The sequence below is a fragment of the Beta vulgaris genome, chromosome 1 (assembly GCF_026745355.1).
Source record: "Beta vulgaris subsp. vulgaris cultivar EL10 chromosome 1, EL10.2, whole genome shotgun sequence".
NCBI classification, from domain to species: domain Eukaryota; kingdom Viridiplantae; phylum Streptophyta; class Magnoliopsida; order Caryophyllales; family Amaranthaceae; genus Beta; species Beta vulgaris.
The window spans coordinates 48,407,862-48,479,950 of NC_079202.1; the positions used below are offsets into that span (position 1 = coordinate 48,407,862).

General features: G+C 35.7%; 4 protein-coding genes, 1 long non-coding RNA gene and 1 pseudogene across 6 annotated transcripts in view; 3 read left to right on the plus strand and 3 right to left on the minus strand.

Annotated features, from left to right (window-relative positions):
- Nucleotides 1-3,112: 3,112 nt before the first annotated feature.
- LOC125496477 (classical arabinogalactan protein 7) lies at nt 3,113-3,616 on the plus strand. The gene has a single exon (XM_057392283.1). The coding sequence runs from the start codon at nt 3,113-3,115 to the stop codon at nt 3,614-3,616; it is 504 nt and encodes a 167-aa protein (XP_057248266.1).
- Nucleotides 3,617-14,116: 10,500 nt separating this feature from the next.
- On the minus strand, nt 14,117-18,040 carry LOC125499608 (blue copper protein-like; annotated as a pseudogene).
- A 7,887-nt stretch (nt 18,041-25,927) lies between these two features.
- LOC104891714 (blue copper protein) lies at nt 25,928-28,174 on the minus strand. Its single transcript, XM_010677452.4, has 2 exons — nt 27,462-28,174; nt 25,928-26,544 (listed from the first exon to the last, which is right to left on the minus strand). The coding sequence occupies exons 1-2, from the start codon at nt 27,622-27,624 to the stop codon at nt 26,141-26,143; spliced, it is 567 nt and encodes a 188-aa protein (XP_010675754.1). The 5' UTR covers nt 27,625-28,174; the 3' UTR covers nt 25,928-26,140.
- Nucleotides 28,175-43,927: 15,753 nt separating this feature from the next.
- On the plus strand, nt 43,928-47,241 carry LOC104886365 (uncharacterized). Its single transcript, XM_048641934.2, has 2 exons — nt 43,928-44,271; nt 44,376-47,241. The coding sequence occupies exon 2, from the start codon at nt 44,550-44,552 to the stop codon at nt 47,139-47,141; it is 2,592 nt and encodes an 863-aa protein (XP_048497891.1). The 5' UTR covers nt 43,928-44,271; nt 44,376-44,549; the 3' UTR covers nt 47,142-47,241.
- An 18,004-nt stretch (nt 47,242-65,245) lies between these two features.
- LOC104891688 (28 kDa ribonucleoprotein, chloroplastic) overlaps nt 65,246-72,089 on the minus strand; it is a 7,759-nt gene continuing 915 nt past the window's right edge. Inside the window, exons 3-5 of one of the 2 annotated variants that reach the window (XM_010677429.4) lie at nt 68,495-68,782; nt 68,129-68,334; nt 65,246-65,746 (exon numbers count right to left, since the gene is read on the minus strand). In XM_010677429.4, coding sequence (XP_010675731.1) covers nt 68,185-68,334; nt 68,495-68,782 — 438 coding nt within the window. In that variant the 3' untranslated portion in view covers nt 65,246-65,746; nt 68,129-68,184. The remainder of the gene's footprint in view (nt 65,747-68,128; nt 68,335-68,494; nt 68,783-72,089) is intronic. The other variant, XM_010677421.4, reaches the window with a different exon arrangement.
- Nucleotides 70,738-71,654, plus strand: LOC109134720 (uncharacterized). The gene is made up of 2 exons (XR_002039570.3): nt 70,738-71,191; nt 71,352-71,654. It is a non-coding gene; the product is annotated as an uncharacterized LOC109134720 (long non-coding RNA).

Sequence of the window (72,089 nt, forward strand, 5' to 3'; positions counted from 1 at the left end):
AATTTTTGAAAGAGATAAACACGTATGTTTAAAGCTTCCTAAATCCTAACTATTATCCTAATACTGGTATACTACCAGAAAGTACCCACACACATTTAGAAGTTATTGGAGGTTGAGGTGATGGAGTAGTGGCATCGCTCCTCACCTCATATATATCCCTGAAGTCTAGGGATCAAATCTCATGGAATTCATTTGAAGATTTTCCTTATTTATGTTCAAGTGAGTCCCCTTTATCCTATCTTCAAAAAAACATCTAAAAGTTTTAGGGAAAAAAAATCTTATTTTTATACTTCCAAGCAAACAAAAGAATGACATACAAAATATTTCTACACATCACATGAAAGAATTTTGTGTCATCATATGCAATACTAGTAGTACTATATGAATATGTGGCAATGTGACTCGGCCATGTCCCTCAAGGCTAAAGTAAAGCCATGTACTCTAGGATCATCATAAATCTTGCTGCTGGAGTATCATGTTTGGAAACTTATGGTGATATTGATATTTGTAATAATGGTGATTTTTAAGTCCTAGAGAATACAAAGAGCTTTTGCTAGGTTAAAAACTTAGAGTTAGTTGTTTTTTTGACATCGAGAAAAGACACTTCGGCTTAATTAAGCTAACAACACTTGTTAGAGCTTGGGATTCTTGAAATGGACTGAGACGCTGACAACGACACATTAATACAACAACAAACAAGACTGACATATTTTCTCCTAACATAATACGAGAGTTCCGACGAGGGTGGAACATCGCTTTTTCGTTTTGATCCGACAGGAGGGACGTCACATTTGTTGATCATTTTCCTAGACTGTCTTTTGGATCTAGGATTGGGATGGACATCAACTCGTCCAATCAGTCTTCTTCGCCATGAAATCAAGCTTCTTTCCTTCCTGTCCTGCTCGTAATATTTGTCTCTACTTTGTCTTCCTGATTGAGTGGATTATCCGAACTAATGAGTTTGTTCTGCACTTGGACACATGCATTCAAAATTGTGTTAGTTTGAGACATCTATATTTACCTCACTATGTTGCATTTCCTGAAGAGCCATAACAATCTAATTGTCTTCCTTCGAACTCATTGACATCTTTGTTTTTGTTGACATCGAATTGGCATCTTTGTGATATTAGTAGGAATATCCCCATTCACCATGAGAGTCGGATTAGAATGATAATATAGAAAGCAAACTATCCTACTATCCTACTAAACTACTTAACACATGCTCTAATAATCTAAAATCAACCTTTACTAAAAAGCTAATTTAGTGAACACCTATATGAAGTAATTGTTGTAATATGTAGAAGAAAGATGTTTGAATACCATTTTTCCTTATCAATTTTCTTACTTGGTTATTAAGTAATTCAATTGGTAAACATTAAACAATTGCAAATTTGCAATCGACATTGAAAATACTATAGAGTACAAGTTTTAGCCTTGCAAATTAAGCTAACCGTACGAAAAAGCCTAAATTGCTAAGAATTCATCTTATTGTCAATTTGCCATAGAGGCACAATAACAAACATTCAAATAATCCAAAAGTTTCTTAGAAGACAACCTACATAACAAAAAAGGACAACTTTATCACTCATTAATCAAACCAATAATTACACTCATAATAATTTTTGTTTAAATAAGTTTATAAATAACTCACTATATGATCTGTAAAATATTTCCCACTTAAATGTCCGTTGGATTGAGAAAAAGAAGTAAGCTTAATTAATTAGTAGTTCCCTAATTATCAAACAACAGCAAACCACCGCCTAATAAACAACTTTCCCACCAACGTGCTAATCATAACGGTCCACTTACTTTAATTGTTTTATTATATATAGTACAAACATTGGAATATAATGTTTTTCCTTTTTTAAAATCTCCAACGGCTCAAAACAAATTTTATCCTCGTCAAACTAACGTCCACAACAGTCATCCCTGCATCCTCAATCTTTAACCGTCCGATTAACACGCCTATACTAAGTAACAAAAAGATCTCATACATGGACGGTTAAGATTTAGTTTCACCAAATAAATTCAAATTTTCCTTTTTGTTTCTCCGAAACTAAAACGGCTAGGATTGGGTGTGGGCCTAGACAGGTAACATGGGATGAGTTGTCAACATATATTAGCAATCTTATAATTACAATTATAAAAAAAATAATTTCTTATATATCGAATTGACTATAATATCGTTTTTAAATAAGTGTAATTATTTTAAATATACGACTTTCTTCATTAATATTTCTAATTATGTATTTATAAATATTATAATAAGTGGATATTATAGAAAAATCAATTGAAAAAATCTAACAATATTTTATTTGATCATTTTTCTTTCATATATTAGTGAAAAAGTACTGTCAAACTGAAGTGTGTGAATAATACAAAAATTAAAGTGTTATATATAAAAAGAAGAGTTTGTTTTGTAACAGACCACCTACTTTAAAGTTAAAATTAGGCAATGATAAGCCCAATGTTAAAAAGAGAATTAGTCCTATAATTACTAGCTTAATTTCTTTTGGTGACTAATTTAATCAATTTAGTAACTAGGTCTATTTTAATAATTTTTGAGAAAAAAAATAGAGGAAATCATGTCTTACAAAATTTAACTCTATCAAATAAAAATTATTATTATTTTTTTATTTTTTGATAAGGAGAACAAGCTTAGGCTAACACCGTAATCCGAAGACCAGCCTAAAACATCCTTTCGTGGTTATGACTTAAGGCATTCTTCAGTTTAATTTACTTTTACTAATTTAAATTTATTTTTTGAGAATATTATATCTTATGTTTTTTAATTCTTATTGGATAAAATTTTCTTTTCAAATTAATAATAAGATAAATTGAACAAACCTTAAAAGATAATTTTTGCATGAGAGTCCATTAAGTTATTGTTTTTAAAAATTAATAGAACTCTTCACTCAAAACACCTTCTAAAACCCTCCTCTCTCCGTGTCTCTCTCTCTATATAAACACCCTTCCCCCTCCCTTCCTCTCTTCATCTCCCCCACAATTCTCTCCCTTGCTGCAATTCTGAATTTTCTCATATTCTCTCTCCAACAACACCACCAAAAACAAGCACTTTCTCTCTCTTTCTCTTCAATTTAACAAAACAACAATGGCAGGAGCACTCATCGCTTCAATCTTCGCTCTCCTAGTAGTCTCATCCGTTGCTCAATCTCCCGTGGGAGCACCAGCCAACGCACCAATGACTCCACCAACAGTCGTAGCAACTCCACCACCAATGACCATGGCACCACCACCAATGACCATGGCACCACCACCAATGACCATGACACCACCACCAATGGCTGCTACTCCACCAACAATGGCCGCTACTCCACCAACAATGGCTGCTACTCCACCAACAATGTCCGCTTCTCCCGTCGGATCTCCTACTTCCACCGCATCACCTCCTTCTCCACCTACCGCTGATTCTCCCGCCGCCGGTCCAGGAGTCGCCGCTGGTCCAGGAGTCGCCGCCGGTCCAGGAGTCGCCGCCGGTCCAGGAGGAGCTGTAAGTCCATCAAGTGACTCAAACGACGCCGTTTCATTCAACAGAATCGCCGTTGTTGGTGGATCTGCTGCTGCTGTTGTTTTGGCTTCCGTATTGATGTTCTAGATCTAGAGATCTGGAGAATTCTCTCTTTCTCTCTCTCCACATTTTTTAGGTTTTTTTTTAGTTTATTTGATTTGCGTATATTTGTTTATTTTTATTTTATTTTATTTTTGTTTAAAATTGATGGTCGGTTGATGGATATGGATGGACGGTGGTGATTGTGGTGGTTTTGGTGGTGTTTTGAGACTTGATTTTACGGCCGAGATTTGATTTGTTATTATTATTATTATTATTTTTATCACTCCTTGTTATCATTGTTAATTATCACTATTATTTATTTTGTTACAATAATTGATTATCATTTAATTTATCACTGTTATTATTTTATTAAGTCTTGTTATTCACTCTTGTATTGCTTAATGAGTTTCCAAATTAAGATTAAAAAAAACACGATGTTTACTTTTAGTAAGTACTTGCCACTTGAGTAAGATAATAGATGTTGAAGAAAAAGAAGACAGAAAAGAGACAGCTCACATTAGTAGAGATGAGTTTAACATTTTAATGAAACTCCAAAATTTTACAGTTGGAATTGTTCGTGCAAATTTGTTGGGTTGCTAAAAACGCCGTACTAGAAGGAGATATAAGTTTAAAAAATTTAAAAATTGGGGATATTTTTATTTTTTATCGGTGGAAGTGGTTAGATAGAGAGATAATGTGAATATTTTTTTATTTTATATGTGGGTAAAAAAGAAATAGAAATACAGGTGTCATGTTAAGATGAGATTTGAAGTTGGTTCCCATGTGCTAGTGCTCTTCTTTTGGCTTTTTCTAGTCGGGACGGTTAGCTGGCTTTTGGAAAGAGAGAGAGGAGGAGAGAGAATATGGTGGGGGAATTTTTTTTGTTATTATTTTATTCTGTTTTAATAATTTTTATTCTTATGTTCTGTTGTGAGTTGTGAATTGTTGTGAATTTGTGACTGCAACAAAAGGAGAATATAGGTTTAACACCAAGACTTTACTAAAAGAAAGGGGAGGATTCCTTTGCCCACTATTTATGGTGCTGGACCTTTCTTTTTTGCCCTTTCTTTCTTGCTTTCATGTAACCAAGTGTAAGTTTGTTGAGTAATGAACGACTAACGTATTAAGTATTTGTTCGTTTTTGGTGGTTCCATATTAGCGGTTTGTTAGTTGATTATATTAGCTGGTTTGGTCGTGAACTTGTAAATTGTTTAATTGAGTTTTTAAAACTTGCATGCTTTAGGTTTAGTTGTTTGGAAGGATCGTATTTGATTAGTTACATACTTCTTTCGTTTTTTTAGATGATTCGTTTTGACTTTTGATACTATTCACATATGTAAATTTGACTATCTTTTGTAATTTGTACTTATTAAAAAAAATATAGTCATGTGGGATCTTGTTAGATTAATCCCAATGTATTCATAATATCAACTTTTTGTGATTTTTGCTTATTAATAATTAGAGATATAAATGTTTAAAATAGTGCATTGGCATGTGCGCTCAACAAAAACGAGTCAACTGAAAAAACAAAGAAAGAATAAACCTGGTAAAGTAATAAAGTTGATCCAAATTCTACAAATTCGAACTGAGACTTGAACCAAGATGCCATTAGTCACCATTGGGAGAATAACTAAGAACTAAATCTTGTCCAATTACACTATGGCCTTTGGGGCGACAATAGCAAGAACAAGACTGCATTAAGTTCTACAATTCGACTTGTGTTGACATGGTTCATAGTAAAATTAGCACGCACTACTACAAAAAAGCACAAAGAAACCCCCTAACCCCACCCCCTCCCTCTTCGAGACCACTTAAGAGGTGGGCTTTAACTCACTGGTCTCTTAGTAAAAAGGCCACTTCTTACAGGTGGTCATTTAAATAAAATAAGGAAACCAACTATTTAAGATAAGTGGTCACTTATGTATTGGGTAAAGGAAATACGAGAGAAGGAAAAGAAACCACTTATCTAAATTGGGTGGACCTTTTGAGCCTATTAAGAAACCACTTAGGCAAATAAGTGGTCTATTTGATTCCACTAAAGAATAAGGTGGTCTCTTTGTTTTATATAATAATAAAACTGTACGTACTTCGTTTTCGTTTTTATTTTTCCTCAAACTACATAAATCTTTCTTATTAAAAATTATACTTGTACGTAGAACATTACCATACTTAGATGTGCTTTATACATCCACCGAACATAGAATATTCATTCATTCATTCATTCAAAAATAATAAATTACATTATAACCTTCTTGTTTTAAGAGCTCTCAAAATTTCAATCGATATGTCTCCATCAATAAGAAAATTTCAAACTCTACATACAAAATTTCCAAAAACCATAAAGATATAGGTTAACTAAACGTTCTACTGAAAATCCACACTATTTTCTAATTTCTCTTCATTCGCTTGTTTATACTCATGTACATGAGCTCCAGCAAGAACTGAAAACCACAAACGATTATAAATTAAAAATAAAATCCAATAAAACAGGACCAAATACACTATTTTAAATTAAATTTACTAACTATCATCTTCTTACACACAGTACAAAATTATCAAAATCCTCTCCTAAACATGATATCAAGTTTTATAAATGATATTGAAGTACAACGTACTAATTATGTAATCCCGCGTAAATTAATGAATTTTATAAATATATTTTAGTATATATGTATTTATATTTAAATGCAATTTAGTTAAAATAATTGATTTATTTAAAGAGGTTGACTATATTGAATGTCAAAGGAATTATTTTAAGAATTTAAGGAATTTAAAATATTTTGTTAAGGCATGCTTTGAAAAATATTTGAAATACTAATTGGATTTGAAAAAGAAGTTTAAATGGGCTTGAGGAACCCAAATACTAATCGGACTATGAAAATGACTTCTAGTGATGTTAGGAGTTTTAAATCATCAATCCTATTCATCATTCAATCCTAATTTGCCTTTTTCTAAGCCCAAAAGGAAAACATACGTATAAATACCTTGAACTAAATATTTTACTCACACAAAAAAAATTCTCTCTCCTCACACACACACACAAATTGACGGTCCTCTTCTTCTCCTCCTTCACGTTATTTTTCCTTCTCCTTCTTCCTTTCTTCTTCACAAAGAAACACCACAACTCCACAATCACCACCACCACCACCACCAATCTGCTGTTGTTGCTGCTGCCTGAGTACTACGTGCGCCTTTCTCTGTTGTCCTCTTTCTTGTGTTGGTTTATTTGATTCTTTTCTTCCTCCTCAAGTTTTGATTAAAGATTACGTTTTTATGTTTTGTATTAGTAATAATTATGATTAGAAACTTTAATTTAATATTTTAATGATGAATCTATGATTATATAAATTATGTACTGAAAGAATGAAAATTCAAGTTTGATTATTATATGTAAATTGGATTTTTGATTATCAAAGCATGGATTTTTAGGGTGTTAAAGATTGAAAAATAATAGTAATATGTTATAAACTATGAAATTGATTTAACTTATGGATTAAAACATATTTAAGTATGTTTAAAGGGAGTTTTAATAATTTATAAGTTGCTGGAATTTCAGAAAGGTTGTTATTAATGGAGTTTTATGAATTTTAACTATACTAGGTAATATAAGTAATTGAAATTTTAATGATGAAAACAACTTTTAAATATTTTTAAAGGGGATTTAAAGTATTTTAAAGTTGCTGGAATTTATTTGGAGTATTGATTTTAAATTCTATTGGTTGTTTTAGGTGGAGATTACTTTGTAGGCGATTTTTAAAGTGTTAAAGGTGGCCTACCAATTTGTCTACACAAGGTACATACATACCTATGTGTTGTTTGATGTAGTATATTGATTTTATGAACGAAAAGTAATGTAGTATCATGTATAGGAACTTTGTGAGTTTATATATGATATCTATAATTATTGAATTTTACATGTTTTATGCCTATGTGCGAACATGTTAAGTATGAGATTTAGTTATGTATGTTTATTGAGTTGGATCATGATAAAATTATGTGTTCCCTTATATCGTTATTTTCACTACTCTATGAGGACTATGAGCTTATTTGGTAAGTTGCCAATTTATGCCTTTAAAAGGTAAGTTGGTTGTTGGTTAGGTTCAACAAATAAGAAAGATTGAATTAAAGAAGGAATTAATCGTGGGTTGTAAGTAATATGATCACTTATTTAATCCTAAGATAAAAAGAAATTACGTTGTGAATGTTTGATTATATGTATCAATATTGCTTGTGTGTCATAACAAATAATAATGGGTAAATCATGTAAAGTGAAACTTGGATAGTAATAAACTTTATACTGGTGCACGTCTGAAGTTGGACAATCAGGAGTTGGGGAATATGTTGAGTGAGCCATGACTTTTTCTGGGAATTGGATTGATCACCGTTCCTATTTTTATTAAAAGGTTAATCGATATCACAGGTCATTATGGAATACGGAGTCGCGCCCGTATTTCGTCTTCCAAAGGGAAAACTGGTTTTTAGAGAACACAACTCGGTCCAATAACTATTCCATTAAAGTAATAAAAGGGTGGTTAAAGTTTGGTTCAGTAAAAGTTATCTGCAGATTGTTAGATTGTTATGTTATTATTTATCTCTGCTTATCATTTATTAGTATCATGTTAGAAATGTTTATTTATTGATATGTAGTACTCAGCTTTGCTGATTACATGCTTTGTTTGTGTGTGTTGATCACGGCTTTGTCCTATTGATCATGTGATGACCCATTATTGGTGAGTAGATTCTTTAGTGCATTGACATCTACAGGTTTGCAGATGTTGCATCACGGGGATTTGAAAATGGAGAGCTTGTGTGGCAGATTGATTTAACTATAGTTTTAGTAGATATTTTATATTTAAGTTTGGTTTGATGAAGTTAACATTAATATTGTTATTTGGTATTAAAGGTACTTTGATTATTTATTATATTTCAATTCTAAAGTTTAGTTATATGTTTTCCGCTGTAAAATTCTGAATAAGCCGATACGTTATCACACGGGAGATAATGCTTTGATGATTCTCTAAGTTTTACATTGAAAATGTATTTTGGAAAAGAGAGAATTATCGGGGTGTTACAAAGTGATATCTGGAGCTTGTGTGGCAGATTGACTTAACGAACCGCGTAACTGAATAACGGTAAAGAAGCGGCAAATTTTAGAGTTCCGTATTTTAGAATGTCGTGAAGCTACAATCTATGAGTAGAACTAATTTTTTTTTTTTTTTTTTTGGAGTTTGTGTTATGGAAAAATTGATTTGAGAAGATGTTATGCCGTGTAATTTTTTTTGTTATTGTATGTAATATTAATGTTTGGTAAGTTCTTGATTATGAATATTTTTTATTGAATTTTTTTATTAGCAACTTTATATGATTGAATCTTATATGAGTTGATTGAGTTTAAATTTAATTTTATATTTTCGTTTTGGCAAATTTATGCATGAAACTGGAGTGTATTAGGTGGTCAAAGGGGCATTTTAAGTAAATTTCAAGAGGGACACTACTGCCCCCTTGGCTTATATAATAGAGATAAAATATGATGTAAAATTACTTTAATACCCTCAATTAAGTAAACCACCAGTCAACCACTACCACCACCGCACAACCACCAACCAACCACCACTATCACCACCTCACCACCTCACCACCGCCATTACACCCACCACCACTTGAACCACCACCCACTACTACCACCACTCAAACTACCACCACCATTGCCAACACTAGAACCACCACTGCCACCACCTACAACCGCTCGAACCATCACGACCCTCCACTCGGACATCCTCCACCGCCACCGCTTTAAAAACATAAAAAATAAATAAAGGGGAAGGACGAGTGGCCAAATCGCCACTCCAAGGGGGTTAAAAAAAAAGGTGGTTGGGCGGGTGGCCAAAACGCCACCCCCCTTGGAGTGGCGATGTGGCCACCCACCACCCCCTTGGAGTGACGGTTTGGCCACCTGCCAACCACTTTTTTATGTTTTTATTTGTTTATCTAGGTGGCGGCGGTGGTGGCAGGTCGTGGAGGTGGGGGAGGTGGTGGCAAGTGGGGGAGGTGGTGGAGGTGGGAGGTGGTGGGGGCAGGAGGTGGTGGTGGCAGGACGTGGTGGTGGTGGTGGCAGTGGGTGGTGGCAGGTGGTGATGGTGAGTGATTAGTGGCAAGGGTAGTCTAGACATTTCACACCTTATTTATACATATATACGCGCGGTGCTTACGAATTCCGAGCGTAAAGCAACCTCTTTTGGACAATATCAACGTATTTCAAAATATAATATCAGCATGAGCAGGATATAAAGTTAAAATATACGGAGTATCGTATTTATGAATTATTATATTCCCTTCATTTATGAACTTTTGCTACATTCTGTTTTTTTTCTCTATTAAGAATCATACTTAAAAAGTAGGTAATTTTGTTGTTTTATTTGTATGTGGGTATGAGAAAAAGAGGGGGAGCTATGGGGACTATGTTACTTGAATTAAAAATATAGCAATCTTTTATTTACGAATTAAAAGAAAGATGTAGCAATCTTTGGTAAACAAATGGAGTACAAAGTAAAACAGGCAAATAATGATACTTGTTTATCCAATGGCTCATCTCGTAAGCACATGTCGTATTTCGTATAAAATACGATATGAAATTACTTTTAACACCCATATTTAAGTAAACCACAACTCAACCACTGCCACCACCACTTGAACCACCACCCCACCACTGTCACCACCGCACCACCACCATCACCCCGCCACTGCCACCACCCCACTACCACCATTCGAACCACCACCCCACTACCACCACTTGAACCATTACCCCACCACTGCCATCGGTCCTAACCACTCGAACCATCACCCTCTACTCGAACCTCCTCCACTGTCGCCGCTTTTTTTTTTGAGGTTGTTAGAAGCGATCCCAGGCCTTGGTCCTTGAGATTGCCTTCTACCTCTATGGCAGTTCCTTGTATCTTGAGGATACGAGGTGCCTCCTAGAGCCACTGCTCTAAGGGTCGACTCCTATCACCACCGCTTTAAAAACTTAAAAAAAAAATAAATAAAAAAAGGTAGAGTGGATGGCCGAATCGCCACTCCAACGGGAGTGGTGGTTTGGCCACCCGCCCTTCCCTTTTTTTAAGAACTTAAAAAAAAGGTGGTTTGGCGGGTGGCCAACCCCCCTCCCCCTTGTTGGAGTAGCGGTTTGGCCACCCGCCACCCTGGAGTGATGGTTTGGCCATCTGCCCAACCACTTTTAATTTTTTTTTTATGTTTTTTGTTTATCTATGCGATGATGTTGGTGGCGGGTCGTGGAGGTGGGGGAGATGGTGGCAAGTGGGGGAGGTGGTGGAGGTGGGAGGTGGTGGAGGTGGGAGGTGGTAGGTGGTGATGGTGGCAGGTGGTAGTGGTGGTGTTGGTGGTGGTGGCAGATGATGGTATCAGGTGCAGGTGGTGGTAGTGAGTGGTTAGTGGCAAGGGTAGTCTAGACAATATCAACGTATTCGAAAAATATACAGTATGGGTCATAAAGTTAAAATATATGGAGAACATTTTTACGGAGTATTGTATTTAATGTAGTGTATAATATTCCCTTTTGTAGACACCTAAATTTGTGTCTCCCCAACAAGGAGAATTAATGACGAGTTTAAATCGCGGTGATGGACGGAATCGCTGGCGGATTAACAACTTGAGCCTAAAATAATTCACCGAGCCTTTCAGAGTCTTCAAAAACTCTCTCAAAAATCTCATAACATAGTCACAGTTCCTAAAATCATAATCACAGCTTACTACAACTCTCAAATTAGCTTGGGAGTCTCAGAAATCCCAAAAGTCTTTCGGTTTTGTTCAAGGTCAGCTGTAACCTTCAAAATAGCCTTTGGGAGGCTCTAATGTCCTGAAACAACCTTCAAGAAGCCTATGGGAGGCTTTCATATCCCAGCACAGCTCAAAATAGCCTCTGGGGAGGCTCTGATGTCCCAACGCAGCCTTTTAAGAAGGCTCTCGCATTTGCATTCAGTTCAAGATAGCCTTTGGGAGGCTCTGGTATCCCAACGCAGCCTTTTGGAGGCTTCCCTATCTTAACAATACTAAAAGAGCAGCCACGGGAGGCTCAAAACCCCAAATATATTGCAAGTGCAGCCACGGGAGGCTCAAAATCCCGAATATTTTACAAATGCAGCCACGGGAGGCTCAAACGAGTAAACTATTGGATGATGATGATGCAAATGAATATGTAATTAAATAACAAAAAAAAGGGATACAAGATATGGTGACGCAAAAAACTCCAATGAAGATGGGTAAAAATCGCGAATGGCAATGAGACAACCCATCTTCGTCGGCATCGCCAAGTACAATCACCAATTTTCTTATATGGAATCTCCTAATTGTCTAAGAATCTTTACAACAAACTATCCCAAATTATCCATTTTAAAGGGAATTTGGTCTGATCCTCAAGCACCAAAAATGTATCATGGTGAATTTGATCTTCCGAATCGGACCCATTGGAAGGAACGCAATGCAACCATTTTCAACAATATAATGAAAATATGGATGTCTTTAATATACCATATGTTATCAATGTGTATATGGATATGTATCTTGTGGGAAACCAGATAATACTTCCAAGCACGTACTATTACCCTTTCCTACAAGAATTTTACCGACCCACTAGGATCAACAAGGTTTACGGTAAACTCTTCTGAGATACGAAGAAGAATCTATTAAGTTTAGTTGATGACAAACTACATACACTACAGTGTGTTTGAAGGATGTGTTATGCTATGAACAAGGAGAGAAATCTAGAAATAAATCTCCTTAGGCAAGTATGTGAATGAATATAATCCCATTCCGTATGTGACATTTCCCTTTATATACTAGGGAAGAATTTACAGAAGAAAGACTGAAATCACATAATCATTCACACAAAAAGACATGCACCATTTCACGAAACGAGCGCTTCATCAGGAAAACTGACGAAAGTGGAGCTAGTGCTCCCCTGTGGAGAGATTTCTCCATGGCCCTCTCAAGGAATTGGTTCTAATTCGAACGTCCCTGCCAACTCTAAGCATGCACTCTATGTTGGATATATGGTAGTATATGAAGCTCATAGAGGTGTATGGGTGTGGAGATGAGGTTGCGTAGAAGGAAAACGTCATTTGAGACATATGGATAACTTTTAATGGACATATCTTTCAATCTATAAATGATTTTGAGGTGATTCAAAGTGGAGGTGATAGCTTGTTCCGAGAGCTTTCCAATGATAGGTCATATGTCCAATTCTGGTGAGAAACGAGAAAGTTATGACGGTTTTACGAAGAACTGACGAGTTTCTTCAGTGTTCTGTCCGCCCGCGGGCTAGGACCCTGCGCCCGCGGGATGTCGAGCTGCGGGTTACGTTTTTCCGGGTTTTTCTTTTGTTTAATGAGGGTATAAATAGGTGCCCTAATTATATGATTATTAAATTCATCATCTCTAAACACATATTTGAGAGAGAAAAAGCTGTAGAGAGAGTTATTGAGTACTTTTGTAATCTTTCTTGAATATTCATCGATTCCTAGTGCAGATTCATGGTTTTTCTCCCAGTTCTTGGGTTTCCACGTAAAAGTTCTGGTGTGTTCTTTCCTGCTTTATTATTTGATATTCTATTATTGTTTGATATTATTCTTAAATTGATAATCAATAGAACTTACACTCTATTGGGAGCGAGTGCTCTACTGAGCCTTTTCGTTATTTTCTTTTTTCTTACTACATTTCATTACATCACAACATCAAAACATAATCGTCACATATCATCAACGAACACATTTAACTACTAATGTTCCCACACCATATACCTTATTTTTCTCATTATAAGTGGTATATTCGAAACACGGTGAATTCTCTCCACACCCCAGGTTCTCTCCTATGCGCAATCCTCATTATAATATCATTGTTATTAAACTAAAATTTGACAACTCCATTCGTAACACTTAAGCAATAACCTATGTAATTTCATAATCCCGGTATTGATCTTATCAAGTCATGTACATACAACTTTGAGAAGAAAAGTGCCTTCATATAGTCGAAGCATTAACTCTTCACCATCATGGATCGTGGCTACACATGAAGAACTAATAAACATCATTATCGAAGGCAACAATCTATTAGTTGTCAATGCAGTGAAGAACCTCTAGAGTCCACCCTGACATATTGCTAGTATCTTTACAGATATTCAACATTTGCTCAAAATTTTTAACAAGTGGAAAGTCGTACTTAGTTTTATACTTCGCTAATAGCCTAATAGGGTAGTAGATTGGAAGGGGAATGTGGGACATGTAGCTGCTTATTCTTTGTTATTAATCAGTCTAATAATTCTAGTTCATACACCATCTTTGTAAATGACGTATTAAGAGTTTAATTTGACTTGCAAGGAAAGTCTCCTAATATTTCCTTTTCACCTATAATAATTAATAACTTATATTGCTATATCAATAGCACAATACTTCCCTGTTCATGTCGAATTGGGAGATTCAAAAATTTCATCGTAACAATTCTAGTTTAGACAAATTAAAATGACGAGCCAATACATATAATAATTTTAAATACATTATAAAACAAACTAGTCATATAAATATATAATTAAATCGTTACGTATCAATTAGGGATATATTACATGCATCAAAAGACATAGTGAAAAAAATTATTCATGACGAAACATGGATATTACTTTTTTTTTTAGGGGATTGATATGACCTAATTTAAATAACTTCAACAATCAAATAGAAAAAGCACTCCCTCTAACCTGGCCCTATTGGAATTTGGGCACCAACAATCCCAACCTCAATGAACCACTTAACTGCAATTGCACCCCAAAATCACAAAGAAGATGAGTGCATTCCAGTATTCCACCATGATCAAAGAGAAGAAAGATTACTCTTCGAGACGAGTGCGAATCCGAAATCATGTAGAGGTTTGTTCACGGGTGGTACTACTGGACAGTGTCACAGTGGTGGTGGAGGGATAAGTAACGGTGGTAGGAGTAGTGGAAGGAAGGTAAGTAATAGAAACTTCAGAAGCAAAAACATTAACAACGAGTTTCATGCCACTTGCGCAATGGCCAATTGTTCCACAAATGAAGTAATGTCTCCCAGGAGTTTGGAGGAGTATTGATGTGGTGCCTTGGTTGTCTGTGGTTATTGGATTTCCAATTGTGCATGTTCTGTAGTCACTTTGAGTTACTTCATCCACTGTGTGTCCACTCTCATAATTAAACACTGCCATCCAAGTTGTCCCCGTATTAATTTAACAGCCACATTTACTGATTTATGTTTCATAGTATTTGTCTTAGTACTTTTAATATATATGGAGATTTTTTTTATACATACGAGCCACGAAGATAGTACAAAGAAGGAGAGGGGAGACCTTGAACCTGTGACCTATCATTCACATCACCTCAATACTATATGAAGAAATTGACATGAATAGCGCAACTTTTACCAATTTTCTGAACATCTCAACTTGGATTTATTTAAAAATACTCTTTAAGATTTCGGAGTTTCTCAAGATAACCAAAAATTTTGCTTTCTTTGATAACTAACTTGTATACTATTTTGGTTAGTCCATAAATAATTATTGGGTTATTTTAAATGAAAATTTGACCCTACCTTCCTCAATTAACCATAGGATATGAATCCTCCACTAACTATAACTCTTAATATTCTCGCTTCAAATTCATATGATGTGGGATTCTATATCTTAACAATCAATCTTTCATTCTTAATTTTGATTCTGATATATTCTGTTTATTAGCTAGGACAAAAGGATCACTTTAGTCTATATTACTTTACTTAGTCTATGTACTACTTTATTTTGCATTCATATATACTAATATAGTTGTATATACTAGCATATAGGTACTACTTCACTTCGCATAAAATTTTATTATTCATTAGATATACTAGTTTAGTTCGTGTATATGTATATACTACCTCTGTTTTTATTTAGTTGCAACATTTTGACTTTCACGCTTGCCAATGTACAATTTCAAATCGTTTTATCTCTAATTGTATGTAAGTAAAAATTATAAAAATTTGATATTATGAAAGCTTACATCGAAACGAATCAAACAAGACCCTACATGACTATATTTTGTTTAACATATAAATCAATAAATGTGGTCAAATAAGAGAACATAAATAGTGCAATTTGTCAAACGTTGCAACTAAAAAAGAACGGAGGTAGTATATATATATATATATGCCCAGTCTGAGGATGGCAAGAGGAGCAACCGCCCAAGGCTCAGACTTTAACGGGTCCCAAAATCAAAAATATTACTTCCATCTCTTTGAAGGGGCCTAAATCGAAGTATTACAAGTGAAAACACTTTCAAAGCATAAAAAGATAAAAAAATTTGACATACTCTAGGCTCTAGCTGTCACGCACAATGAGAAATATTACTGCCATTCTTCTCTCCTAGAGGCTATGCATCCTAGCATTACTATTTAAGTTTGACTTTCCTAGGCAACTTTACTTTTACCCATATATTAGGAAAATCATGTACCATAACTAATTCAACCCAATCATTTAATTTATTTCAATCACCTAACAAGACATTTCGATTTTCTATAATGGATTCCTGATTTTTATATTCTCCTATTACTACTTTCTAATAGCTTCATGAAAAAAAAATGAGTAAATAGCAATTTTGTTTCTCTCTATTAGCTAACTGATTAAGTCAGAATTTTTAGGTAGTTTTTGAACTCAAAATTAGGTCTTGTATGTATCCGAGACCTTTTTCGAGCTAAGTTAGTTGATCTTTAAATTACTGACTCCAATTGAGTCGTATGAGATGTACATATCACTCCTTTTATAAAATTCCCTACATTTCCAAAAGAAATCGTATAAATTGTGAGCTTCAATCACAAAAACACATTTTATATCGTCTTTATAAAATTCCCTATATTTCCATAGTTTTTTTTTTTATAATTTCGTGAATTGTTTCATCAAAAGTTGACCAAAAAAATAAAAATAGATATTACATTATCAAGTTATTTTATTCGTAATACTATGTACTACACAAAAATCATAATTTACTAATGATCCTACTTCCTCCATTTTTTTTAGATTAAAAACTTTTCAAATCACGGACTCCTAGGTAATTTTTGGAGAGGATAGAGATAGAGAGAATGAAAAACAAAAGGGTCTCATGTGAACATGTGATAGGAGAGAGATAGAGAGAAGTTATTACCCAAAATAAAAATGTAACATCTAATTTAAAACTTTCTAAAATAGAAAGTGTAACATCTAAAAAAATGAAGGAAGTAATAGAATTTATAAAAAAACTAATATGAACATGGTGCACACTAATTAGTGTGCACCCGATCCATAGCACATGAGTTTAGGATAGTGTATATTGATATGATATAGTGTATGTTAAAATGATATAGTATATGTTAAATGATATAATATATGTTAAAATGATATAGTGTATGTTAAAATGATATAGTGTACCTATGTATAATATAGTATATCTATTTTTGATATAGTGTATCTATTTTTGATATAGTGTATGTTTCTGTAATGCGTTTAAGTAAATATTTTCCTATAGGATATAGTGTACCTAGTTATGATATAGTGTACGTAGTTATGATATAATGTATCTATTTTTGATATAGTGTACCTATGTATCATATAGTGTATCTATTTTTGATATAGTGTATAAGTGAGTACTTCTTAACCGATCACGTGCCTGGGCCTGGTCCGCACTATTTTTAGTGTGAACTGGGTCCATGCAAGACGGATTGTAGAATTTAATAGGGCCCCTATATCTCATCTCGCCATGGGCCCATAAATTATCAGGACCGGACATGTTAATATATATATATATATATATATATATATATATATATATATATATATATATAGGGGCAAGATCACATGAGAATGCTCCTTACATGAGAAATGAGAATGAATCTCAACCACACGATTGGTTTAGAGTTACAACACTTATTCATTAGAGTTATATCCCTCTAAAAAATTTTGAATTCAAAAAAAAATTTGTTTTGTTTTTGAATTTTTTTTTTCAAAATTTTGTTTTTGGAGTTACATCACTTTTTCATTAGAGTTACATCACTTATTCATAAGAGTTATGGCGTGTAAAATTCATTCTCATTTCTCATATAAGTATGCATTCTCATATGAACTCACTTCTATATATATATATATATATATATGAATTTTTGGATATGAAGAAATTCACAACTTGCGTGAGAAGGAAATTGAGTAAACTCACCTAGGTGTCACCAACGAGAAATGTCTTAGAGGCAGACCAAGCGGCATAATCAACCCCGAGTGACCAACCTCTTGTGTCCCCTACAGTGTATGTAGTGGCTGAACTTCGCACTCCCAAGCAAATCACCACTAACCCAAACCATGCCAAATATCTAGCCAACATAATGCCCAATTTAATTAATTAAGCTGCCTAATTAGAGAAGAGAAAGATGAGAGTGCTTTTAGTTGTGCTTTCCTATCGTGGGCAGATAATAATCGTGCTTATGTATATATAGACTATAGCTAGTGGTGGTAAACTATTACTTAATTTTATAATCAGCACGTCTGTGTCTTGGCCGGCAAACTTGTGCTAGTGCTACAACATAACGTAATGGCAGAAGAGAAAGGTTTCAAGACTGTGTCGTGGTAGGAGACCACAGACTTGAAAGCAATTACGGCCTGACAACGGTGGTAATCGATCTTTGGCCGGAACGCTCCGCAAGGTTAACACAGTAGCGTAGAATGCCACCACTAGCAGACTAAGCTTTGGAGAAAAGAACGAAACCCAGGAAAGAAAGAAGAAGAAGAGAAGAGAAGGGAAGAGAGTGTTTGTTTTTGTGTGTCCTTAACTGATGAGAAGGCACTGATTTTATAGAAGAAAATCAGGCCAAAAACGGACGGCAATAAATGGGCGGATCTTAAGGGATTGCCATCAATCCTGTAACGATCAGTCCCAGGTCCAAAACTTTAGTTTATTCCCCAAGGCACAAGGCCCTAGCTCGATTTGGGAGGGCAGCGCGCGTGTGATAGCAAGCCCAAACCAACCATGTCATCCAACCACAAAAGCATCTAAATACCAACTCAACGTAAAGAAGAAGGGAGGGAATATATAAACAAGGAGACATTCCCTCCCACAAGCAATGTGGGACAAGCAACAAAAGAAGCCAAAGCTTTTCCAAGCCTTAACTTCCAACATAAACAATCACTACTTTTAAAAGTCAAAAGTTAGCAAGCTCAGTTGTTTGAAGCTTTAGAAAAACTTTTTTTTTTCTTTATCAATTCCAAATTTTAACAGAGCATCCACTCTTTCTCATTTTTCCTTTAATTTTTCTAACTTTTATATAATATGTATATCATACTCACTAGAAATTGTCGTAATGGAAGACTCTAATCAAGGAGCATTGAGTAAGAAATAGCTTTGGGTGTCCATTTCACATTTTATGTTGGCCCTTGTGGCATCCTCTGTTTGTACTTTAAATCAAATGATTTTTGTGTTGGAAGTTCTTACGATTTGGAACTCATTTATTTGTTTAGGGAAATTACATATTTCTTTCGTTCCGAATTAAATGCAACAAATCTACTTTTTCACTATTTACACCTTTTACTTTGATTAAGATTTATGATTTATACATAAGAAAAATATAATCAAGTGAGATCTTGTTAGATTCGTCTTACTTTTATAAAATGTAATTTTTATAAGTTTTACTTATATGTAATTATAGATATTTGTGGTCAAGATCATGCTTCGACATGCGTAAAAGTGGATTTGTTACATTTGATTCGGAACAGAGGAAGTATATGGTATCCTTGTACTAGTCTTTTCCATATAGTACCGTCGGAGGCTTTTGAATATCACATGATACTTCTTGATTATCAAAACTTTATCTGGTACCATCACAAATAATTATACTATGTCCCACCACCTTAACCACATGCCAACTACCATCTTAATTAGACTCCTAGCCACCACTATCATCACCAAGAAACCTATTAGGCCCCTTCTTTGCAATCCATTTACCTTCTATTAATACTTCCAGCACCAAATTTTACACTAATGAGCTTCCTTATCTAACCAAAAGAAAATTTCTTGTCTTATGGCAATATAATATTGCTTTGAATATTTTCTTTTAGGCGATTAATGTATCCAACTATGAACATTTTCGTGAGTTAGTTCCTTTTTTTTTACAATAATATCTTAAATTTACTTTTTTATGAGTTAACACTTTAAATTATTGTTGAGTAGCATTAGCGGCGTTACCAGGAGAATTCTTTTAGGAAAGTTGTAAGAATCAGCAAAAAGGCTTATGTCATTCATTCTCTCATCAATACAAATATATGGGTACACATACTCCCATACAACTGACCTAGCTAGCTAGAGGACAAAATAAGCTAAATGACAACTGTGTTGTTGGTCCCTAAATAACAGAAAAGAGAATTACAAATAGCTACTGGGCCCTAGGCCTTTATTGGACTGAGTTAGGCTGTTATGCTAAGTGATCTAACTTGGTATACTGCATTACTCCCCCTCAAGCTGGGTGTGGAGGTTGTTGAAGAACACCCAGCTTGTGCAGAATATCTTGATGTTTGGCCACAAGGAGGCCCTTTGTGAGTATATCTGTCAATTGATCATGAGTGGAGACATAGGTGGGCTTGATGGCATTGAGTAACCTTGTCTGGAATGAAATGACAGTCAACCTCCACATGTTTGGTTTTTTCATGGTGAACTGGGTTAACGGCAATAGAGATAGCTGCCTGATTATCACATTTGAGTAGGATGGGAGCCATGGACTTTACACCTAGTTCTTTAAGAAGTTGGGTTAACCAGGTGACCTCACATGTAGTTCGAGCCATGGCTCTGTATTCTGCTTCAGCTGTAGAGCGTGCCACCACTTACTGTTTTTTGGTTTTCCATGAAATAAGGGAATCACCAAGAAGTATGCAGAATCCAGTGGTGGATTTTCTTGAATTTGGACAGCCTGCCCAATCACTGTCATTATAGGCAGTCAAGACAGCTGAGGACTTAGTTGTGAACTGTATACCTTGGCCTGGAGAGCCTACCAGGTACCTCAAGACCCTTTTTGCAGCTTGCATATGGCCAGTGGTTGGTTTTTGCATAAATTGGCTTAGTGGGTGGACAGTGAATGCTATATCTGGGCGAGTTATGGTGAGGTAAATGAGCTTGCCTATGAGGTGTTGGTAGGGAGCTGGATCTGGCAGAGGGTCTCCCAAATCATGAGTGGGTTTAGTTTGTGAGTCAAGGGGTAGTTTGAGAGGTCTAGCTTGGTGAAGGTTGAATTCGTGTAGTAGGTCAAGGACATTTTTTTTTGTGAGATGAAGATGCCATGGGAGGATCTATCCACTTCTATACCTAGGAAGTATCTCTGACTTTCTAAGTCTTTCATGTGAAATTGTTGGGCCAGTAGATGTTTCACTTCATCTATAAAGGTTTGGTTGTTGCCTGCCACCAAGAGGTCATCCACATAGATCAACACAGCTACAAAGTGAGTGCCTCTTAGCTTAGTGAACAGTGAGTAGTCCGCTTTAGATTGCACAAAGCCATAGGTTTTCAAGGCTCCTGACAGTTTAGCAAACCACTGTTTAGGTGCTTGTTTAAGTCCATAGAGGTACTTGATCAACTTGCATACTTTCTGAGGGTTAGGTTCAGCATAAGGGTGCTCCCCCTGACCAATGATCACATGTTTGCCTGGACCTTGATAGCCAGTTGGTATCTTCATGTAGACATCTTCTAGCAAGTCTCCATGTGAAAACGCATTCTTGACATCCATTTGGTACACATACCAATCTTCTCTAGCAGCCACAACTAATAGAGCTCTCACAGTGGTGAGCTTAGCCACAGGAGCAAATGTTTGCTCATAATCAATACCCTCTCTTTGTCTGCACCCCAGTATCATAAGTTTGGCCTTGTGTCTCTCTATAGAGCCATCAGGTTGAATTTGGTCTTGTACAACCACTTGCACCCTATGGCTCTCTTTCTTGCAGGAAGGTTAGTGATGGTCCTGGAGTGGTTTGTTTCAAGAGCTTGGATTTCAGCATTCATAACATCAACCCATTTTTGTTGTTGTAGAGCAGCCTTGAAGTGTTTAGGGTCCGGTGTTTCAAGAATTTGGGCTAGGAAAGCATGGAAACTGGGCTGCACATAGGCTGTGGCCACATTAGAGACCACTGCTGGGTCTGTATTTGTGTGGGTCACATAGTTAGTCAGCCATTCAGGGGGTTTATGTGACCTTGTGGATCTTCTCGGCTGTGGCAGCACATTTGTCAGGGCATCTCTCATGATGCATGTCTGATCTTCTAACTCAGGTTCAAGGGATGGTGGATGGGTTTCTGGTTCTTCTTCCCATTCCAGGGGGATATCATCATAGCTACCAGGTGCAGGGTGTGGAGCTGTGGGTTGAGGTTCCATGTGAACTGGTGTGGGATGGTAGTAATGAGATGTTGCAGCTTTGTTGCAAGGGAAAATATGCTCATGAAACTTTACATCCCTTGTAACAAAGCACCTGTTGTTAATCAGGTTGAGGAGTTTATACCCTTTCTGTGAGTTTGGATAGCCCAAGAAGATGCAAGGAACTCCCTTGGTAGCAAACTTGTCTGTTGTTCTTTCAGGATTGCTTGCCATGGCCAAGCATCCAAAGGATCTGAGATTGGAGTAGTTGGGTTTCTTATTGAACAGCTTCTCAAAGGGAGTGTGATTTTGTATCACTGGAGATGGTAACCTATTTATAAGGTACACTGCTGTAAGCACACAGTCCCCCCAATATTTGAGGAGCAGCCCTGATTGCATTCTCAAGGCTCGAGCCATTTCCAACACATTCCTATGCTTTCTCTCCACTCTTCCATTTTGTTGTGGTCTATCCACACCGGAAGTTTGATGAACAATACCTTTATGAGCAAACAGTTGTCTGAACTTCACATCATCAAATTCCAATGCATTATCTGATCTGATTTTCATCACATCAACTCCAAATTGAGTTTTGACAAAGTTAATGAACATATCAATAACTGCATAAGCATCAGATTTGTATTGCACAAGGTATTCCCAAGTTGCTCTTGAGAAATCATCCACAATTGTGATGAAATACCTGTATTTCCCACATGTACATATTCTATATGGACCCCATGCATCCATATGCACAAGTTCAAAAGCACAACCAGCCACATTCCTGCTAACATTATAAGGTAATTTTGCAAATTTTGTCATGGGGCATGTAATACACACAGATTTAGATATATTGGAATAATTCTTTACACAGCCAGTGAGTTTAAGTTTGCTCAAAGGAGCATGTTCGATCCTAGCCTATTGTGCCACATCACACAACTGCTATGTTGTCTAGCTACATGATTTGTACTCATATGCTCATCATTTCTTCTGACAGCTTCTTTCTTGAGCTTATCATCCACACTTCTTTTACTGGTGCAGTCTTTTAAGAGGGGCATTCACCAGGTAACACAATCCACCTTGTGCTTTCCCCACACCTTTAATAGTCTGTGTAACTGAGTCCTGAATTATGCAATAATTAGGGTAGAAAGTTACATTGCAACCATCATGTTGAACCAACTTATTGACAGATAACAGGTTGTGTCTAAAAGAGGGAACACACAGAACATTTTTTAGGTTTAGGTTGTTTTCCAAAGACACATCACCCACATGAGATATGCCAACAGTTTTACCATTTGGCAAGTTTATGCATGGTTTGTCATTTTCCTCAACAGGTTTAATAAGGTTTCCAACATCAGAGGTCATATGATTAGATGCTCCTGAATCTATGATCCAGTGAGTCAAGCTAGCAGTGACAATGCAACAAGTAACCATACCTGCAAATCCACTCTCCAGTTCTTCTTCTGTGTCTGAGCTGTTCTTTCCACCACCAGATGATGAAGGTATTAGCTTCAAGAGCTATTCTATTTGAGCAGAGGTAATCAACTTTTCACCATGTTGGGTTGCCAGTTCAGCATTGGCTGCCATTCTGGTTCCTTGCCCTTTGAACCTGTTCCATCTGTTTTCAGTGTTCTGTCCAAGACCTTCCTTGCCCTGTCTTCTCATCTGCTGCCTGTGCTTAGGGTGATTTTTAGGAAACCCCACTACATACCAACATTTTTCAGACGAGTGTCCCTTTCGTCCACATTCAGTGCATCCACTCTCATTTGTTGTCTTATTGAACATGGCTGAGGGCTCAAGGTTCAGCTTTGAGATGTTCAGAATCTCTCTTTGTGCCTCTTCTTGCTGCATTGAAGAGCAAGCCTCTTCCACAGATGGCAGGGGTGACTTCATGAGGAGTTGGCTTCTCTGAGCTCCATACTCTTCATCCAGCCCAATGAGAAACTGAAAGAGGTGTTGTTCTTCCTGCTATTTGTTCAAGGCTGAAACAAACTCATTTATCTCTGTAGTCATAGTTGTGATAGGTGGCAAACTGTTGAGAGACTCCAGTTCTTCCCACAGTGCCTTCATGTTAGTGTAGTATTCATTCACTGTGGCTCCATTTTGCTTCATATCATACAGCTCTCTATTGAGCTTGTATTTTCTTGCTCCATGAGCAACCTGAAATCTGGCCTTCAGTTGGACCCATATAGCGCTGGATGTGTTGAGGTACAACACAGACTTTTTCACAGCTTCAGTCATAGACCCATGTAACCATGAGATTACAAGGCTATCACAGGTATCTCACTGCTCCTGTTTCACTGTGTCTTCATCATCTCTTGTGACTGTTCCTGTCACAAATCTGAGCTTCCTTTTGGCTGCTAGGCTGATTTCCATGGATCTTTGCCATGTTCTGTAATTTGCCATGCCTTGGAGCTTTTCAATGCATACAATGTTTGTTCCATCTGATGGGTGGAGATACAGTGGGCTTTGTATGTCTGAAAGACTGATTTTTTTTTTCTTTTGACATCTTTCTATGGACAAAGGTGGGGGCTTTGGTTATTTGGGTTTGAAAAGGAAAATATTGTAAAGGTTTACAGTGTGAGGATCTTTACGGCTAACTTCAGATTTTGCTGAAAGAGTTAATCTTTTTCTTTCCTTGTTTGAGCTAGTGCTCTGATACCATGTTGAGTAGCATCAGCGGCGCTACCAGGAGAATTCTTTTAGGAAAGTTGTGAGAATCAGCAAAAAGGCTTATGTCATTCATTCTCTCATCAGTACATATATATGGGTGCACATACTCCCATACAACTGACCTAGCTAGCTAGAGGACAAAATAAGCTAAATGACAACTATGTTGTTGGTCCCTAAATAACAGAAAAGAGAATTACAAATAGCTACTGGGCCCTGGGCCTTTATTGGACTGAGTTAGGCTGTTAAGCTAAGTGATCTAACTTGGTATACTGCATCAATTATTTATAACATTATCTTCGAGTGTCATTTATATTAATCCGAATTTTATTTGAGCCCCATTCTTTTAGGGTTTTGCTAAACAACGCCCTAAAATTTCCTAGTAACGCCCTAAATACGGTATTTTTATACCGTATTTATATACTTGTATTTCTTTCTCTCTCCTCCCCTTGACTCACTCCCTAATTTTTTCAGATTTTCTACCCTTCTTTATTCACTTTCCCTCCCATCTTTATCCGCTCACCACTAGACACCGGTGCCGCCGCACAACCACTGCCGCACCACCACCGCCGGAACACAACTGCACCACCACCGCCGCACTGCTACCCCGACACACCACCACCGCATACTCCCACCATCACCCCCTCTCTCTATTTTTTTTTTCAATTTACAGTGAATTTTTTTTAAAAATAATTTAGGACGCCCCACCACCGGTGGAGGCGCCCATGGCAGGCGCTCCACCACATGGTTAGGCGCCTGCCATGGACGCCTCCCTTAATTTTTTTAAAAAAAATTCAAAAAAAAGGAGGCGTCCATCATAGACGCCCCACCATCGGTGGAGGCGCCCATGGCAGGCGCCTGACCATGTGGTGGAGCGCCTACCCATGGGTGCCTCACCATGTGGTTGAGCGCCTGCCATGGGCGCCTCCACTGGTGGTGGGGCGTCCATGGTGGACGCCTTCCTTTTTTAAAAAAATTCAAAATGGTGGTGCCGTGGTGGTGTGCCGCCTAAGTCACTGCCACCGCAAAGCCGGAGTTCTCCTCACCGGAATCCTTGTCGCCGGAGTTTTCGTCGCCGGAAATCTTGATAAAAAAATCCTTAAGGGAGGATGAAGAGAGTGAAAGAGAGTGGGAGAGTGGTGATGAGAGTGAAAGAGAGTGAGAGTGGGAGAGTGAAAGTATTATAATACACAAGTACATATATATGTAAACGTTAGTAGGATATTTTAGGGCGGCGTTTAGCAAACGAGTTCTTTTATAATATGCTTTCATACACCCTCTACTATCAGCAATCTAATGTAGAAACTAGATCATAAATCATTACAAATTTAAATATTACACCGAACATAGTAAACATTTATTCGTGTGGGGACGATGGGAATATCTCACACAAAGTAGGTTCAACAACCAAAATTAGACAAAAGCACTGCCTCTAACCTGGCCCTATGGGAACCAACAATCCCAACCTCAATAAACATGTTACTTTACACTCGAAGTCACAAAAGAAGAGCTAAATTTACTATGGCAATCACAAAGATGATGCAGCGTCCACCTTGAAGAGAAGATAAGGTACTTGTAGACGAGGCCGAGTCCGGGATCGTGTACGGGTTAGTGCCAGTGGTGGTGGTGGGATAGGCACCAGTGGAAGGAGGGGAAGACTTAGTAGATGTGGAATTAGAGGAAGTAGTAGAACCTCCAGAAGCTGAAACATCAACAGAGACTTTCATGCCACTTCCACAATGACCAATTACTCCACATATAAAATAATGTGTCCCAGGAGTTTGGAGGAGTATTGATGTGGTGCCTTTGTTGTCTGTTGTTATTGAATTACCAATTGTGCATGTTGTGTAGTCACTTTGCTTTACTTCGTCCACTGTGTGCCCACTCCCGTAATTGAACACTGCCATCCAAATTGTCCCCAAATTATTTTAAAGAGCAGTTTTAATAAATCACAACAAGAATCCGCGATTTTAGCGTCTGAATTTACCATCCGGTCCTATCAGACGCAAATTAGCGTCCGTTTTTGTAAATTTAGCATCTGTCTTTGAACGGACGCTAATTAGCGTCCGTTTTTGTAAACCACATTTATCTAGTATGAGACAGACATTAGATTATCACGTCGAATTTTGTTACATTTATTTTATTTTAGTGAGTTGATCTTTTGGTCATCGTATACCTAGTAGGCTAGTATGCTAGATATTTAAACAAATTAACAATTAGACTCGAGTCGAATACGGTGGATTTCATATATAAATTGAATTCTTACTGGTATTATAGGAATTCTTTTGAGCCTCTCTCAAGGCCTAATCTAAGACTTAAAACTCCATTGTTTACTCTACTGCCTTCATTAATCTCTTTAGATGAAAAACCTTAATTTGAACCATATCATGGCCTTAAAATTCAGGTTTTGCTACCACTAAACTAAACCATTGCTTTTTCATGCACAATTTAATGAAGGAAATACTTTATTGAACCACTTTCAAATTACGTAACATTGAACCATACACTAGTATGGTACTATTGATATTCATATATTTCTTTTTATCGATTTATCTAGTTATAAGAAAGATGTATACAAAATTACAAAGTCTGAAGTGGGATTATTTGAATTTGGCATTTTGTACATTTTCTATAATATGAGACATTTTTATGCACATAGGCGGGGAGATCTTGGCAACTAATTACAGCTGATGGACCAAACAAGCTACTAGCTAGCTTGAGTTCAATTAACTTTCAGCTAAATATATTTGGAGTACCTAAACTTGAACATACATACACTTAAATAACTTGTGTAATGACAAAACTGAGTAAACTCACCTAGGCTGTCACCAACAACAAATTTTTTAGAGGCAGTCCAAGTGCCATAATCAACCCCAATCGCCCAACCACTTGTGTCACCCACAGTGTACACAGTGGCTAAGCTTCGCACTGCCAAGCAAATCACCACTAACCCAATCCATGCAAATTTTATGGCCATCATTATTATGCTCAATTTTATTAATTAAGCTGCTCAATTAGAGAGTGAAAGATGAAAGAAATTTGTGATAGGCAAGCCAGTGTATGGTTTCTTTTTTTTTTTTTTTTTTTGGTGCAAAGTGCTTTCTTGTGATGGACAATGGTGTTTGTGCTTTTATATATAGTGATGGAAAGATTATTAGTTTGACAATTAGGTAGTGTTTAGCTTGCTTATGAATTACTCCTCTCATTACAAACTTTGTTTTGGAACTTGAAATAAGTACTCAACTATTCACCCAAAAAAGTCATTTGTAAATTGAGACCAATACTAAGCATAAACTAAAAAAGTTCTACCCCTCAAAAAAAAAAACTAAAAAAGTTCTACTCTGGTTCTACGTTTAGAATCACATAATATATTATAGTTATTAAATTATTATTTGATTTGCTAGATATATCTCTTTTCAGGTATATGATTTAGTTGCTATCTCAAATACAATATCATACTACAATACTAGTAAATAAATATAGTACTTATTTAACTTACGTACTGACGTTAGAGGATCAAAAGGGGTGGGGGGTAAGTAGTCAATATATGCCCTGCTTTAGAAGGAAGCAATGTAATCCTTGTTACAATTATTTGGTACATCGTCCCACGATCTTAGTGGCGAGTGTGCAAAAAGCTCTTCCGCACAGTGTTCGCGGTTTGAGTTACATCCCAAACCGCAAATATACGGTTTGACATTTTTCCAATCCAAACCGCACTGCAGTTTTGCCCAAACCAACCTAAACCGAACCGCACAAAACGGTTTGGTGCGGTTTGGTTTGTGATTTAACCTTTTTTTTCCTCCGTGACATTAATATTGTAATCTAGGAGTAAAAAAAAATTGTTAATAAGAGTCCAAATAGATATGAAGTTGACTTCATAATTAAAGATAAATAATGATTTATCAAAAGTGTTAAAGTTCTTTACCTCAAACTTCTTTTTTCAGTTTTATACTCGTATGCCACCTTGTCAAGTCTATTTAATTTTTTTTAAAAGAAACATATAAAATTGCAGTTTGCGATGCGGTTTTGGTTTACAAAAATTAAAACTCAACCCAAACCGCAAACCGCGGTTTGCTTAACCCAAACCGCAACTTTAAAACCAAACAAACCCAAACCGCGAAAAAGCGATTTGGGTTGCGGTTTGGTGTGGTTCAGACCGCAATCTGAATAGCCCTACGCACAGGGCTCCCAGTCCAAAAATTTTTGATTTTATTTGAAAGAGTCCAATTTAAAACATATCTCTATTATATAAGGGAAGGGGAGCAATGGTGTCCTCTCTTGAAATGCCTATTTTGCCCCCTTCCTTTTTCTAAATTACAAAAGGAATGTCAAAATCAAAATTGGCACTCAAAGAAAACTACCGAAAATTAATTTATAACACTCACTCACAAATCACTGAAAAGAAGAAAATTTACAAATCACTCATACAATTGAGAAAATCACGCAAATCACTCAAATAATCATGAAACTTTATTAAAACTTAAAACTAATATACAAACTAAAACTAATAACCTAGAACGTCAATATATACAAAACATTTACAAAAATTTACTTACAAATCACTATTCTCAAGAATCATTCACAATTAATGGCTGGTCATGATAAAAAATAGAGATGTATTTGTAGTGAAATCGGAATTTAGAAGTTAGACAAGGAAAAAAATTATTTACTTTTTTATAGTGTTTCTTATATATAATGAAACTTTTACATATATTTGGACCTATCTTTTTCTATTATATAGTAGCGATTAATTATCAAGGTAAAATGGTTTATGGAAAATATCATTCAAGAATTAAAGTACAACATACCTCTAGTATATAACTTATAAGGGAATGGGGGGGAGCTATGGTGTCCCGAATGAAGAGACTATGTTACCCCCTTCCCATTCTAAATTACAAATTCACTTACAAATCAAAGGGGGTTTCAAACAAAAATTCCAAAAATATAATTATAACAATCACTCACAAGTCAACTAAAATATAAAATTGCATAATTTACGTTATGCAAATCACTAAAATGAGGAAACTTTACAAAAACTTAAAAATTCACTTACAAACTACAACCTATGAAAAAATTGACTTGAAATCAAAGTGTCCACTTTCTTTAAATTTATGAAGTACTGTACTTAATTCAAAAATCAACTAAAAAATTATAATATTAAAATCATAATAAATTCATAAAATTTCTATTTTGTTCATAGAATTTAACTTTGAAAAGTAAAAGAAAAAAAAAGAATGGTAAGAGACTTAAGTGACATGAGCTAAACCAATCAAATTTTGCAAATGAACACAATTATACTTCATATATCTAATGTTCAAATTTTGACTCTTATGCTTAAGAAAATCGAGTTTATGTTTCGAAAAAAATTCAAGCATGCATCATGCAAAAAATTCTGTCATGTTTTGTATAAACGGCAAATGTTTCACACCTTCATTTCCGGACTCCATGATTCACGATATCCCCTATCATCTTGCTGAGTCTTTTTCACCAAAAATTCAATCTTCCAAATCTTTAACTTTAGATTGTCATCAATACTTTAAAAACTTGATATCTAACATCTCGTGCGCTACTGAGGCAGATGTAAGCCTTTGGTTCGATGGTAAGCAGCGTGCAAGAAGAGTCCACTGAATTTTAGCCTCCACAGCGGTTCGATTCCTGAGGTGTCATTTTGCATTTTGCCTATTTTTGTTTTCCATTATATCTTACAATTTGTAGCAGCTTACTGTTTTTTTTTTTTTTTTTGATTGGGAAATTAAGTCAGCCCAAGGGCTAACCCCTACCAAGGCTACTAGCCTTGTAGGAACTACCAGCACATTGGCTGGTAAAGCATGCAAAGGAAATACCCCAACATAATGCTGGGGGTAAGGATCGAACCCCTGACCTCAAGGATCAGAGGGGAGTGCTCTACCACATGAGCTAGCTTCTCATCCTTGTAGCAGCTTATTGTTGTTTTTTCATTATCTTTGTTTCAATTTTTTGGCCGACTACGTTTGTTTTTTGTTTTATCCTTTTTCAATTATTTGGCAATTCCTAACAATTTGTTTTCCATTTCTTGTTTTTTCTTTTTGCTTGATACAACTTAACATTAAGTTTTGTTAGATGGAATAGATTATATATTTTAATTCATTTCAATTCATCTAAAAAAAATATAATAATGGGTTAACTTATTAGTAATTTGCCTTACATACATGCTATGCATGTGAAATCATATAAAATATAATAAAAATATAGTAGGTAAAGTTATTGGAAGACATAAGAGAAAAAGATTATGTAAGGAGATCAAGAGAAGAAACGATTATTCATATAGTATGTTTTGTATTTTATTTATTTATTTAAAACTAATTGTTAATCAATGGAGTTGTGTCATTAAATTAGGAATTTCTTTTAAAATGAATTAGTTGATGATGTGGATTGTAGAAGTTATTGACTTTCATGTAATTATCTATTGTCGTTGTGTCGTTTCTATACTTATTTTTAAAATTAGATTTTAATAAAGTAGTTAGTTTTTTTTTTGATGGGTTATAAAGTAGTTAGTTAGTTGGCTTTTTTTTTTGTGTTTCTCTCCTCTTCTCTTATATGATATAGATTGGTCATAATTTAAAATTTAGACTCATAAATTGAAATTTTTAATCAATTTAGCTTGAGTTTTTTATTGAACAAATCAAAACTCACGCGAGCCAAATCTTGGATCCACACCACTGAGCATTGATTCTCTCTACTCTCTAACTTATATTATGGTCCTTTTCTCTTACTAAGGGGAAAGAAAGGGCCCAATTATCATATAGAATATGGCCCCATAAGTATCCAAGACGACCCTGGATATATACTCGCATGCATACCGAAAATAATACTCTTCAATAATTTGTTATGAGGGGTAATTTTTTTTTCTTTTTGTTGTTTTTTGTGGTTTGAGAGGATAAATTCTATTGGTTTCACGTAATTGACTAACCATGATATTCTCAGTTAAACTTGCTAACAACATGTTGAATCTCATATACGTTGTGCACATGTGAGTTATCCCGCGTTGGAGATTGAGGAGAAAAAGTACCACAATATAAGTTAGAGGAGCTACTCTTACTATTACCAATTGATTTTAGTATGGAATCTCCTTTGGACTTGTATGTGGACAAACTCTCGTCCTCCTTATTGGGTTTCCCAGACCCATTGTCACTTGTGTCAAATTTATCATATGCTATAATTATAAAGACACTCACATGTGAGGGCCACAATATAAGTTAGAGAAGCTACCGATAAGAAGGAGCAGTGTTCAGACTCCATAATTTCAAAGGAGATTCCAAACTAAAACAATTGCCAATAGTAGGAGTAGCTCCTTTAACTTATATTATGCTTACTTTCTCTCCTCTTTCTCCAATTGGAGATAACTCCCATGTGTATAACAAATATAGAGTTCAACAAATATCATTACGTATATTTTTTGTCTTCCCAATATTCTTTTTGAGGTATATTTGTTTAGTTCCTCTCTTTTTTTTCCATTAGAACAACTTTCCTATCAAGTTAAGCTTGGACTAGTGAAAAGGAGCTAATCTTTCAATCTCAATATTGGAGGTTTGATCTCCAATAAAGGCATTTTAGAAGAGGAAATTCCCTTACGTACCCAATAGAATCATTCATCTTATCTAGCTTAAAAAAATACAACTGCCCATGTGATTCTAATGGCCCACTAAATAACCTTTAGAGCATGTATAATGGGATGGATTTTAGTTGGTCTAGCAAATAGTAAAGCTAGCTTTAATTAGTTTTGTTATTGTGGCACTTGACCCTTTGGGTTGGTTGGTCTGGAATTCCAGACCATATGCATCTAGGATGGAGTACACAAGACCAATAAATCTCGGACCTGTGGCAAAGAAACTGGCGAAAAATTGTGATGGGCCCAATTGAAACACACAACATGGTGGAAAAGGGAGAAACAAAGATGAAAAAGAAGGATAAAACGCATCACTCAACATATAACGTTGAACCCAAAGCATTTGCTTGATGTCAGTGGCCCTGACGTGCGTCAGAGGCCCACTAAGCTGCAAATGCAAGGCCTCCACGTCACGTAGTACAGTGTCCGATTTCTTCTAAATTTGTAATAGTTATTTTTAACTTTACAAAAACTTGTAACATTAAAAAAATCAGATATCAATAAATAATAAAAAAATTATGGTAAAATATTTTTATCTAAATTGAGTCCAAATTTCATATATTTTACCAAACTTTTTCCCAACTTATTTTTTCTAATTACTCTCTCCTACCTAATATTACTTATACTAAACCAATATTATGGATTCAAATAATCCTAATTACTCCAAAATTAATCAAAACCACCCACAAAAGTCCCAAAATAATTTCCAAATCGATCCACATATAACTTAAGCTAATTAGATAATTTAATTTAACGTAAGCTAATTAGATAATTAGCTTGTAACGTAATTAATTTAACGTAATTTAATTAGCTTTTATTATTTAAAATCATCTATTTCATATAAAAATACACAAGTAGAAGAAGAGAGAGAATATTGTGGGGTTTGCTTGAAGTAGGAGAGAGGAATAGAAAAACCAAGTAAGACCAACCAAACAATTGTGAGAAAAAAAAAAGATGAGTTGGTGGGAATTTTAGTGGGATGTGAGGTGTAAGAAGGAGGAAAGGAGAGAGAAAAAAAAAACTCAAAGACCAATTAAGACCAACCCACCCATTATACATGCTCTAACACATTGGTTTCTTCCCAAAATTGTAATTCAAAACAACAAAAGAACATAATATAAACTATGATGTTAATTCAAAATAATAGTTCGAATCATCTTAATTAAAAATACATTTTTAAATTGTCTTTCTTATGTCTTTTTGGCTATTCATTTCAGCTTTCAAAAATTTTATAATATTTAGTAGAAATCAAACTTTATCAGGTATAATCAGATTGATTAAGTAGAAATCATTTTCATTCAATAAAAGTTAGTTCTAATACACATATTTCAGTATATGCATACAAAAAATTCAATATTGATCATGTTGAATTTGTAAACATCAGTTTTAATCAAATTTAGTTTCATCAGTAAATATAATTTAGCTCAAGAGAACGAGTTAGGCCTTAACGGTATGTTTGGTTAGTGGTACTAAAGGTAATGGTAATGTTTTTTAGTGTAAGTTTGTAAAGACATTCCAATGTTAACATTCATGTTAATAAAATTTGTTGTCAAAACATGTGTTTTCCTTCGCAAATTTCCATTACCACCGAATACCACCTTCCCAAGTTGTAATGGATGATAATGAAATTTTGGGGAAAAGATAGGTGTTTTGGGATAAATTAGCATTGCTATAAATGCTAACCTGGGAATACTTTCAGAAATTTGAACTAAAAATCATTAACATTACCATCATTTTGTACCACTAATCAATAGGCCGCGTATTAGTTATATATGCAACACATAATAACCATGAGTAACTTTACAAGGGTATGGACCATATTTTCGATCTTCTTGGATTGAAGAGTAATGTTCAACTTGCTTTATGAGGGAAAGATAAATTTTATGAATATAGGATGACATCTACACTAGGTATTAAATTTAAAAAATTGATAAATCTAATTTAATTAAAATAATTCTTCTATATTGAGAATAAAAATAAAAGCATACCTTTCATTTCTTCGATGAAACATGCAATATATCATATGAAAGCATATATCTTTCTGACATAGTTTTGAGAATTTTATTTTCTTTAAATGATCATGTAAACTGCAGAAGGGGATCCATAATGAAATGTATTTTTTGAATAAACTATTAACACCAAATTCATGAGTCATACAAAGAGAGATAATCAAAATTACAAACTCTAGGTGGGGGGAGAATGAAACGAATAACTAAATAAACGACAATCCCAAGGTAACATTAGTGTTAATATGAGACTAAATGGCATGTTAACATCATACGTGTGCATCATAAATTCATAACAGCAGTGGTATTAGTTAAGCGCTTGAACCTGTTAGTTATGTTAACCTTAAAATTCTTCGGGGTAAATTAGTTAAGCATTGAATTAGATAAGTTAAGCATTCGGACCTATTAGTTATGCTAGTAAAACCATCTCATTTTCCCCTCAATTAATATTTTCTCTCTCCTCTACCAACTCTAATTTACATCTCTTATGTCTCTCTCTTCTACCAACTCACGTTTCTCTCTATTCTACCCCTTTAATTTCTTTCTCCTCTGCACCGCCATTTCCCACTCATCCACCGAACTTCTATTTCTTTTTTCTTTCTTTTCTTCTTTGAACATAAGAAACTTTCAACTATATAACGTCCTTTTTCGTGACTTCTTCAATCTTGGTGATGAGAAGTTCTCAGAACTCTTTAATTTGTTTCCCTCTATCAATGGGTCTAAACTCTAATAAATCTCTTATTATGAGTTACAACTTTTAGGTAGAACGTTACATTTTTTCAGGTCAGTAGTTATGGTTTTCTGGCGATTAGTTATCTTTTACTAGTAAATAGTTATGCAGTTGGGTAAATAGTTATATTTGTATGGTTGATAGTTATAGTTATTAGTTATTAGTTATTGCTTATAGGTTATCAGTTACAACTTTCATGTTATTATTTATAGTTATGATTATGGATAAATTGTTATATTTGTATAGTTAATAGTTATGGTTTTTAGTTATTAGTAATTGTTTACACGTTCTTAGTTATACTTTTCAATTATTAGTTATAGTTATGGTTCTGGATTAATGGTTATATTTGTAAGGTTAATACTTTTGGTTTTTAGTTATTAATTATTAGTAAAATGCTTTATGATCTGGTTTATATGATATAACTAATTTACTTCAACGCTTAACTAATATATTTCACCGCTTAACTAATTCATCCAAAAGCAATTTAAGGTCGGCATAACTAATAGATCCAACCATTAAACTAATTTTACTGTTAGTTTGATGCACGCGCGTGATGTCAGCATGATATCAGATGGTCTCACGTAAACACTAACGTGAGATCGTCTCTTAACAAACGGACTCTAACGAAAATATAGATATCTGGTAAAAAAAATTAAAGGTATAAATTGAGTCTTATCACCATTAAAAAGATAATTATAGCCTCATGTTTTAAAAAAAAAAAGACTAGGGTTTTTATTCTACTTTTAAAGAAGGAAGGGAGGCAATTTCAAAACCGAAAGTTATTATCGTTGATGTGTTAATATTATAATCTCTTTGTCCTATATTATAGTTTTTGTTTGTCAACTTTTACTGGAATTAAGGAATAGAGAAAATATTATGATATGTGTTTAATGTTGTACTTGAAGAAAAGTAAATGAATTATCTTTTGCATTAAACGAGAAAAATAAAACAGCATAAATGTAAATTATGCAAATTGTTTCAACCAATAAAATTAACTTACAAAAATAACCAACAAGATTACAAATTTACAACAAATTAAATAAATACAGTAGAAAGATTTGAAATAGGAACAATTTTTCTGAAAAACCTGAAAAGAAAAACGGAAACTATATTGAAAACCAAGGAAGTATGAAAGTGATTAAAATATGCATGAAATTAAGTAAAAATTATTGGAGTCCACTGTTTGAGTCATAACTAGTTTTTTTTACTCGGACGATGCTTCTCAGGTCAGTTATAATAAACAAATATGTTATTACTTTTAAATTTCATAATCTATTTTGCTACTTTTCGTATTTTTTGTCCATTAAAAATTAAAAAATTCACGTCACGATGTGATAAGTAAATTTTTTTTTGAAAGACTTGAGTTTGAAAAAAATACCTTAAAAGAAATTGTGTTAAAAGAATATGACATCAATATTTTCTTGTAAGTTAAGTCTTTTATAGTTAATTATAATTATTACAAGACTTCATCATATTTTATTTGAAACATTAAGCAACAAAGTCATAGTGTATTGATGATTAAGCTCTTACTTTTCATTTCAAAGGTCGCGTGTTCAATACCTTACACTTACACATTTTTTTAAAAGTGAGCAGTACATGTAGACATAAAACATTTGCATTAGAAATTTGAGGAGTGTCACGTGGCACATATGCGCTTTATTTCGCAAGTCTTTTAATATATTTGTATAGATAGATATATTTTGTAATGATTATGATACATCCCTAAATGACGAATAATCGATGTGAATAATGGGAAGTTTGGTGAAGATCAATCGACTTGATAGAGCTATAACTAGTATGCATGCATAGTGTAGTTGGATCAACTGATCAAGGGAATGACTAGTGACTGAGAGCTAAGATTATCACTAGCTAATTAAAGCTTAAATATTCATCTATAAAATTTGTACTTTAATTCTATTTATATACTTTACTTCGGCTATTAATTATTTATGATTCGTCTCAATATATATTTTTGAATTGTCAACTTTTTTTTTATAATTTTCACTTATATATGATTCGTCAACTTTGTGTAACTTAAAAGAGAACATAGGTATTATAAGAAGTGAAAGACTTGTAGTTTAAGTTTTAATTTAGGAGCAAAAGAAAAGAAAGAAGACTTAAGACGAAACTGTTTACTTGAAAAGCCAGTTTCTAGCACCATGTATCTTCTAGGATATCATAGTATGAATATATGAACATATTGAAAAAGAAAAAAAGATGTTAGAGAGAGAAAGAGAATTCTCCCCAGAAAACCCTAAAAAGTATCCCCCTTTTCGCCACCTTCTCTTCCCCTCCGTTTCGTCCTGTCTTTTCGATTTCCTCCTAATCATTGTCTCGTATGGAAGTAGGAGGCTAAGCTATTGGTGTTTTCTGATAGCTTCTCAGTCTTGGGCGGCTATTAATTGCGTCCTTTCAGTTTCCCCAATTTTTTCCCCAAATCGATTTCAGCAAGATATTTCTTTGAAATCATTGCAATCCTTCTTCCAGTTTGTTAAAGTGTTCATTCGGAGTGCTTTTTCCTTCTCTCTCCTTTCTCGAGACTCCCAAAAAGCTTCGATTTGGTTTGAGGGATTTAATTATCTTCAATTTAAGTTTAAAAAAAAGCGATTAATTAGGGTTTTCTGGGTTTTTGCATTTAATGCGTATGAGTGTGCTTATGGGTTGTCAGTGGTTGTGTGCTGCAGTGGTGTTAATTCTTGGTTCGTTGGATTGAAAGTTGTGTCTGTTCTTGGAAGGCCAAAGGTTTTCCTACTGAACTGGGCTAGCTCTTCTTCGCATGCTTCTACCATTGCATTAAATGCGATGGTCAGGCTCTTTGGGATAGCTGGCTACCTTTGTGGTGCTCTCCTATCCTTCCAGGTTTGGTTTTTTGTCTATAAAAGGCATTGGTTGGTAAGCTCTATTCAATTATCTCACTCTTTCAGTTCTTTATTCTCCTCGTATCTTTCTGTGTTAAGAATTTTCTTCTGTTTTTGGTTGTTAGCAATTAATATGGCTTCACCTCCTTCTTTCAAAGAGGTGCTATTAAATAACCCTAACCCTATTGTCATATCTTCTGATTTTGAGGTGCTTGGTCTGAATACTGAGGTTCCTCCTCCTTCTACTCTTCCCTCCTCCCCATTCCCTACTCAAGATACTACTGGCCCTGTGTCTAACTTAGACCCCCCTCCCCCTCCTGTTTTCCCAGAGTCTCTTATTTTAGATGACCTACCCCAGGTCAAACAAGATATTGCTGAGCTCTCTCGCTCCTGTTTATTTGGCAAAATGCTCTCTGCTCCCCTTGATATTCGCACTATTAAGGCCCGTACAAAATCAGACTGGAAATTTGTGAAAGGTGATGTTGATCACCTTGAAATGGGTAATGGCTGGATTCTCCTCAGATTTGCTAATCCTCAGGATCTGGCATTGGTCTGGTCTTTTCGTCCCTGGCATATCCAAGGTGACCTACTGGTCCTTCAACCTTGGAAGCCCTCTTTTGACCCATATATTGAAGAAATTCAATGGGTTGACTTATGGGTAAGGATCCCTCGTCTCCCTACTGAGTTGTTAAATTTTGATTCTGTGGCCAATTTACTTGCTGCTAATGATATTGGGGCCCTTATAAAACTTGATCAAAGCTCTTTATTAAGGAACAAAATCCGTTTTGCTCGTGCATGTGTGCGTGTTAATATCCAAGCTCCACTATTGGAATTTGCTGAAGTATGTCGTGTTGGTGATTTGGTTCATGGCTATGTCATTTATTATGAAGATTTTTCTGTGGGTTGTTCATTTTGTGGTGAAATAGCTCATGTCATTGATGTTTGTCCTCTGTTACATACCCCTAAAAAGAGATCACTGTGCAACTTTTGAAGAATCCTAACAAAAAGAACTTGTTATGTCTTTGGCTAAGGCTACTGGGCAAGAATTGCATGACTCCACTGCTGAGCAAGCAAGAGTGGTCCATGCTAAGTCTAAACATGTCTTTAAAGCCTCTTCTACTCCCACTTCTGTTGGTCATAAGTCTGGTTCTAAGTTTGGTTCTGCTGGTCTGCTTCCTACCCCTACTAGGAGAGGAATTGTGTTAAAAGAATCTCCCTGTTTGCCTAAAGATGCTGCTGCTATTCCCCCTCCCCCTGTGTATGGAAAAGGTAAAGGTAAGCTTATTGTGGCCCACCCAGTCATGTCTGATGACTCCTCTGATGATGAGGCGACTATTCTGGCTCCTCTTGTCCCTCTTCGTCATATGACCAGGTTGTTAAAGAGATTGTAGTAGCGGGCGAGGGGCTCTCTCCTCTGTGCTCTCCTGCTGTCAGCCAGTCTTCCTCCTCCTGATGTGGAGACACCTTTATCTAGGTTGATTCCCCAGGTGGAGGGGCAGGTGTCTGATAGCTCTCCTCTCTCTGATGATCATGGTGATAACACCTTCCTGCTAGATAATGCTGTTGCTGATAATTTGGGGGAGTTGGATGGCTTTGCTGAAAGTTCATTCCACTCTCTCCACTCTGATAGTTCTATTGTGCATCATATTGAGCAGATGGGGATGGACCCCTCTCGCCCTGTTATTCTCTCTTCTCAGTCTGGTTATCTCTCTAGGCGAAGGGATGAAGACATGGAGTGTGATGATGCTTCCTCCGCCCTGAAGAGGAAAAGAAACTAATTTGTAGCCCCTCCCCCCTGATTATGTTGGTTTGTAATAATTAATTATGTCAATTGCTTTTTGGAATATTCGTGGTGCTAGTCGAAAAAATGCACTACCAGAGGTGAAGGACTTTTGTAGACATTCCTGTATTAGTGTGATGATGCTGTGAGAAGTCAAGACCCAATCCCCTCCCTCTAGTAGCACTGCCCAGCAGTTGGGTTTTCACCATTTTGATTTTATTCCAACGCAAGGTTTTGCGGGGGGAATCTGGCTTTTTTGGAAAGATTGTAATCTCAATCCATTTCGGTTATCAGTAATTTTAAAGTCTAGTCGTTTTATGGTCTGTAATTATCATTCTCTCTCGCATGATTTTATCTTTGCTTCATATTTATATATGCTCCTGCTAGACAAGACCAAAAATCTGAATTTTGGAAGAACTTGTTTTGTCATAAACTCATTAACCACCCCTTTGTCGTGTTGGGTGATTTTAATGAAATAGGATGTGCCCAAGATAAATTAGGAGGGGCTAGATTTTCATCTTCAAGAACTTTGATTTTATCCTCCTCTTTTCGCAAGCCCAATGTGCTGAAATTCCTTTTCTAGGAGCCCGTTATACTTGGCGAAAAAAGGAAGGGGGGGAGAATAATATTTATGAACGTTTAGACAGAGCAACTGCGAGCATCTCTTGGTTGGCCCAGTTCCCCCAAGCTAGAGTACGCCACCATAATTTCACCTCTTCAGATCATTGCTATGTCTCGCTTGAGTTCGAGTGCTTAAACCGAGCAAAGGCCTTCCCTTTTAGATTTGATAATTGTGGTGTTCCCGAAAGGACTATGATAATATTGTAAAGAAATCGTGGTGTTCTCATTTTGAAGGATCTCACATGTTTAGATTAGTAAATAAGTGCAAACTTTTAAAGACAAATTCTAAAAAGTGGAACCTAACCCAATTTGGTAATTCATCTCGTCAAATTCGTACCGTAGACCGTAAATTAGAGGACATTCAATCAGCTATTCTCAATGACCAGCTTAATATTCAACTTCTTAAAAAACAAGATTTGCTATTACTTAAACGTAGTAAATTATTGGCCTTTAACCATGAATTTTGGAAACAAAAAAGTAAGACTACTTACCTTACCCAAGGGGATGCTAACACTAGTTATTACCATGCTCATGCATCTATAAGGCGTAATCGTAACCAAATCTCGGAATTTGTCTCCCAAGATAACATTTCTTTGACGACTCCCGCTGCGATTACTAGCGCTATCACCCACGAATTTGCCCAGCGTTTTCTCTCTAATCCGAATTGCTCCTTCGATAGCCAGTCGGATTTTAGTCTTATTTCGCCCCTTATTTCGGAGGTGGATAATCTCTTCCTTTGTGCTCCTCCATCAGGGGAGGAGATAAAGGTGCTACGTTTGATTTAGCTCCGGATAAATCTCCCGGCCCTGATGGTTCCCTCCGGGTTTTTTCCAAAAGTACTGGACGCTTGTTGGCAATTCAGTCATCCGAGCCGTTCAAGCCTTTTTCCATTCGGGTAAACTTCTTAAGGAGATTAATCATACTTTTTTGGCATTAATTCCTAAAGTTGACAATCCTACCTCGGCTAACCATTTCAGACCCATTAGTTTGTGCTCCACTATTTACAAAATTATCTCCAAAGTTCTTACTCGCAGGCTTAAGGTTGTTATGGGAAAATTGATTCATCCTCTTCAAGGTGCGTTTGTGCCTGAACGATTGATTCAAGATAATATTTTTTTAGCTCATGAGGTGTTTCACTCTTTCCGGCGGAAGGGGGGCAAATCAGGGTGGTTAGCCATTAAACTAGATATGGAGAAAGCCTATGATAGACTTGAATGGCCTTTTATTCTTACTATGCTTCGCAAATTAGGCTTTTCGGAAAGGTGGGTGGCGTGGATTTCCGAGTGTATCTCTACAGCTTCTTTTTCAGTTCTTGTTAACGGAATCCCGGGTGACTCTTTCCAGTCGTCAAGAGGGATCAGACAAGGGGATCCTCTCTCCCGTACTTGTTTATTCTCTGCGCGGAACTTCTAGCTCGTCAGTTAGCGCAAGCCTCCTCCGATTCAAGTAAATTAGTGGGTGTCCATGTTGGGAAATCTGGAATGCGGATCCCTTTCCTAACCTTTGCTGATGACACCATGATTTTTGCTAAGGCTTCTAATGAAAGTGCTCTCTTATTCGCTCTATATTGGATAAATATTGTGCTATGTCTGGCCAGCTAGTGAATTATCACAAGTCGTCTTTTCAAGTTTCTAAAATGTTGATCGGCATCCAAAAGTTTATTTTCTCAAATTTTGGGTATGCAGGAAGTTAATGATCTGGGAGAATACCTGGGATGCCCTATTATTTCTTCTAGGGTGACCAAAGAGACTTTCGGAAGCGTATCGGTAAAAGTGACAAATCAACTTCCTAAATGGAAAGCTAACTCTCTTTCTCAAGCTGGTCGGTCGGTTTTAATTCAAGCCAATCTTGCCACCAAGGCCAATTATTTAATGCAGAGTTTCCTTCTTCCGAAACCTATCCTTACCTCTTTGGATAAGTCTTATCGGAATTTTTTCTGGAATAAGGATAGTTTGAGTTCGTCCCCCAATCTCATTGGGTGGGATAGGATTTGTAAGCCAAAGTGCTTTGGTGGCATTGGCCTTCGGAAGGCGGAAGTTAATAATATGGCGCTGCAGCTTAAACTTCTCTGGAAGCTGCTTAAGGACAATAATAGTTTCTGGGTTAAGCTGGTTCATAAAAAATATGTTAAAAATAGCTATCTGTTGTCTCACAAGCCGTCGGTTTTGGCTTCGTGGCAGTGGAAGCGTCTCATGAGTCTGCGCCCTTTGTTTAGGAAAGGGCTGCGTTGGCAGGTGGGCAATGGCTGTAAGATTAATTTCTGGTTCGATAATTGGGTTTTTCAACACCTAATTGCAGATCTGGTTAGCCTTGTTGCTGGTTCTTTTCACATGAAGGTGTGTGATTTCATTTCCCATGGGGGAATATGGAATATTGCTAAGCTAGCTGTTTTCCTTCCTTCGCATTTGGTCTCCCAAGTTTCTGAGTTATTTCTCCCTTCTGAAGAGCTGGAAGATGAATTAATCTGGGGCCTCTCGCCAGATGGTGAATACTCGGTTAAATCAGGTGCTTTGTTAGTCAAGGGTTGGTGGGAGTGATGTTCCTAAAGTCTCTTTTTCCTGGATTTGGAAGCTCAATGTCCCTCCCAAGGTCCGTAATTTCCTTTGGAAGGCGTGCAATGATGGTATTCCTACTAAGTCTCGTCTGGAAAAAAGCCATGTTTTTACTCCCCAGGAGTGTGTGTTCTGCAATTTTCATTCTGAGTCGATTACTCATCTTTGCTTTCTCTGTCCGTTCACTGTTGACGCATTTTCTATCCTTCATCATCTTCACGGGTGGCCGAGTTTCCCTTCTCACCTTTTTTCGAATAGTGATTCCTCTTTCTTAGACGCTCTTTTGTTCTGTCAGAATTCCTTGCCTTCCCTGGTTGTTGAGAGATTTGCATGGATGGTGGTTTATTTGGTTTTTTCGTAATAATTAATTTTTCGTGATGAAGCTATCTCTCATAGGCAGGCGGCTCTTGCTATTGCTAAGTTCGTGGCTAATTGGTTTGGTTCTATGGACAGTGTTTCCTTCCCTCTGGTTAATCCTTCCTCCTCCTCTCGGGGATGTCGTAAAGTGAGGTCTGGGCCCAAGTCCTTCTGGTCTCCGCCGTCTGTCAACTTTTTTAAGCTAAATTTTGATGGTTCCCGTCTTAGCTCTGGTCATTCTGCTTGTGGTTTTGTGATTCGGAATGTGCAGGGGGATGTTGTGCTCGCTGGTGCCCAAGCGTTGGGGGATTCGGTCTCCATTCTTCAGGCTGAAGCTTGGGGGCTCTGGATCGGTATTCGTGGTGCTATAGCGCAAGGTATTTCCCATCTTCAAGCTAAGTTGAGGGAGACAACTCTTCGGTTATTAATGCTGTATCGAAAGCTTGGCCTTCGCCTTGGGAGATTCGCAATATCTTGTGTGATGTTGAGAAGAAGCTTCCTCAGTTTGCTTCCTTTTCGTGTTCCCATGTTTTCAGAGAAGCTAACCGAGCTGCGGACTTTATGGCTCACAGGCCCGGCCCAGGGGGTAGGCCGGAAGTGCGACCGCCCAGGGCCCACGCCAAAAGGGGCCCAAGAGTTAAAAAAAAATCTGTACAATTTTCTAAAGTAACTTGGCTTTAATTGCATTGTTAACAAATTCTACTGCTATTAATTTTGACAAAGTGGCAAAGTGCTTTATTGCTACTATTATTTATTAGCTGTCAATACCAATACTCCCAACCTCTTCATCTTCTTCTCCGATTTCCCAGCAAAACTTTGAACTTCCCAAAATACAAAAAATTCCAAATTCAACGCTTCATCAATTCTTCATTATACCGAAATCCAATCCTTTATTTTTGGCAAAGTAATATTATGACAACGGTTATAATTTTTTACACATTAAATTGCTGCAAAAATTGTTCATCGTCATCATCAATCAAAAATTATTCAATTTCGATATACTTAGTATTGGTTATTTCCGATGTGTTTCGCGGCGTGAACGGCTTGCTATCAGTACTTGAAGGCCGATTAAACACAGGTTATACGCTTATACAACAACTTCTTCCTTGTTTGTTTAAAATCAATTTATCATGTTTTAATTTAATTGATTGTTGACTTTATACAATTATACTCTTGTTACAGGTTATCGATCAATTGAATTGGGTATTGTTGAGTTGTGGAAATTTGAGATTGCTTGCAATAACATATGGTCAATTCGAATTCGACAAATTTTCTTCTACAATCTATATTCTACAATTCTACAGGTGCTATTGTTCTTAATCTTGCTCTTGATTTTATTTCATATACAAGTATAATATGTTGCCTAAAAAACATTTATCTGGTAGTCAAAAACGAAAAAAGAGAAAACATAATGAGGAAATAGCAAGATCTCAACGTGGAGCTCTTGATAAATATGTTTTTAAAACTGTATCTCAGTCTAATAATGACAATATTGATGAGACTAATGACAATATTAATCAAACGACTGATAATATTGATCAGCCAAATGACAATATTGATCAATCAAATGAAAATATTGATCATGAGATTGATGAGAAAGATGACTTTGATGGGGTTAATGATGATAATATTGGTCAGACTAATGACAACATTGATCAAACAACTGTTAATGATGAGACAAATAATATTGATCAGCCAAATCTTGGTGTTGGTATAGAAGAAGAAATCCCTTACTTTGATATTCATGATCCAAGAAATTGGGATAATCTTGATAACAAATCAAAGGATATTTTAGTCGAAAAGGGACCACCTATTAGAGAAGAAAATCTTGATTTTCCTTTGGACAAAAATTTTCGGCATTTTTCATATTCTTATTATTCCAGGAAATTAAACAATGGTGAGTTTACTGATCGAAAATGGTTAGTTTATTGTAAAGCTAATGATAAAGTATATTGTTTTTGTTGTAAGCTGTTTAAATCTTCTGGTAACATAAGTTTGCTAGCAAATGATGGTTTAAGTGATTGGAAACATGTAAGTCAAAGACTCAAGCAACATGAAAATAGTATTGAGCATATGACTAATATGAATACTTGGAATGAATTGAGAATAAGATTGGATAAAAATGAAACAATTGATAAGAACTTGCAAGAACAAATTACAAAAGAAAAGGAGCGTTGGAGACAAGTTCTACGCAGAATATTTTCGGTTGTGAAATGTCTTGCTAAGAAAAATCTTGCATTTAGAGGTACAAATGAAAAATTATATCAAGATAGCAATGGCAATTTCCTTGGATTGATTGAAATGATTGCGGAATTTGATTTAATAATGCAAGATCATGTGAGACGCATTCAAGATCGAGAAATTCATTGTCATTATCTTGGACATAAAATTCAAAACGAATTTATTTCTCTTTTGTCTCAAAGTGTCAAAAAGTCTATTATTAATATCATCAAGGAGGCAAAATACTATTCTATAATTCTTGATTGTACTCCTGATGTGAGCCATCAAGAACAAATGACTCTTATAATTCGATGCGTAAATATGTCAAACAATAAAATAAAAATTGAAGAGTTTTTTTTGGAATTTTTGAAAGTCGATGACACATCAGGGTTGGGACTATTTAATGAACTGCTAGATGTGTTAAATGCCCTTGATCTTAATGTCGATAATGTTAGGGGGCAAGGATATGATAATGGTTCCAACATGAAAGGCAAACATCAAGGTGTTCAAAAGAGGTTTCTTGAAATTAATCCTAGAGCATTATACATGCCCTGTGCTTGTCATAGTCTTAATTTAACTCTTGGTGATATGGCTCATTCTTGTGTTAAGGCTATTTCCTTTTTTGGAGTTATACAACGCTTATATTCACTCTTTTCGGGATCTACAAAAAGATGGAAAATTCTACTTGATAATGTTCCCGGTTTAACAATGAAATATTTGTCTAATACTCGTTGGGAAAGTCGAATTAAAAGTGTCAAAGCTATTAGATTTCAATGTCCTCAAATAAGATTGGCATTGTCGGAATTATATGATTCTTGTGATAATGATGCAAAGACAAAAAGCGAGGCAGAAAGTTTATATAATGCACTTGGAAGCTTTGAGTTTTTGCTTGGTATGGTTATTTGGTATGATATTTTGTTTGCTATAAATATGGTTAGCAAAAAATTGCAATCTAAGTATATGTGCATTGATGATACAATAAAACATTTAGAAAATGTTGTTTCTTTTTTTGAAAAATACAGAGAAGAAAGTTTTACAAAAAGTATTGTTCTTGCAAAAAGTGTTGCACTTGAAATGGATGTTGAACCCATTTTTCCAACAAAGCGTAGAATGATAAGAAAAAAGCAATTTGGAGAGAACAATGAGGATCAAGATGAAAATATGTCACCTGAAGAATCATTTCGAGTCCATTATTTTCTTGTTGTTGTTGATATGGCAATTACATCTTTGAAAAACAGATTTGAGGAAATGGGTTCATTTGAAAATATTTTTGGTTTCTTATATGATTCAAGAAAGTTAAAGTCTTTAGATGATAATGAGTTAAGAGAATGTTGTCTTAAATTTCACAATACCTTTTCTCATGGCAATTTGTCGGATGTTGATGTAGATGATTTATTCTCTGAACTAAAGGTGTTACAATTCACTTTGCCAAATGAATTAATGTCTGCCATTGATATTCTCAAATTTGTTAAACGTGCAGATTGTTATCCAAATGTATCCATTGCATATCGAGTTCTATTAACGGTACCTGTGACCGTAGCAAGTGCAGAAAGAAGTTTTTCAAAATTGAAGTTGATCAAAACCTACTTGAGGTCATCAATGTCACAGGAAAGGTTGAATGGTTTGGCAACATTATCGATCGAGAAGGATATGCTTGAAAACATTGATGTTGATTTAATTATAAATGATTTTGCATCACAAAATGCTAGAAGAAATCGCTTGTTATGATTTTTTTAGGAGGAAAATAAATTTTGATATCATGCAAACTTATTATCGTGTATTGAGACTTATGTTTTAAATAAAAATATGTTATTTTCTTTGTCTTTTATTTAAATTTATTGGGAAAAAAAATTGATTATGTAAAGGGGCCCTTTTTCTCACATTATGCCTAGGGCCCATAAATTGTCAGGAACGGGGCTGATGGCTCATAGGGGTCACTCTTGCTCTTCCCTCTTATATTCTTTTCCTCCCTATGATGTTGACTTTTCCCTTATCATCTGAAAGGATGTTTTAGGTTGGCCCCCTGATTGAAGGGGGTCTGCTTAAGTTTTCTTTCCTTATTAAAAAAAAAAAAAATAGTATGAATATATTGTTGCCGCAAGGACATCAATTATAATGTCAATATCAATAAAATCACTAAATCAGTCCATCTCAACTTTTGCTTAAATATGTGTCAAAAGTAAATTTAGTAAAGTATTCAAGAAAATGATAAAGAGGAAAAATGAGATCCCCCTTCGTCATATTTTAGAAGTGTTGTCATTAATACTATGATAATCTAGTAACGAAGTATTCAACACAGAAATAGATTATCATAGAATTTACTGATGCAATTAGTGTCATGCAGGCATGAAGAGGAATAATGGAGATCCCCTTCATCATATCCTTCCTACCATTCAATAAAGAAAAAGGTTCTTGGCCGGTGAAGTGTATATTGTTCTAATAGTGCTAGTTGCTTGTGTCTTAGGCTATGTTCAGTTCACCTTATTTTTGCTTATTTCAGATCTAATCAGATCAGATCAGATCATATCAGAAAAAATAAGTTCAGATCAGATCAGTTCAGATCATGCTTATATTTAAAAATCATTATATCTTTCATTACATATTAGTAAAAATTATAATAATTGAATATTAATAAAGTACTCATTGAGACGTATCAATCAAGACCCCACATGACTATATTTTTTCTTATATATTGAGAGAAATCTGAAAGATAAGATCTTGTAACCAGATCAGATCAGATCAGAAAAAATAAGTTCAGATCAGATCAGATAAGTTCAGATCAGAAAATTTCAGGTGAACTAAACATAGCCTTTTAGGCTATGTTCAGTTCACCTTATTTTTGCTTATTTCAGATCTAATCAGATCAGATCAGATCAGATCAGAAAAAAATAAGTTCAGATCAGATCAGTTCAGATCATGCTTATATTTAAAAATCATTATATCTTTCATTACATATTAGTAAAAATATAATAATTGAATATTAATAAAGTACTCATTGAGACGAATCAAACAAGATCCCACATGACTATATTTTTTCTTATATATTGAGAAAAATCTAAAAGATAAGATCTTGTAATCTGAAAAAATAAGTTCAGATCAGATCATAAAAAATAAGTTCAGATCAAATCAAATAAGTTCAGATCAGAAAATTTCAGGTGAACTAAACATAGCCTTAGTCATCGTTATGGATTCGCAGGTGTAGAGTGTATGTTTTTCATGTTCCATTTAGTGTTTATTGTTTGTACTTGTTACCAAAGAAATTAACATAGTCATGACTCATGACCATCCGATCTATAATATTAATGGTCAATGGATGGCAGAAATAATAGACGATCTTGATTGAGCCCAGCACTAGAATTTGGTTTAATTTACATGCTTCAATAAAAAGCAACCATGGGTTAACGTCGACAAACCGAGCCCACTTTACCAAACAAGTCTTAAGAATTCTATGTGGATGTGATGTGCCCAATAAGCTGTCAACTGCATGGGTTTATATTCTAGGAAAGCATTATACTTGCGTTTACTATGTTCGATCAACAAATAGTGGGTTGGCAACAAAGACCTGGTTCGCTTGCTTTGAGTTGCTACCCATCTCATGTTTTGACCTTTTCATAAGCAATCTAACCTTCTTGTTCATAGTATTACCTAGGATTGTACAAAGACTTGGGTCAGACCGGAATGTGGATCGGACCGTAATTTGGACAGGATCAGATCGGAATTTGGACCAAACAGGACCATACGGAAGATTTCGGTCCTGTGCTCGGTCCACAGAAAATCTCGATTTCGGGTTTCCAGTACGAACAGATAGATCAAAATTTCTTTATTTTTAAGTAAAAACAAATCATATGTTAAAAAAGTTAAGGTAGAAAGTTAGAAATTTTAAAACCTACTATTCATTATCTTTAGGATTATTGTTATTAAAATTATTCAATTTTAATATATATAATTTATAAATATTTTTAAATCAAATATTTTTTCTAAAAAAAATAAAGACTCCGGTCCAACAGGTCAAAGACCGAACTGCACCGAAAAATTCTGGTCAAAATCTGATACGTTGCCGGTCAAAAAAAAATTCAAATTCCGATCTACCTATCGTGCCAGTCTCAATCCGGTGTACACCCCTACTTTTACCTATTTAATTTACACAATTTGCTTTTTAATTTACATAGTTTGATATTTACACTTGCTAATTCATATAACTTTAATCACTACTATTTTTAATTATGTATAAGTCAAAGCTATAAAAGTTGAGACGTATCAAACAAGATCCTATAACTATTGTATTTTTTCTTATATACAAACTACAAATGATGGTTAAAGAGAAGTATGTTGAATTGGTTATAATATATATCAACTTACAAAGTGTGTATATTAAAAAATGGAGGGATTAATGAACAACAAGTTAGTTTAGGCACCTTTCTTCATTTTGATTTAGAACTAGGAGTAAATATGCTATATGATTCATACACCATAACCACTTTTGTTACAATGTCACATAAGTTTATATTTACTTTACCTTGTATGTTACAATACTTGTGAAACACCATTCTTTGTGAGAACTTTTTTTTATAAAGGTAGGGAGGAAGAGGTTAGGGGACCCTCCGCACGAGAGAGAATTCCTAACGCCTCGATTACAATGATTTTGAAGAGCTGAATTATTACAGTTTTCTATACTAAAAGAAAAAGAGATACTAAATGATCAACGTTTGATATTCAGTCTGCTGCCTTGTTTGCCTCTCTGTATGATGCTCCAGTTATCAAACGCTTGTAGTAGAAGCTTGATGTCATAAATGATGTGAGAGATCTGCCATTAGGGGAGACCAGGATCCTTTGATCGCACTAACTACTAGGAGATTGTCGCCTTCGATCGATTTAGAGATTTTTGTTTGTTGGACTGAATAGCAAGAATAATACTGTGGTGAAGTGCAAAAGCCTCCGCAACAAAAACTTGGGCGTGACCAAGATTGTAAGCAATCGCTTTGTAGAGCTCCCCGTAATTGTCGCGGATGATGACACATACTAGAGCTGATTGTTATCGTAGTGAACTATTTAAGTTGAGTTTGTATAAGCGTGTAGGCGATGCCTTCCATGACACTATAAGATGGTTGTAGCTTGGAGGAAAAGGAAAATGATGACTGGAAGGATGATTTGATTGAACGGGGGTTCCAATTGAGTGGCAGTTGTCAATATCTTTTAACACTTTCTATCAAAATACTATATATAGCCTCCTGATCATATCTTTTTTGAGGGAAAAGGCTAAGCTAGCATTAATTTAAGGATAATGAATCCATAAGTACATAGGGTGCCACTTTCGTAGGAGCGTGGTTTTCCCAAACTTGTTCAAAACCAAAGGGTACTAGCTTAGCTGAATGATGAGCTATGAAGTTACCATCTCGTTTAACATGAGACCAACTAATTAAGGGAAGAGAAAGAAGCATTAGAGGAAAGAATATCATGGAGGATAGTATCCATATCCGAGAGAAAGATCACACTGACAAGCGATTTATGACCACATGGCAATTTGACTCAATCACTACATCCTTGAGTCCATAGCGCTTCCCTAATCTCACCGTCATTTCAATTGCTTTAGCTTCTGCACTTTTAGGGGGCCAAAAAGCCTTGAAACATCTTGTGGCTGAGAAAAGCACAGCACCTGAGGAATCTTGAGCAGCAACTCTACATCCAACCTAACCTTCCACATCAAGCGAGGCATCCGCGTTTAATTTTACAAACATACATCTGGAAGGCCAAACCACTTGTTTAAGCTGGGTATTGGTTTTGCACTCGAAACACAGTAGATGCGGGAGCTATATTTGTTATGATCATCAACAAGACGCTTCACACAAGCAAGCAATACATGATGGAGGATCGTCTTAGCTTTGAAAACCATCTGATTTCTCTCACTCCAGATACACCAAGCCAAGAACACTCCCTTTGATAGCAACGTAGCCCGTCCAACGTAGCCCGACTTTCAACCAACTCACACATGGAATCATATGAGTCAATATCACTCATAACTCCACATCCATTGTCAACCCAAAGAGCCTTGATGTTGGGACACCCGAAAACCGCATGAGATGTCGCCTCTCAAGCACCAGAACCCCACAGACATAGATCATCGTCTAGCAGGTGGTGGTGGTGAAGCAGGCCCCTCGAAGGCAGGGTATTCGTGCAAAGTTGCCACAGAAATTGTCGAGCCTTTGGGCTCGTGTCCATGCCCCAAATCGCAACCCAAGCTTGATGAAAAAGGTCTAGATTACACCCTATCCTAAGCATGTATGCCATTTTTTACAGAATAAAGACCATTTTTTGTTAAGGCCCAAGACCTCTCATCCGAACAGTGACTCGAACTGAGTGGAATGGCTAGGATACCTCGTGCATCTCGTTCATCAAAAATCTTCTCAATCGAAGCACAATTCCATTTGAGCCTTTGGAGGTCTATGAGATCTTTCACCCTTGTAACCCTCTCACACTGACCACTTGTGATAAAACGGTTGATCTCATCACTAACCCAAGGGAATGGTCCTCCCACTCCAAAAACTCCCCTCTTTGACAAGTTCCTTCGAACTCCATATAGTTTTCCATGAATAGCTGCAAGAATACCCAAGAGGGGCCTCAAGGATTTCAGAGTACCAGAATTATTTCACCTTCATAACACGAGCAGATAGGGAATGTGGCTCGCGAATGAGGCAGAATGCTTGGTCGCCCTAGTAAGATGTCATTGAAGACAACAAGGTCCTTAAACCCAAGACACCATAAGCACTTCATAGTACATAACGAATCCCCGCTCTTCCAATGAACTTTCTTGCACGAATCCGAGCTTCCCCACCAAAAACGAGCCATGGCCGAATGAATCTTTTAAACAATCATACTAGGGAGCTTATAAACACCCATGAGATATGTTGGGATGGATTGGATTTTTCACATCATTCGTAACATCATTAACTCACTAGTTGTACCCATTAAGTTACATTATCAACATTAATATAATTTTTAATATGATGGTTACATATGTATATTATAAATCCAAAAGTAATAACAAAAATACTAGTAGATACATATGTATTATACGCAGGGATAGTAGTAAAAAAATAATTAATAATAATAATTTTAGTCATAACAAGTACTAATATTATTCTTGTCACATAATATACATCTAATATAAATATAGAATCATATAAGCACATGTATTACACATAGCACATACAATTCCTAACGGGATTCTAGTTGTTGATGGACAATGTGAATTACCTCGAACGCGTCCCAAGTATAACAATATAAACTAAAAGTCGCCTTCTACGATATTTTCGTCTACAACAAAATAATATTACCTAAAGTTAGTCACTTGATATAATATCCCGAAAAATAACTAATCCAAATTACAAAATTAATAGTAATAAAAGTAAAATAACCAAGATTGAAAAGAAAAAATTTAAAACCTTTTACTTGAAAAAAAAAGAAGTGACGCTGTCACATTTTGAAAGATTTTTTTTTTAGAGATGTTTCATGTGACAGCAAGTCACATATCCCACGTGATCTTGCTGCACATGTTGACATGCACACCTCCCCCCCCCCCCCTTTTTCAAAAAAGTTCCTCCTACTATGCACACGAGAAACCAGAAGGAAGAGAGGAACGAAGAAGAAAGAAGAAAAGAGAAGAAGAAGGAAGAGGAAAAGATAAGGTCCGATCGGCTAGCATTAATATTTCGGCGAATTTACTGACGACAGTGTAGTATTTGTTTTAAGTAATTTTATTTTCTATCAAAACTTTTAAAACACAATAATGGTGGATTTTAGATCTGAAATTTGGAACTTACCAAAGAGATGAAGAAAGTGTATTTCGTGGGGATTTTTGGGTGTTTGGGGTATATATATGTATGTAAATCTACGGTTTTCACTAAAATATATGTATTTAAAAAAAATCTAATCCTTTCCCAAAACCAACTCAAGTTATAATTTCAGAATTTCTTTTCTCTATATTTTTTCTTTTTGAAAGAAAAATCTGATTTAATAAAACAAAATCATATTTCCAAATTATATTTTTGAAATTATATATATATATATATATATATATATATATATAGAGAGAGAGAGAGAGAGAGAGAGAGAGAGTAAATATATAATATATATATTTAAAGGGTAAAAATCTATTAAAACAAATTTCTAGAAAAATCTGATTTATTATAATTTATTTTTCAAAATTTAATTTATATTTATAAAATCTTATTACTTCCTCCGTTCCGTTTTAAATGAAAAGTTTGCTTTTTCACGCAACCCAACACGCTTCTTTAGTCATTAATATCTTTAGTTGTATACACGTACAAAATATAAAAAAGTTATAATTTGATAGTATGCATCGAGACGAATCTAACAAGATCCCACTTGACTATGTTTTTCTTTATATAATAGTGATAAATTGGAGTTAAAATTGATCAATGAATAGTGTCATTTCATCCAATGTTTCATTTAAAACAGAACGGAGGAAGTATTAAAAAAATAAATTACACCCGATCATCCAAAGTATTCCGAAAGGTAGTCATGTTGGGCCTACTTCTGTCAACTCATCACTCCTTTTCACTAGTGAGCAATATCTCATTGAAGCCACCACCAAAAAGAATCGGGTATTAGTTAGACTATTCATAGATGTGTTGAATCAAATTCCATGTCTTGTATTTATCTTCTTCTTTAGGCCACCATAAATCCACACAAACCGCCAAAACTTGCCATCACTCTCAATGTCACCACAGATATGATTTTGAGAACAGGAAACCAAATTGAACTTAGTTTCTTCCCTCTAATAAATAGACAACCCTCTAGCTCTTCCAACACTAGCCACACCAAAAGCACTTTTGAAACCCAACTGATCCTTCAAAACTTTCGCTGCATTATTTTTTAACATTGTTTCCGACAAAAACACAATGTCAGGGGCATAAAGGGAACTTCATTTCCGGAGTTGTCGAGCTGACCAAGGATTGTTGATCCGTCGGCAGTTCCAGAGTACTCATATTGCCTGGCGGGGTTGGTCATCGCCGACCACCACCTCAGAAACAAAGCTGGAAACAACTGCAACACACGACTTAGTATGTTTTTCATAGTACTTGCAAGAACTTCACACTCCATATTATCATTATTCAATGCTCTCTTGTTTGTTTGAAATTAAAATCAATATTAGTCTCCATAGCCTCCACAATATCTTTCTCCTTGTTTTTCAGAACTCCATCCTTCATTTCACCCAAAGTCGATTCAGGTAAAGTAGCAGTTTTGTTTTGGAAACTTGGTAGAATTATGAAGGCTTAAATTTTAAGCTTTCTTGGTACTCTCATTAGTACATGAGGGTGTCAAAGAGGTGAAAAGCACCTTCTTACAGGACCTATATTTTTCCTCCTATGCCGACTCCTTCATTCTCCCCTTCCTATGGGTAGCTTTCAAATTAATCCCCTATTTATCCTCTCTTGTTTTTCCTCTTCCAGCACTACATGACAGCCACGTTCATAGTGACCCATAACACAACAAGCAAAACCAAAAAAATGGCAAACGTTCATGAACAAAATCAACTTGGAATTGACGACCATTTTTGTCCTTCATTCGCCTATATCTACACAAAGGTTTAGACATATCAATCATGACTTTGACACGTCTATAACGTCCAATTCCTAAAACATCTTCTTCAATATCCAATATATCACCTATGTTACCAATCAAAGCTCGGATAATTTCATCAGACCGATATTTAAAGGGAATGTTTTTATGCGAACCCAGAACGGAGAGTGGGTGATTGTTACTTGGTCTGGTTGTTTGTCTCCATCAGCTTTATTGAAAAGAATCAACATGTTGTCAGAACACCATGGCCTTCCCTCCAATACTTTCATCATATCCCTCCAGTGAAAAAATTTAAATGCAAAGAGATTAGGGCTTAGGGTTTTAATCGCGAGCCCATGAATCGAAGCCCAGACGCCAGTTATGGTGCGCTTGAAGGCTTCCGCATTGAAAGAACGTTTCGTAGGCAGTTTTCCGATTATAACTATGGCCAATTTTCGTTCATCAGTGCTAGGGTTCAAAGACGCAAGGTCTAAAGTATGTTCTTCCTGTTCATCAATTGTTAAGTTTGATATGAATTCTAAGATTTCATCAGCCATGGCTGACGAGAATTCTGCCGCGACGGGGAGTGAAACAGATGGGAGGAGGTTTTACCGGGGTAGAAAGAATCGCCCGTCTTTCAAGGGAGCGTTTTTATTTAAGGTTTCTGAGAAGTCCTCACACAGCATCGTGATCATATAGTGAGCTTATTATTCATAAACACACACATATTACACGGGAAAAAAATCATGCTTATAAATTAAACTTGTTAATGGGCCCGGGATATGCCTCGGATAAGAAAAATTTTCATTTATTAATATTATACTTTAAAATGATAACACTAAATATAATTGGTTTATTGTTAAAACTTTAGTATATGAATTTGAGGTCACGATATCAAAACCTATACTATGCAATTTCTAATTTTTTTTATCATACATGGATTACATGAACTAAAACGACCCTCAGGAAGAGCATAACATGTCACGAGGGATGGCAACGGGTCGGATCTGGACCGGATCTTGGTGGTACCGAATTCGGATCCTTTTTTTAGCCTGGACCCAGATCCGGAGCGGAACCTACGGACCTCAAAAGGCAATATCCAGATCCGGATCCACTAGATCCACGGTTCTACGGATCTGGATCTAACTGTTTTTCCCAAAAAGTTACACAAACAATTGCCAATATTTTATCACTATATGATATATAACATTCACCAAACTACAATATAGCAACATCCCAACATTTAAAATATTCAATCTTGTATGAGAATGAGATAAGCAATATCCTTAAGTTACTAAGTAAAAATTAAAATATTCAAACTATAAAAAACGAATCTACGGGTCGGATCTGGATCCTCTCGATAAGATCCAGATCCGGATCCGTATTTTTTGTGTGGGATCCAGATCCGACCCAGATCCGCAGTGTCCAAAATGCTAAGATCCAGATCCTTCAAAACATATTTGGATCCATGAATCTGGGACGGGTCCAAGATACATTGTTTAATATATTTATTGATATAGATAAGCATTTTACACCAATATGATAAACATAAGAAATTTATTGAATATTTCAAGAAGTTGTTGCCGTACAGGGACTCAATGAGGAAGAGAATTTACTGAAATTTGTTTTACATAAGCTCCTTTGTTCACTACTCTTGTAATTACTAAGGGCAATTTTATCAAGCATTGCGTCTGGAGCCTTGTTTGTAACAAGTGATTCTCCATTTTGCTTAAACACTCCCCACATATAGTATTTCCTTTGCAATCCTGTAAAATGCAATGATTTAAGACATCATAAACGCATTCATAATATAAGATTACCAAAACTAGCACATATATATTATCTACATTTCAAACTTACTCCATTGATTTCGAGGCAATTCACGCGATGCGATGAGTAACAGATCCAAACTGTTAATTTTGGAGATTAGAACAAGGTCATGGTCAATCATCTCTTCCAGCATGTTGTCGTATAAATCTTCATCCCTACATTATTCAACAATAATTAATTAAAGAATCATTAGAAGATAGGAAAAAAAAAAATTGATAGATTAGTAAAGTTTTATAATTACTAGTAAAGTTCTATAATTACCTTTCATCCATTGGTAAGAAATAAAGAGCAATATCATCACTTGTAGGTGATGCACATTGAAAGGTCTTAGGCCATGCTTGTTTCTTTGACAATAATTTGAAGTTGATCAACTCTGGTAGTGCATGGGGTGCTACATGTACCTTCTGCGAAGTTATGTTTGAAAAATGAGCTGAAAATCTGAAAGATAGTTGTTTATTATATTTTCTTATGCAGCAACTTCCCCTGTAAACATGAAGTTGAAAAAAAGTATTAACATAGCAATACTCATGTCACGATTTACATCTTCGACCACTGAACAATCAATGGTAAACGTCCCCTTAAAAAAAATCTGTAATCGTTAAAAAATATGGATAGAATTTAATTAATTTAAATTATACATAGAAGCCTTAAATTTTAAAATTTTATATAAAAATACTTGATAATTGAAACAAATATAAAAAGTTGGTGATTTAACTAGGTCAGATCGTTTGACAAGAGACTAGCTGCAATCAGGAAGAAGGTAATTATGATTTTAAGATCAAGTAAAATATATTTGATTTAAGTTAAGAAAATCTAAAATACCTCCATGTTGCATTAGTTATTGGTTGATCATATACACATTTATTGGATTTTGCAGCGTATGATGGGGTACTAAGATCAACATATTCAATTTTCTTCTGAATCTTCCCTTGTCTATCTTCATCTATCATATTGTGGAAATTCAAACAATTGTTATGAAGTAACTTCCTCTTTTTGCTATTTGATGGCTGCACGATTGTGCAATCTTGATGATTGTCATTTGCATGAGTATCATTCGCATCAGTAGAGTTAGTACAGTCTTGAAAGGTGGCACGCAAGACTCGAGATCGTGTCCTATCTACAATTTTATCCTGATGACTTTCTATAGACGAACAAATAAATGAATGAGAATTAATGGTTTCTTGTTTGAACATTGAAGAAATGCTATTCTTTTTCATACTTGTAGAAGCAATAGCATTTGAACTTTCATTTATTGGCTTGTCATCCTTCATTTCATCCTTTTTGCCTTGCTCCAAGGGAACAATATTATTTATCTTTTTAGTTAAATTTGATTTCTCAACCTCTTTAATAGTACTCAATTTATTTCTCCACTTTCTTCGAGTTTTCTTTCGCATAGCCTCTCGATCTATTTTGAGCGATATGCGCTCACTCCTCCTGAATGATGGAGCAGGCTGACTAGTCTCAATATCACACGTTTCACACAACCAACTTATATGTTCACTATTAGTTATAGAACAATCTACTATGCAATAGCTGAAAACAAAGATAAATAAAAAAACATAATGTTATTTTGTGCGTACTTAATATATATTATGGGAAAAATTGATTTACTCAGTTCCAACTATGGGTATCATGGCAAAAACAGTCGTTTTTATTGTTCAGTCCCAACTTTGACCCCTTCTTTACACTCGTGGTATGAGTTGATTGGTGACTTGCTAACACGGTAAAAAAAATCATGTTTTCCTTTTTACTCTTTTTTTCACTTGTTTCTTCTACCTCCTTCCGTCTTTCTCTCCTTCCTCCTTCCTCCTTCCTCCCCATCCATGCAACCCCTCCTCTTCCCCCTCCCTTCCACCCAAACGCCACCTCTCAATCCAGTGTCGGCACCGCCACTATCGTCCGTGCAAACTCCAAAAGCTTCCACCAAAAAAATCAAACTTTAAGGTGGTTTCGGGGGGAAAGGGAGAAGTTTTGGGGGTTGGGAAGTGAGTTTTAAGGGCGGGGGAGGCGTGCCACGGTAGGGGAAAAAGTTTAAGAGGTCGTAATCTCGCTAAAAGACTCGCCTTGAAGTACGAGATGAAGGAAGGGAGGTTTTGGGGGAGGGGTGGTTGGGGCAGGGGAAAGGGAAGGTGGGGGAAGGGCAGGGTAGTGAAGGGGAATAGAGGAGGGGTTTCGAGGGGCCGAGGGATGGATGGTCAGGGCACTATGAGTTTTAGGGGCCGGGGGAGGGTTGGCTAAGGCAGGGGAGGGCTGGTTGTGGGGTAGGGAGGGAAAAGGAAGGGTAGTGGAGGGGAATAGGAGGGGTTTCACTGTTAGGGGGATGGGTGGCTATGGTAGGGGTTGGGAGTTTTTGGGGCGGGGGAGGGGAAAAAGGAAGGTAGTGGAGCGGAAGGCTAGGGGAGAGGTTTCAGGGGTCAAGGGGATGGGTGGGTAGGGCAGGGAGTTTTAGGGGCGGGGAAGGGTTAGGGATGGTGGAGGAGGGGGTAATAGGGGGAGGGGGTTGGGTGGCAGAGGGCAGGAGGGAGTAGTGAAGGAAGAAGATAGAAAAAAATGGCAAATTACCTGGTATAGCAGGTTTTTAACCACTTGGGACTATTATTGTAAAACGTCCTTCAAAGTTGGGACTAAACAATAAAAAACGATAGTTGGGATTGTCTTTGTCAGGATGCTTATAATTAGGACTAATTAAATCAATTTTTCCTAAATATTAATATCTTCAAACTAAAATAATGAATATATAATTAATGAATTTTTTGAAAAAGTAAGTTACAAAATTCAGAGACCTTGATAATATTAGTTTAAAATTATTCTATGTACTCTATTTCATTGGAGATAGCATAAGTCAAAAAGAATATATGGTCAAAGATAGGCTTTAGAGATCATGAAAATCAAAGCAAGTATTAGCTTAACATCTAGAGTTTTATTGATAGGAATATCAAAACTAAAAGGATATAATCCTACCCGAAAAACCCTTAGCGAAATAGCCTAGCAGTGAAGCAGATGCACGCTATAGGCTCGCTGGTGGGAGGCCTAAGCCTTCAGTTCACTATTGTCGTCGGCGAGCCTACTCCATCATTGCTCCACCATCGTCTTCCAACAGCAGTAGGGTTCACGTAGATCAATCATTTTCCACGGCAGAGAAGTAGAAAGAGAAGCCTTAGTGTCGTTGTCGCTTCTCACCTCCTCTTAGTTCGTTTCTCTTCTCACCAGATTGTTCTATTGGTTTTGTCATCTACACTAGCCCGTGAAGGGATGAATTGATAGGATCTAATTTCACACAACCTCAAGCATCCTCTCTCCAAAACGTTCCCAAACGCCACCGTCAAAAATTAATCTCACCGACAGAGATATAGTTTAGGGTTAGGTAAGGGTTTCTTTTTGGGGATAGGAAGTGCTAAATTCGTGATTTGTTGGATTTGTTTTAATAGGAAATTTGACAGCCCATTGACATGAGTTAACTTTGTCGCTGCTATCTTGTGGTTTTAGATTTACTCTGACCATGACAATATATAAAGGTAAAGATTAGGTTAGGGTTTCTATTTTGGTATTAGGTCTTATTGCTTTTCTTGAATTTCTACGACTGCCTTGTTTGGTTTAGAGATTAGAGGGAGTAAAGAAAGAGCAGAGGAAGAAAGAAAAAGAATTGGGGGAAATTGGGGCAAAAAGAAAAACTTAGGGCTTTTAAAAAAATCATATGATAGCTCAATGTCGGGAATAAATTTGGATCAACTATCCAACTCCAGCAAAAGGTAGGTATTAACAACCAAAATTGTTCTAAAAGGTAGTTTTTAACAAAAACATTTATATGGTAGTTTTTCGGAAATAATTAATATATAAGGAAGTTTTTAACTAAAAAATCCTAATAAAAATGAAGTTTTTTTGTCATTTTGAGCTAATAAATGGAAAGTGTATCACTTGAAAAAATCTAAAGAAGTAAAAGATAATAATGATGTTCGTTTTTAGAGACCGTAAAAATAAAAATTACATTAGACTTAAAAGAGAGAATTTGAGATTAATAATCTCAAAATTGTTAATAATTATCTTAAAACGTATATAATTCATGTGTGTGACATACCTATGCACAACAGCAGTTTGACATCCTCTGCAATGGACATGGCGTTTTGTGGATCCTTTACCTCCACATATTTCACAAACGGTCATCTAAACCACACAATATATAATATTAATTAGTATACTATTTAACAATAATTTGTTGTAAACCCTTATAAATATGACCAACGGAAAAACACTTGTAAGAAATTTTCATAGTCTAACATGGTATCACAACTTAGATTCATTTTTTACCTTTCACTTTATAAAGTGAAGATAACAATAATTAACTATATTAAATTATTGTGGATGTCAAAGTCTTAAAAGTTGGTACCAAATCCCTCAAAAAAAAAAGTTGGTACCAAAGACAAATTTTCAAATTACTTCTACATAATCTACCCTTATGGCTTTATTTACACCAAATAAAACTATATTACATCACTTTGTTGTTGTTGTCAAGTCCACAAAAGGGTCAACTAATAACGACCCTCCCCCACCCCATGTCTTAGGAGGATCAAACCCTTTCCATCCACTATGGGAGATGAGAGAAGGTATCATGTTATGATCTTAATTATCTTTAACATAATTATTGTTTTTGCCTGATTTAAGAGGTAAACATGATCGTGTTTATATTAAAATTTGTTTTGACCACATTAAATAGTAATTTTAGGTCCGATCATGTTTAACTAATTTTGAAGTTTTTCACAAAAATTAAAAAGTTTATAAATATTTAAAAAGAGTTTGAAAAGTTCGTAAATTATTGTTTTTTTTTTTTAAATTCAAAATATTTAAGAAAAGTTTAGAAATAGTATTAGAAAAATTAAGATATCTTAGAAAATATATATGAAAAGTTTAGAAACAAAGAAAAAAATTGAGAAAAATAAGTTAAATAATTATAAATCCTTAGTTAAAAAACCTAGCCTCCCTCTCCTTTTCTCTCTCTAAAACCCTAGCCTCCCTTACCCCTTCTTCATCAATTAGGGGCTGCCATGGATGTTTTCATCCCTGGTAAGCCCCTTTTTTCCCTTTTATTTTCAGTTTTTAGTTCATTTTTTTGTTTTGTTCAATAAATTAGTATCTCTTTATGAGATTTTCTCAAACCCTTTTATGGGGTTTTTAGTTTCTGTTTTGAAATCTCCTTCCCCTATGGAGTTGTGAGTATGTTCTTTTGTTTTTAGGTATGAGAAATTATTCTCATTGGTTGAAGTTCGAGACTCAACCTGAAGAATTAGGGTTTCACAACTTCTGTAAAATTATGGAAGACTATTGGAGTACGTTCATCCCAAAATTTCCGCATCTGCAGATCGTATGTTGAACCAGAGCGAACTCACAGATTGCATTGCTTCAGATGAAGATTTTTATTAAGGCAAAATTAAGTCAAATCTGCAAGGTTTACAGAATTGACTTGTAAGTGCCATTTGGCGAAATATTAATGAAATCCCTTTTCTTTAAAAAAAAAAATTATAAATCCTTAGGGGTTATTTAGTTGTCATAGGGTAAATGAATTGTAATCAAGAACTGTTCCACCATAGCACCACCATATTTAACCATTCTCCACCTTGTGCGCCGCCATCGCCCCTCCTCCCCACCCTGTAAGTCACCCCTCCCCATCATCAACACCGCGCGCTTCCCCTCCTTGTATGATGCCCTCACGCGCTATCCTTTTTATTGTGCTGAGCCCAACCATTCCATGTAATCCACCACCGATCACACCCCTTCCCTGTAGTCACCGCCGAGCCATCCCCCTTCCACACAGCCTGTCGCACCCTCCCCTCCCTATTTTTCCATGCTTTTCAACAAAATTCTAGGGTTTGTAGGTGAGTGATGGTTTGAGTGGGTGGGTGGTTTCCCGTGGTTGGGTCAATTGGGTGGACAAAATTAGTGGTTGGATGGAGAACCAATCCATGACCATGATCAACTGTTACGACAATTTATATTTTTTCATTTTTTTTTAAAACACCATAAACATACTATCGATTTCTCCTCCTCTCCCTTGTAATAAAATTTTTCCTACGTACTTTTATCAGTTTATGGAGAAGTATATTTTCACATCGTCATCGTGTACATATAAGCTTTATATTACCTTATCGCAAAAACCGTGTCCACCTGCAGATTTCGCGATATTGGATGAGCGGCGGACTACCCAAGAGAAAGACAAACGCAGAGAGGGAGAGGATACAGAATTGTGAAATCTGTTGTCTATTAGTAATTGATATTTATAGGTTTCTGACTCCGAATTCTGCTAGGGTTTTTTTATTTTAAGGGATTTCTACTAGGTTTAGAGTTAGGCCTTTATTAATACTAGTTGGGTAGCTAGAGTTGTACTAGGACTCAAAACTAAAAGATGGATTTTAGGAGAAAAGATAAATAATTCTAATTAAGATCCACTAATTTTTTATGATCATCTAGCTAGGTTTGGGAAAAAATATAAATTATCCCCTAAAACAAATAATCTAGAACGTTATTAAGCAAAAGATAAATAAGAAAAAGTTCCCCTAAAAAAAAAAAAATAAGAAAAAGTGACAAACTTAGATACAACTCACCGGCTTGCCGCTTGAGTTTGTACCGAAGTCAACGTTTTAAAAAAAAATCTTTTTCTTTTTCTTTTTTTTAAATCTTTTTGGATTTATTTTGAAACACTTTAATTTTATTAAGCAAACTACATGGATTAGAATTTGTGAGTTTTGGCCCAATATTTAATTTGGGATAGAATTTATTTGAAAAATTCATAATTTATTGTAAAAATCTATTTAAGAATCTTTATAAATAATTTATAAGCCTTTTTAGTTAATAAAACCTTTTAAAAATTATAATTAATAACTTATTAAAAAATAGAGTATTCATAGATACCTAGGTTATTTTGAATTTATATAAATACCAACTTTTTCCTATTTCTTTTGGAATCACTACCACTTCATAGATTTTCGAAAAACGGTTAGTTTTACTACGTTAGTGGCATGCTATAAAATTACCTTCTATTGATCTTCTCCACCACCACTACCACCAAAACCCCACGAAACTCAATACTTGTTTTAGGTGTAGAAAAAGTCTCGATCTGCATGTCAGACTAATAAATATCGAAATTATAAAATAACTCATACGGTTCATATAAAAACATGATTTGTTAAAACTAACGACAATATAATGAAATTCACTTAAGAGCGCTACAAAATTTCCATTAACAGAAATTCGGGGCTACTAAGTATGAAAAATGAATGAAATGAACCCCCGGATGAAGAACAAATTTCCCCTCCCTTTTACTAAAGGGGAGCCCCTATAGACGTAAAGACTTGACTTCACTGAACCGGCACTACTATTTGTCTTGTCGGCTCGTTGAGTGCCGTCCTTCGCCTTTGCTCCTTTCTAGTAGCCGATCGAGTTTCTTCGCCCTAATCAATAAGCGGGAGATGGTCCTGAAGTTGCCTCTTTTTGGTAAAAAGGTTGGGCGTAAAAATTTAAAATGTGCTACGATATAAAAAACCTAAAAATTGAGGGCTATCATGTAAAATTTCCCCAGGAAAATTGATAGACCAACGTACAATAAAAGGAAAAAAATGATATAATACCCTATTTAAAAACCTATAAATGAAAAAGTGTTTTACTTCAAAAGAAAGAAGAATATAATAAATTATTGAATTTACATTTTTTCAATTACTCAAACATCTTTATTGAACTCTGGATTTATTACTATAAAGTAAGTCTAAACCTAGTCCACAAGACTAGTTTAAAACAATTCAGACTTTAAAGTCAGATAAAAAGAGTATAAATCTAGATGAAGTAGAATAGAAGTAGACCATAGAAGATCTAATTCAATATCGATCAACAAATTATTAGAATAGACGGTCTAATTTTAATATAAAATTAGACAAATCCAAAACTAAAATTTTCTAACAAGCCCATTCTATTTCACTCTAACCCAACACTATCCTAGTCATCCTTTCTCTTCTCCTACCTAAACAAAAATTATTAAAAAAGACGGTCTAATTTTAATATAAAAGTAAAACCTAGTCACTAAATGAATTAAACTAGTCATCGAAAAAAATTAACCTAATTATTATTGGGCTAATTATCTTTTTAATATTGGGCTTATCATTGCCTAATCTTAATTTAAAAGTAGGCGGACTCTTACAAGACAAACTCCTACCTAAATGGGTTAGTATATGTCATTATTGAATAGATTAAACTGATCACGAAATAGATTAAACCCTTCCTTAAATAGATTAAACTAGTCACTATAACACCATATTAAAAAAATAAGGCATATTAACTTTTTAATATTAGACTTCGACCATGCTTTATTTTAAGCTAAAAGTAAGCGATCCCAACTGTTGTCGATCTAACTCATCGGATAACTTTCAATGTCAAACAACCGATTAGATGCCAAAAACACAAGATTGCAGTAAGTAAAAGCATTTGAACATGTTGTAACCTAAACACTCCAGATATCTGTGCATCAACAACAGTGTACTTCTCCAAAAAGTTCATTAAATGACACTCTCAATTAGCTAACTGCAACATCATATTAATGCTTGCAATGCATCCACATTAAATTTGGGTATATATGATTTGTATTTCTAAGCAGTTGACCATGCATTGAAGCCATCCAGTGCATGAAGTCGAGGGAAGAGCAAGCAACCTCGAGGAATTCCGAAGCTTCTATATGCAAGCAACCATGAAGCTGGATGCTCAAAAACTTGCACTCTTCTAGTTCTATGTATGATAGCATTCCATTCTTTCACAATTGATAAACTTTGCATCACCGAATGACATCACCTGTATCAAAGGTCGGCGGTGCTTAGTTTTGCTCATGAAGCAACAAGAGACGCTCCAACAACCAACATATACAGCCTCAAGATGATGTGAACTATTATATCCTGAATTTTATGAAATTTTGCATGCTCATTACTATTATCATAATGCATAATTCTCAAAATTAAAACTAGTACGCTCCTCTTAAATACAAGCAAAAGGCATAATTGTAAACTATAGATAATTTTATGTCAAAACCAAACAAGAATTCGTCTAATATTGGTCATCTAGTAGTAAGTAAAAGATCAAGACATTGAGGGCCAACTTGAAGGGTAAGGAGAAGCCTATAGGATGAGAACATCATGGGAGATGACTCGGAATTGCCATAGTATGACAATCTCATGAAAATTACTAGCATAAACTGGAAGAAGTATCCCTACTGCCAATCTGATTCATAGATAATGCAGGAAGCACAAAAGCGTCAACACTCTTTAAAAGCTCATAACTTGTGAATGTGAGACTCCTACGATTAAGGGTGTAAATGAGACGATACAACTTGCGAGCTACTCGAGATCGACTCGGTCAAAACTCGACTCGAGTGAGCTCGTATCGAACTCGAGCTCGACTTGAAATGTTGGTAAGTCGAGCTGAGCAACTCGATACTCGTCTAATTCGTGAGAATTTCAAATATCCAATTATCAGTAGCAAAATACCTAAATTAAACATTTTTTTACCTTATAGTTGCTTTTAACATCAGATACTTGCAAGCTACTTGAAATCTACTTGGTCAAAAAACTCGACTCGATCAATACTCGATTCAGGTCAAAACTCAGTCAAAACACAACTCGAGTGAGCTCAACTCAATTCAAACTCAACTTGAAATGCTAACGAATCGAGTCGAGCTAGCTCAAACTCGAACTCGACTCGCATCATTGACACCCCTACCTACGATTAAAAAAAACCATGAAAGAGTTGAGAGGAAAACTTGTAGGGTTAGAGAATGTCAGCAGCACTCCAGACTCCAGGTCACCTATAGCAAACCCTCGCAAGGCCACAACTCATGAATGAAAGACTCTCTCGAACGCCAATGGAGTGTCTCTTTATAAATTAAGCATCTCCAAATACTCATAACCCAATATTGACCCTTTCAAACATTTGATATCACCTAACAAGCCTATGACTGCCTTGTGACCCCTGTGACGAGCTTTTTAGGGTCACAATGGCCATCAGACCGATAGAGAACACCAAGCCTATTGAGTGCTTAGAAGCCACAACGCATACCTATCTGACTCATACTGGGTAAGATGGAAGGTTTTAACAAATAAATGCAGTACTCACAAGTTTGTAGTACTTAATTTGGATAGCAATCATGGACGGAAAGGTAGGGGAGGGAAGAGGAAGAAAAGAATGAACTTGCATTTTCTTTTCAAATATTTCCAACTCTGAAAAGGTCTGGTCTATCCGTCTATTAAGAGGGAAAGGAAAATGAATACTCTCCCATTTCACAAAAATTTCAAACAGTATTCTTTTTCGTACGTTTCACAATGATATACCACGTTCTCTTTTTTCTATTATGGGAGATGAGGCCCACCACATCTTTTTACTTCTATACTCACATCTCCTTACTTTGTAATTGTTACTCTCTCTCCTTAGTTCTTACCCTCCACCTTTTCCATTTATCTCACCAACTTTTGCCCCATTTTTACAATTCTCTTCCCTTCCCTCATGTTATATACAAACAAGGGAAAATGAATCCCTCCCTTTCCCTTCCCTTTTTCCCCTCCAAATTCTCCCATCCAAAGTGAGTTCCTAAACCTGGATCGGACATTATAAGCGCCCATTTGGAAATTCATAATCGAAATCCAAAAGAACCTAGAGGTCCTAGCTCACAGTAATGGAGGAAGAAGGATCAGCAAAACTTTAGAGAACACTTCCTGTAAGCAGTTTCCTCTCTGCTTCTTTTCTACCCCAGATCACATGACCCTATCTTATTCCCAAGGGAGAATTCCGTCTCACTGATCATTCTCAAACTCCATATCCTAAGCACTGTCCATACCACCTTTTTTGTAAAAGATATATGATAGCTCCACCTAATAATTGGCACACAGAGAATTTGGTCATTGTCCTTGTCAATAAATAGATTTGGGTCATGTTCGCCAAGCAGGCCTGAATTTGTTCCCAGTTACCGAAACCATACATATTAAGACTACTCATCGTAAATAAGAGGATCCAACCTAACATCGACTGTATAACTTTGACCGACATTGCTGCTCATTCCAATGTAGACTGAACTAGCAAAGCAGCATAAAACTAAACATGGTATGAGAGGAGAGGTGCGTAACAAATGACATCCAAAAATAGTTAAAAAGAAAAAAAAAAGATTGAAACTCAAGATAGGGGTCATGGAAGCACAAGACATTAAACAAGTTTAGGAGGATCAAGGAAGAAGTATGCACATTCAATGACGTGTACTGTGTACATATTAACTTCTGACTCTGCAAGCTTACCTCCTCAACAAGATAGTTGATGCAAACAAAATGACAGCACCTCTCATTCTTCATCTTTACAAGTCATCAACAGTCTCAGTTTGCTCTAAATCATGACTAAGATCAGCTGGCATGTCTTCCCCATCTTCTGACACAGTATTTATTTCCGACTCAAGTTTTACAAATCTTTTGCTACGTGCTACTCTGATTGGTCTTCCCATGAGCTCCTATAATAGTTACAAACAAGTGGTTATCAAGACAGGAAAAAAAAAAGGAGAAACAGGAAACTAATGAAAAAGGCAATACATTAAAAAAAATTTGAAAATGTGGGAAGCTTAGAGTTGAACCCAAGAGGCTAAGACACATAATCACAATACAGAACGTTACCTTTCCTTCAAAACTAGTGAGGGCTTCATCCGCTTCTTTCTTAGTCTTAAAAGAAACAAATCCATATCCAGATGATTTTCTAGGATTTTCATTAAATATAATCTCAGCTGAAACAACATCACTCCCAGCAGATTGAAAAAATTCCTTTAGGTCTTTAGCCCTTGCTGCAAAAGACAGATTTGCCACAAACAGGTTGTACACAACAGCTGGCTTAGATTGAACAGGAGGAGAAACTTTCTCCTTCTTTGGCTTAGCATAACTCAGTCTAAGTGTTCGACCTTCAAACTCCTGCATACATATGCATCAAAAATTATCATAATATAACAAAATGTAACTCGAAAAAATTAGAAATGAACCATATGTAGTTATGTAAAAGGCCTTTCAAAAGAAGAAAGCGAACACTACACTGAAAAATGGATCAGTGATACGAACACATTCATGGAAACAAAGAGGGCGTTTTGGTTAGTTTGACCAGCCATTTTTATTGGTTGTTTGACTATCTTATAGTGTTATAAATGTGTGGCAAAATCGATTTGTTTAAAAAAGCAAAAGTTAGAAGTCAATATAAAAGAGCTAGTAAAACCAGCTTTTAATTTTTGCTGGAAGTAGGCTTTTTGGTTACCCTAAAAATCATTTACCAAAGACCCCCGAAGACATCATGAACAAGACCTTTCACTCACAAAGAACATTCACGCAACTAACATGTCCCAATATGCAAGGCATCAGCAAAATAGCCCACAATTTATTTATTTATGGCAGGACGGTAGCTAAGGATACTTAAAGAAAATTTCTGTCAAGTTAGATGATATTTTTGGGTCATTGCGATGTCAATGAGTGAGTTACAGAGTTAGTAGTAAACTTTCAAGGCCCACAGATGCTTAATTAGGGTAGAGAGCCAAAGTAGAAGGCATTCAGAAATCTAGAGAGAAAAAATAACTTGGGAGAGATGTTCACACTGTTGCATTGATCTAATTGCCTTGATAAGCAATACAAACCTACCCCTAGCCTATTTTGTTGTTAGTCTCATTGCTGCTTAAATACTTGAATTCCTAGCATAATGCTACTATATTACATATTCATAGATGGGAACTGATGGCATTCACAAATTAGTCAGCTTATCCACCCATTTACAATTTTTGCATCATTGTTCTTCTCAATTCCACCCCAATTAGAGATTGTTGGAGCCAGACCACAACGGTGAAGCCCAAGAAATGTCGAAATAGAGTTGCTTGATGGGCTGACTAGCAGTTTGGCTCTTGGCTCGCAGGAAGGCAACTTTATACAACACTCAGCACATGGGCGATTATATAGCATTACTGCCCCCACGCCAAATATGCAATTCAACTACGCAAATATGCAGTTAAGCTCCCATCTATTTCTTGTACGTTTGCTCAAGCAGACACGTGGATATGTATATCCCAGCAATTCGGTTTTTCCGAGTAAAATTGACCGATCCTTGCGGTTTAAGTTTAAGAAATTTCCTAACTTTAGAGAGACCTTCCTGTAATGCCAGATAACATATGGTAGGAGGGTACTGACGTGTCAGCCAGTCAAGTTATAGTTGACTGTCGGTCTCTATACAAAGGCAAACAGAAGAAATTCTCTGATTTAGGGAAAGCTTTAGAGAAAAAAAGGTCAAGTAGCGCATGAAATCATTAAGGGGCCGTTTGGTTCACTATTTTTGCGCTCCAAGAAACAGAATCAATTACCGATTCCCTTTCTTCTTGTTTGATTCAACCACTCATCAATCTATTATCATTACTTGATGGTAATGGATTCTCCCAATTTGTTACCTTCTCCTCCCTCAATAACAAAATCCATTACTTAGTGGTAATGGTTACCATCCATTTTCCTTCTTTGGCTTGAACCAAACACTCAATGAAAGGTAACCATTTTTGTACCATTCTCCTTCTCTATTTATGTCCATTCCCTTTCCATTCTATATATTGAACCAGACGCCCTAAGAGCATCTAACAAGTTTGCATAGAGTAATCCTCTAGTGTGGATGTACATACAAATTACCATTTAGATACCTTGTCTTAATGTGGTTGCTTCTTGTTATTTGTTCAAATATTTTCCCTCTAAAAACTGTGACGAAAATCAGAATATTTATGAAAGTAAGAATACAATTAACTGCTCCAGTCCGATTCCCAGCTGGTAGCAAGTCAAATCAGAGGGGAGAATGAAGCTAGAGAACCAGGTTTCGTCAAAACAACAAATCCAAAAATGCATTAGACAATCAAATAATGCACCCAGCTAAAAATATATTTCACAATATGAAACCATCACACAATTAGGGAGGCATATACTACGTTTCTTCATCATAACAATTAGGAAAATTTGCGAGAAAACACCTTATTTGTTTAACTTTTTGTAAGAAAACACCTTATATATTTTTCTTTGTGAAAAAACACCTTATATAATATTTTTTATTAAAACAACCACCTTACTTCTGGATTCCGGCAAAAAAAAGTCAATTTTCCGGTTTGACCTCACTTTTCTTTTTTCTTTTTTCTTTTGAGCGTGTGAACTTCACGCTATACATAAAAAAGTGGGTTTCTATTTGTTTTGTTATAATGAAGAGAGAGAAAGATGGGAGAGCAACTGGAAGGTTCCCAAAGTTCACACCATCTCCATTGATAAGCATCTGGAAGATTGATTTTATTTCGCGGCCATTCCTCCATTGATAAGCATCAGGTATGTGCTCTTCCAATTTCTCTCCCTTACCTCTTTCTCCTTTGCTGGAGGTTGTAGTCATCAAGTATTTTGCTGCTCAATTTTTCTACAAATTGGGAGTAAAGTCTCGTATTCTGAAGACTAACTAACTATGTCTCTTACATTATCATGCTTATTGCAGTTAAGTTGGCAGTTGTATCAAACTTTGACACCAGATTAAGGAAGCTTTTGAAGGAACTCAATGTCTTAGATCTGTATGGACCATTGTCCTCTCTGCAGTTATCTGTAAACTGTAATCTTCACTTACTTGCAAGGCTATCTCTATTTTCAGGCCAATTGTTATACTAGACATAAAAATTGGATTCTGCCCTTTTGAAGGTTCTAGTGTCTTGTCAAGTTAATATGGTTTGGTAAAAGATACAGACATCTGTACTTGTTTCTTTCTCTTTGCATCATCAATTTATGTGCTCGGATTTGGTTTCTCTGTCCTCATCCCTCTTCCCTCTTTCTTCCCCTTCTTGGGTAGTGAACTGATTTTCTTGATTTTTCTTGATTAGTGATCTAGCAGCAATTGTGAAGTTACATTAATCAAATTGATGTGCTTTGCTATGTTGCTACGTATGCACATTAATGTATGTGGAAGTGCTCAAAAATTGATGGGCTTCTTAGTATGCTATGCCTGAAAGAAGCTCAAGGTTGAAACAAAAGAATAAACAAAGAATCTGTTTTTTTTTTTAAAAAAAGTATGCGTGTAGTTCAACCGTAGGGAGAGAGATATAATGGATGGGTCAATGCCGGAAAGTTGACTTGTTGGCCGGATTTCGACATCAAGGTGGTTGTTTTAATAAAAAATATTATATAAGGTGTTTTTTCACAAAAAAAAATATATAAGGTGTTTTCTTACAAAAAGTTAAACAAA

Coding starts and splice junctions, on each gene's coding strand:
- LOC125496477 (XM_057392283.1), top strand. CDS start 3,113: ATGGCAGGAGCACTCATCGCTTCAATCTTCGCTCTCCTAGTAGTCTCA.
- LOC104891714 (XM_010677452.4), bottom strand. CDS start 27,624: ATGATGGCCATAAAATTTGCATGGATTGGGTTAGTGGTGATTTGCTTG. Junction 26,545..27,461: donor TGTTGTTGGTGACAGCCTAG/GTGAGTTTACTC, acceptor TTTGGATGGCAG/TGTTCAATTACGGGAGTGGG.
- LOC104886365 (XM_048641934.2), top strand. CDS start 44,550: ATGTTGCCTAAAAAACATTTATCTGGTAGTCAAAAACGAAAAAAGAGA.